This window comes from Gymnoscopelus braueri (genome assembly GCF_963280865.1).
Source record: "Gymnoscopelus braueri genome assembly, chromosome: 20".
In the NCBI taxonomy this organism is placed as follows: Eukaryota; Metazoa; Chordata; class Actinopteri; order Myctophiformes; family Myctophidae; genus Gymnoscopelus; species Gymnoscopelus braueri.
Window position 1 is genome coordinate 5996934 of NC_137622.1, and position 72089 is coordinate 6069022.

The window sequence follows — 72089 nt, forward strand, 5'->3', positions numbered from 1 at the left end:
GGTATGGTTGAACAGCCCGCCACGGCTGAAACGCATTCTAATGAAACTGCATTGGTTGAACAGACTGAGGAGCAGTCACAGCCCGCAGTGGCTGAGAAACAGTCCGAGGTGGACACAGGTCAAATCATGCACAATGTTGAAGCCGAATCACAAATGGTCACAAAACGCAAAAGCATAATGACCCCAAGAGCACTAATGGATAAACTCGACACATTACAAAAGGAGAGAAAATCTAAATTAAACAAGGCAGCTAACTTGCAAAAAACGATTTTGGAGTTAAAGAAAACTGGATGCAAACAGGAGGTGCAAAGAATATTTATGAAATATCTCCATATATGCAAGGAAGCAACAGAGGCTCAGGAGGCTCTGTTGCCATTATTGCCTCCTGAAGAAAAGGAAAAGCACGACATTTGGTTCAAGGCCAAATTGATCAATGTCAATGAATTTATTGATGAGGTGAATGCATGGACAAAAAATCCCAAAATTGTGCAAAGTGTTGTTGATGAGGAGGGGGAGGAGGATGATGTGGACAATCTGATACATCCAAATGACAGCATTTCAAATGTGGAAAGTAGAAAATCTGCTCGCAAAAGCCACACAAGGTCTGGGACCAGCAGGTCCAGCAGATCTTCAACATCTTCAGCTCGCATACAGGCAGAGGCAGAGAGAGCTGCACTTGTAATTCGGGCTGCTGCATTAAAGGAGAAGCACGCTCTGGAGGAACAGGAAGAAATGTTGAAAAAGAAAAAGGAAACAATGGAGCTTGATGCAGAACTGGCAGCTACCAATGCAAAACTAGCAATATTACAATCCCCCAGTCACCAAGCTCGTTCATTCACACATTCAGATGGAATGGACTCATACTATAGGAAAGGAACAAGGTCAAAGGAACCCACAGTCACTCTCAATCCCCATGCCAAAGAATACAAAGCATCCTCACAGCAACAACTACCACAGCAACAACCTCCACAGCAACAACCACCACTACCACAGCAACAACCACCAGTACCACAGCAACCGTCTGCACAGCAATCATATGTGCAACAACCATCACTATGGCAACCACCCTATATGCAAACAGCAACAAACACCCATTCCTTCACCCTGGCAAGTACAACCACCAGCACCCATTCAACAACCCCCATGGTGGCAAAGACAACAATCTATGCTGTTACAGCCACCACTCAGTCAAACACAACCACCATCTTGGCAAGAACAACCACCACCATCTTTACAACGACGACAACACGTATCCTGGAATGCAGCAAAGGAAAACAGTCATAATACAACTCACCTGAACCCTCCTGTGCAGCAAACAAGAATAACTGACACCACTCCTCAAAGCATTGATGAAACATCAGCGGTACGCAACCTACTGCAGAGGCAGAATGAAATAACGGCTATACTTGTACAGCTACAGACCTCTCACTTACTGCCACCAAGAGAGATTCCATGTTTTGATGGGGATCCTCTGCAGTACAGAACCTTTGTGAGAGCCTTTGTACATTGTGTGGAGAAGAATGCAAGCAACAGAGGAGATTGTTTGTACTTCCTGGAAAAGTACACCAGTGGTCAGCCACAAGCCCTGGTGCGTAGTTGCCAACACATGGCTCCAGACAGAGGCTATGAAATGGCAAAGTATCTTCTAGAACAACACTTTGGAGATGAGTACAAGATAACTGCAGCATATATGGAGAAGGTGCTCAGTTGGCCGCAACTGAAGTCTGAGGATGTCAAATCTCTTCAAGCCTATGCACTTTTCCTCCGAGAGTGTTGCAATGCTATGGAGAACGTACAGTACATGGGAGAACTGAATATGTCTGCAAACATGAAGACATTGATTTTGAAGCTTCCATACAAGCTAAGAGAAAGATGGAGAGGCTCTGCGTTGGAGATTATGGACAGACACAACCGCAGGCCACAGTTTATTGACATCGTCACATTCATTGAGCGACAAGTCAAAATCCTCTCTGATCCAGTCTTTGGAGACATTCAAGATGCACCACTGACTACAGGAAATAGAACTATGAACAGAATGAAATCACAAACCACACCCAGATTCAAAGGAGAATCAGTGGTTTTGCCACCACTGTTACCATGGAAACCCCTACACTGGAAGACCAAACTACACAGAAAAGTAATACATCCACTCACAACACCAACATTTGTGTATGCTGCTCACAACCTCACACACTGGACCAATGTCCTCAGTTGGAGGAAATGACACACAGGGACAAGATTACTTTTATTAAGACAAAAGGAATCTGTTTTGGCTGCCTTCGCATTGGGCATATGAGCAGGACTTGCGAGAAGCGCTTGACTTGCAAGCTGTGCAACCAAAACCACCCCAGTGTTCTACACATTAACCAGGAGGACAGAGCAAGCTACTCTGACTCAAACCAGCCAAGGAACGCATCTGTGAGTAATGCACGGGTGTCTTTGCATACATGTGGTCAAACAGGGGCCGGTAACAGTGAGGGAATTCTGTCCATCTTGCCGGTACAGGTGAAGTCCAGCAAGGGAGACAAAATAATCCAAACTTATGCATTTTTAGATCCAGGAAGCACTGACACATTTTGCTCAGAAAACCTGAGGAGAAGGCTGAACCTGAAAGGAAGGAAAGCCCAAATCAGCTTGCTAACCATGGGCCCAAAGACATCTGTGTCCAGCTATATGCTGTCTGATTTGGAGATCTCAAGCCTCTCTGGGAAACTGTTTTATGACCTGCCCAAGGTCTACACCCAGAAGAGGATGCCCGTAACCACAAACAACATCATCAAAGAAGAGGAGCTTGCTAAGTGGCCATACCTGGATGGTATTGCAGTTCCTCGTATTCAGGCTCATGTAGAGTTGTTGATAGGTACCAACGCCTCTAAATTGCTTGAGCCATGGGAAGTTGTCAACAGTCATGGCAATGGGCCATATGCCATTAAGACCCTATTGGGGTGGGTCATTAATGGTTCCCTTTCAGGCCACAGTGAGCAGCGGAGTGAGAGTGGCTACCCTGCTGCTGCTGTCAATAGGACCTCCATAACAAAGTTGGAGGAGTTGCCAATTGGATGGAAAAGAAAGTTTGGGAGGAATGATACATTCCACAGAAAATACAAAAAGGAAATACAGCGCATTAAACCTGCATTGGGAAACCAGAATTTTACACCAGACGATCTGTGGAGAGCTGAAACTGCCATCTATCGCTTCACACAACGGCAAAGGTTCTCTGATGAACCTGCTTTGCTGTTACCAGGTGAAGTGAAGAAGGACAGTCCCATCTCCAGATTAAGGAGTAATGACTGGATCACTGGTGCCAATGCAGCAACCCAAAAGATCCTGTCCAACTGTGTCTTCAGCAGGCACCATAGAGGGTCTTCTCAAAAGGAGATGAAGAAAAATCAAATACATCTTGGACCTTTTGTGGAAGCACTAGCTGATGAGAGCACTTGCCTTTTGCTACAGGAGCGGCAGAGGTGAAGTAAGGAGAGACAGTCTTGTCCCTGGGGACATCGTATTTAGCAAGGAAAGGACTGGTGCATTCTGCACTGAAGACTAAAAAAACAATGTTGCTTGTTTCACAAAGCTGCCATTTGAAACCTCTAACTTAGAGGAATTTTGCTCTTGCATTGTATTTATATGAATTTATGGCTCCATTATGTTTTATTTTGAATTGTTCCTGGCCTCCTGCCATCCTCAATTAGGGGCCGGTGTGTTGGAGCCAAAATGCCTTTATATTTATTTTGTTTGTTATATGTAAATGAATGATGTGGCCTTGGTGATAATGACACTGATGTCTTCTTAAATCAGTGTGTGGCCCTAATATCTACCTCATGTTGCAGAGGTGTGGCATTATTAATCACCATGACAACCACCACAGGAGAGGTGTGGCATTGTCAGTAGCCATGGCAACCACCACAGGGGGTGGTTACCCATTTATACCTACTTGGTGGGTGATTGTGGCCAGGTGGCAATGGGGAAAAGCCACACAGTTTTTGACCGTGTTTCATGTGCTGTACAGGTCGGCATTCAATGCTTCTGTCTGAGTATTGTGTATCTATGATTTATGGGCAATAAATGGATTGACATATCCGAAAATATACAACAGCTCTGGACATTGAATTTCATGCACGCGTCTAACTAAACTCAACCCAGTTGCCCCTCGCAGTAGGCTTAAAGGTAAAGGCTCTACAATACCCGTAAATAAAGGCAATAAGCGTTGGATTCGAGTCAATGACCTTGCACTGTTCAAAACGAAGTGGCTGATGAAGAAGCTAAGTTGACCATTTTGTGAAATTGTTCTGTGAAATTGTTCTTCTTCCAATTAAACTTTTAAATGAAAAAGTAGATCGTCTTGATTAAAATGTAGCTGCAGTGACTAGTGTTAAAGGTCAAATGACCAAGTCCAGGCCCGGATTTACACAGCCCCCCCCTTCCCCCCCAAAAAGTGACCTTCTAGTACCTCCCAAAAAGTGACCTTTCAAATGACCAGGTCCAGATTTACAGAGGCCTATGTCTAAAAAGTGTATCATGCTAATTCTCTCCGTCACACACACACACACACACACACTTCCAATAACAGCCACAACACAGCCGACATAGTCTAGATTCACATCAGCCTTCAATTCCAGAGCCACAAACAAACAGTCACTGAACATGTTTCACTGCCACACCGGGCCCCAACATGACAGCAACAGAGCTACATCTTGAACCACATCAGCACATGACACGAACAGCATACACCAAAAACATCATAAAACACAAACTGCTGCAGCAGCAGCATCATCCAGCAAAGGAAAAGGAAAAAATAGGTATGTCACAATTATTACATAATCGCCTAATCGCAAGTATTTGAGATAATCGCAATACTTTTTCGGATAATCGTCATAATCATTTCCATGTTGAACATTTTTTATGTTTTTTTAAAAAATTAAAAAAGTGGAATTAGCAGACTGCTATTTCCACTATTCATGTTTTTTTTTAATATAATATGAATTATGCAAGTTATTTGTCATATCTGCCCTGTGCAGTGTGCACCTTTTGTTTACGAAGTCTAAAAATATTTTTTTTAAATTAATGTTACAAAGTTCAATGTACGACAGATATGCATTTAAATCGTTAGTCGCAATTATTTGAGCGACAATTAATCGTCAAGTAAAATGTCATAATCGTGACAGTCCTAAAGAGGTTCCTACTTTGAGTAGTCTTCATCAGCCGTCTTCAGGGGAAACCCCCAAGAAGGACGAGGTCTTCGGCCGTTCGACCGTGCGGACCAAGTCTTCGGAGGAATCCCCCATGCAGACAAACCCATGGATAGAGAGAGATCTCCAGGTCTCGTTCTCTAGGGCAGGGCATCCTCGGATGAGCCTGCAGCGGCGACTCTCGCCATCTCCATCCTCCATACATCTGGTTAGCTTCAACAGTACTTTATTAGAGGTGGATGGTCTGGGAGGGTGTTACACTGTAGGTGAGAACCTCAGTCTTCTGGGCATTTATGATGCAGATGTCATCTGCATCGTCATATGTACAGTGTGTGTGTGTGTGTGTGTGTGTGTGTGTGTGTGTGTGTGTGTGTGTGTGTGTGTGTGTGTGTGTGTGTGTGTGTGTGTGTGTGTTTGTGTGTGTGTGTTTATAAAAATAAATACATCAGGGAGCCATCTAGACCTCCTAGTTGTAGTACTGAAGCCCAGTTATTGCTCCCCTCCTCCACTGATGTCTTAATGTCAAGGCTTATAATGAAGAGGAGGGGGGTGTCCCCCCCGCAACACCTCTGCCAGCCTTGAGTATCTGAAAGAAAAAAAGAAAGAAATACGTATACTGTATCCTGTCACAACATACAGCCTAGTTCACGTACAGTATACTGTATTATGTTACAACATACAGCCTAGTATATGTATACTGTATCCTGTCACAACATACACAGCCTAGTATACATATACTGAATCCTGTCATAACATACACAGCCTAGTATATGTATACAGTATCCTGTCACAGCATACACAGCCTAGTATACGTATACATAAGCTTGTAGATTGGCTATTTTCACAATGTTTGCCTCTTTCTTACGTATTTTGGCCATTTGGCCAATTTAGTATTACAAGTCATTAAATTGTAACTTTATAAATGTGCAAATACTCTCACTTATAGGGCATAGCAGTGGCGCCCTATAAGATTTCTGAAAATATTTGTTATTGATTATGTTAAAGGGATGTTTCCCTTCCAAAAAATATTTTGGTCATGTTATCATCTACTCAGGCTTTTGTGAGCCCCGGTGGTAAAGAAAGATACTGCCTTTCCCACTTTACCTTTATAGCCTCACATGCTCCATTATATTTTTTCATGATTTCATTATGCATTCTTATCATAATACTCACTTCATTCTGCAGCATATTCACTATTCCCATATGTGACTATTGCAATATATTCACCATGACCTTTGTAACAGATCTCCCTTACATTGTCTTATCAATATTAATTTCATATTAATTTCATTTTTACAAACAACACAGATGCAATTGGTTGGTTGAAACATAACCACTTTATTTATCTCAACAGTTTCAAGCTCATCTTCATTACCAAACAAACACACATACTTGCCATGTCCTCTTCCTGGTTTGAGGATCAGAAAAGAGCACCACATGATCACAGTGCTCCTTATATAGAGGGTATGGTAATTGGGGCATACCATTTGACATGGGGGAGTGTGGGTTTTTTCTGTGTAAGATATATTATGACTGAAAAGAGTTGTGTTGCTAAAACATACTTACCTTTTGAGAGACAGCGGGATCTGGACCTTTTGGCTGATAATGATTTCTGTAAAGTTTGGGAAATGTTTTATTTGTTGATTTCACTAGTACTGTAGGTGAATGTGGTGAGGTAACCTGTCCTTTAAGACAGTTGGTTGAGGCCACTAGGTAGAGGCCATGCAGGTAGATTATATGAGTCAGTCTTGTCTCAGGCACAGGAGAGGGAGGTCATGGGCATAATGCTGCAGAGAAGCTCTGCCCTTAAAACTCAGTCTGTCAGAGTCAGTGCATTCTCTAGACTGTTGCTTGATTGAAAGCATGTAGGTTTATTGTTTTGGTATTTTCTTTTATTAATTTTTTTTAAAACTATTTTTGAACATTATTTTTGTGCACTTATTGGAAAATAAATCCGGATTATTAAAACATTTGGTTTGTCATTCTGTCTACCTAGCCCTCATCAGAAATAACTATTTTACAGCCCCCCAGACAGTTTTTAAGTTGTTGATTCAGTATTTAGATATTGAATATTCATTTTATTAGACACGTCCCCTTCCATTATAAACCCATTATAACTTCAAACTCCACATGTTAGATTCATCAAAAACACCCGTCCTTGGTTCTGGTGACTCATCCTGCCCTCCTATAGATGGGTTTCCGCGCGACGTCATCACAGAGCAGAGTGCGCAATCTGCGCATGCGGGTGGTAGAACGAACCGGAAGCGCCATTCATTCTGTTGTTATTTTCGGGATTTAGATAGGCATAATGCTGCTATTTTAGGCATAATAGGCATAATGCTGCTATTATATACAAACAGATCCAACTTCCGACTACCCATTTGGTAGCACTTTATATTAACTATACACTATAAAGCATTAGTTAAGCATTAGTAAATGCTTAATTTATCATGAACTCATCATTAGTAAAGCATTATTCCTACATTACTAAGCATTAGTAAACACAGTTATAAATGTTGAAACTATACACTATTAAGTATTAGTTAAGCATTAGTAAAAAACATTTAATTCATCATTAATTCATCATTTGTATAGCATTATTCATACATTACTAAGCATTAGTAAACACAGTTATAAACCTTTCAACTATACACAATTTTCAATTAGTTAAGCATTAATAAGTACTTAATTCATAAAAAAATCATCATTTATATAGCAATTAAGTACTTAATTCATGATGAATTCATCATTTATATAGCATTAATAATACATTAATAAGCGTTTGTAAACACAGTCATAAGCGTTTTATTGCCCATTGATAACCTAATCTTTAATGTGCTTAATGATTGTATTCTCACACTTTGTAAATGATAGATTCAACATTTATTAATAGGTATTATATCAATTTACAAACCAGTTATTTATGAGTTGTTAATGGTTCATACGATCATTTAGAAAGTCTAAGTAAACACCATATACAAACCACTTGGATCATTGGATGTATATTTATGCGGACATTTGTACATGGTTAGTGAGTGTGTTAATAAATGTCTTATAAACACTTATTCATACTCAATGAATGATTTATTAAGGTAGTTACTACTTGTTAGTTACGTATTTTGCGTGAGCCCATCTAAAGTGAGGACTATCTATGCCTTATAAAGCATTTATAAATGAGATAGCGTGAGCCCATCTAAAGTGAGGACTATCTATGCCTTATAAAGCATTTATAAATGAGATAGAAATGAGGCGCAGTTTATGGAGCTAGTTCAGGCCAGGCAACTCAAGGGATTGGGGCAACCGATCAGGTGACTAGGTCACATGCACTTTTCCTCCTGATCGGGTGGTTATAGGTACTGCTCTGTTACCTGCTCACTCTGGCTTCCCTGTCTTGCTAAGCTGACGTGTGTCACTGCTGCTGCTGCTGCTGCTATTGCTGAGATCTGCTACCGCTGCTCGCTGCTTACCTGCTGCTGCCCATGAAAGTCATATACTCATCATCTCCTGGTCGTTCGTACTCCTCGCCATGTCCTCCTCCTCCACGGACACGGGGAGCGAACGGGGTGCGGAGGAAATTCCGGACACCGGGATCGCGACCCTTCCCCCTGGGGGCATCCCGGGTCCCCCGGCCAAAGAGATCGACTCTGCGTCCGATCAGCGGCGCCTAGTTCCCGGCTGGTAGTCCAAAAAACAGCTGGGTACATATGTATGCTGCTGACCATGAATAGTCTCATATTGTTCATGTAGGTGGTCATACGGCGTCGTTGTTCCTTGGTTGATGGTTGTAATCATAGCTACTCAGCTGCGTGCTACTAATCGTGGTATTACTTTCTTTACTTAAGTAAAAAAACTAAATTAAATTATGGCTAAATTTCTTGCTAAACGCTCAGCTCAAAAGCAGTAGCGTTCGTCATTGATCGATATCAGTATGGTCAACTAGAGTGTAGAAATAGAGTAACGACACGCTTGATTCCACCGCAAAGCGGGCTCCTTGGGCTTAGTTCCAAACATTGAGTTAGACGGAGCACTTCCGCATTCCGGTTATAGTTCCAAACAATGGGACTGCCTCATTGAGTTAGACGGAGCACTTCCGCATTCCATTCTTACAATGGGAGTCGACGCTAGTGTCAGAACTCTCTTTATGGCACTGGTTTAACGGTAGTTCACCAACAGTGTTGCTTAAATTGCTATGTTTCTTATCGTAAGTAACGATGGGCTCGGGGTTCTGTTATGGTCCCCAGTTTAGCGTGTATTTGTTCAATGGAGTTCACTTTATCTCAAGATTTGGGTTTCTAGACCTGGCTGCTTGCTTCTCTCTCAAGAGATGGCAACACCAATCTGTCGATCACAGAGGAATGGATGGCGTTCGCGGTGCAGGGAGAGAGGGAGAGAGATAGAAAAGGCATGGCGTCACTTTTGTGAGTTGCTTTGCTTGTTCTGGCTCTAATGTTCAGATTAATATCTTATGTACTGGTTAAAACACGGATGTGCTCAGTTGGCTGCATCTTGCTTAATTTATAGTTTAATATATTTATGGATAGTTCAGTGGCTTCTTTAGACGGTACTCTTATTCTGAAGAGCTTGTCCACCAGATGTTGTATTTGAGGCTTATAGTTGATGACCGAACACATCTCTACCCAGGCGGATGAGAGATGAGAAACTAACTTGTGAGATAGTGTTCAAGAGTAGGTTCGCACTGCAGCTTAAATGTTAATGTTCAGCTGCTAGAACTCATTGATAATGATTTACCATGAATCTATAGGATGTTCTGTTTCGGCGCTGGGCTGGAATGAATGAACTATTACGTTATGGGATAAAAGGGTAAGCTTTGTTCCGTGTTCAGCTGTCTACTCTATGATTGGTTGATTTTCTGGTGTAAACTGGGAATTGTAGTCTCTATATTTATCATTTTATGTAGTCTGCGTGGTAAAATACATTTCAATCAGGCTGAATGGCATAAGATGGTAAGTAATTATAGTAAGCCACAGCAATTAAAGTATTATATTTATAAAAGTATTAATGTTATGAACTTACTTGCGATTTGCAAATGTGAGTAAAGCAGCAATAATGCATGCAAGTATCAGTGTAGGATTAATAAATGTGCAAGTCTAGTTGGTGTTAAATATTATAGGTTACGGGTCCGTTCGGATTCAATCATCATTTAGCAGTATTTTAATCAGAAGGCTGCGAGTATGTTGTAAGGATGTGCATAGCTCATTCTATGCTTAAAGCAGTCTGTAGTTGTGCAGACTGGCATTATATCGTATTATTTATTTATGGACAGATAATAGGGGTAGGGATGATTTATCTCCATGTGCCGATGGTGGCTATAGTTATTTACCTCTTGTATAGCTATAACTGGTATCTAATTGCAGAGTAGGAAAAATGGCATGGTAGAGTTGTTGTAGCACAGGCTAACACAGTACGTTTGCTTCTTGTGGAAGCTTTAGATTGTCGTAGCACAGGCTAGCACAGCATGTTGCTTCTTGTACGGAAGCTTTAGATTGTTGTAGCACAGGCTAGTCAGCATGTTTGCTTCTTATGTGGAAGCTTTAGATTTGTTATAGCACAGGCTAGCACAGCATGTTTGCCTACGTGGAGGCCGAATTGTTAGCAAAAGCTATCTCAGCATGCCTTGCTACGTGGATAGCTCTGGATTGTTTGTAGCACAGGCTAGCATAGCATGGTTTGCTTCCTACGTGGAAGCTTGAATTGTCTTAGCACAAGCTATCTCAGCATGCCTTGCTACGTGGATAGCTCTGGATCGTTTGTAGCACAGGCTAGCATAGCATGGTTTGCTTCCCACGTGGAAGCTTGGATTGTTCGTAGCACAAGCTAATTCAGCATGTTTGCTTCTCATGTGGAAGCTTGGATTGTTGGTAGCACAAGCTAAACACAGCATGTTTTGCTTCCCATGCGTAAAGCTATCAAATTGGTTGTAGCACAAGCTAACTCTGCATGCTTATGTAGATAGCTCTGGATTGTCGTAGCACAAGCTAAACACGGCATGCTTGCTTCCATATGGGAGGGTCATGGTATATAGAAAAGTTGGTTGCCAAGTGATGTTGTCATGTTAGGAGCATCAAGAGTTCAGAAGTAAAGTTTGCAACAGGATAGATAGTGGGGCTTCAGTAGAGTCAAGATATCAGTCATTTGTCCATGTTGGCTGGTGTGCACCAATTAAATAAAATTAAAAATATAATAATATTTTGCCGCGACATATCTCGCTGGACGGATAAAAGAGGGACTCCGATGCTGGCTGCTCCTGTTATCAATAGTTACACTATGTTGATGGGCTCTTTGCTTGTCTCATGCTTATCAAAAGCTGGGTGACTGGAAGTATTTGTCCCCGTATAAAAGGCTGCCGCCGAGTGGGATGCTCACGGCATATTTAGCACCACATCACGGTGTGTTCATCACTGGTGTCGAGTGTTGCAGCGCAACCAGCAGTTTGCGGTGTGCGACTGACTGTGTCAGGATTTGAGGCCACTCTCGCACATTGACGTGCAGCATGCGTCCCCACACATCCACAAGTGAAGCACGCACGCTTCACCGGGGATGTGTGAGTGGCTTCAGGAAGTAAATTCCTGTCCCAGCGGTTTATAACGGCGTCATCTCGTCCAGGGTGGCTTACCATGGTAATTGCAAGGATAATTCTGCTTCTGGTTCTAGATTCCAGGTTGAGCTACCTACGCTCTTGGCGGCACTGTGAGCTCTCAAGGCAGCGTGAGAGAGCTGCTTGAGATGTGGGCTTCTCAATGTTCTCAACACTATGCTGCATCATCTACTGTGCGGGCTAGCACAAGGCTCTCAAGGCAGCGTGAGAGAGCGCTTGAGATGTGGGCTTCTCAATGTCTTCTCGGCACCTATGCTGCATCATCTACTGAGCTGCCTAGCTTGCTGTTAAAACTCTGCTAAATCAATTCTGCCAACCGTCTGGCTCTGTTGGGCCGATCCAGACTTGCAACAGATGGCATTTCGTGCTAAATATATTAGGCTATGGATGGAGAGGGATATCGGCGTTAGTTAATATTATTCACATGTCTAATAATCTGCGTCAAGCTCTGCAAGCTATAATTTAAGCTTGTATACCGTATTTTTCTGCATCAACTGCTATGTTGCTAATATGCGCCACATGGCGTTTAACCAATTTAGACCGAGGCCGATTCTAAAATCTCCTTCTAAATCTGACTAAGTTCTGGAAACTTCAAATAGTTAAAAAAAAAAAAAAAATATATATATATATATATATAAAATGCATGTTGCTATACGGTAAATGGCAACATGAACCCAAAATGGGTTAAATTGGTCATAGGATGGCCGGGCTAATCCAGAATTGCAATAACATTGTGTTTGTCTCTCCATCTGTAGGCCTAAACTTGAACTGGTTCACTGCAAAGCTGCGAGATCTGCTCAAGCTGTGGGCTTTCTCCATCCTCCGTATTGGTGTAGCAACACCTGCAGCGCTGCTTGTCCTTCCGCTTCTCTTAAATCTATAGGGCAATGGTCCTCAGGAGCTTACGTAGATATTGGTTAATAAGGATGACATTCTGCAGGCTAAAAGCTCATGAGTATGAGCGCTCTCGCTGGTCTATCGCTAATTCAATAAATGCTGCTCGCTTTAATTACAACTCGGGTGGATTGCTGGGGATTTAGTTATTGGTGACTTCATGGCGTTAAAATGTTGGGCTATTTAATATGTTGGGTTTTAAAAATGTTGGGCTATTTATGACTATACAGTCAGGCTAATATATTATATATATATATAGTACTGATTCAGATGTTAAGTAAAGATAGCACGTCTTTACACACATAGTCAGTACACTTTATTTATTATGGATGATAAACAATAGTTATCATTCATCATAGGATGACTCATTTATATATATATGTGTATATATATATAGCAGATTTCTTTGAAAAAGAAATAAATATAGGATGTCCTCTTCGAATCCGATTTGGTGCGGCACAGCTGTGGACTCCATATTAGGATATCGTCTAGGACTCCTGAATTCAGGGATCAGCAGGTACCTGGATTCATCAGGCTTGTTGAACACATGGATGCATGCAGCATTTGTTTAAGTAAACCTAAAAAATTTAATGTTGAGGAACACTACCATGTTAGTAAGAATCAAGTTATGGAGCTCCACCATTCTCACAGATGGTTGGTCCGGCGTCAGGCTCTGTGCTCCCAAGCAGTTTTGGGGGTTCTTGCTGTTTTGGGGGTTTAATTCATTCCCTGTAAATGCTAATTGGCATGTAACATTCATTAAAATGTTATCCTTACAGGGAATGAATGGATTCAGAGGCCTGACGCCAAACTATGCTTCCTCTTGTTTCTATACCATGCTCAAGCTTGCAAATATATATTGCTAATAAATATATATTCTAATCCAATCTAAGAGTTGTCTGACTGAAATGAGGCGCAGTTTATGGAGCTAGTTCAGGCCAGGCAACTCAAGGGATTGGGGCAACCGATCAGGTGACTAGGTCACATGCACTTTTCCTCCTGATCGGGTGGTTATAGGTACTGCTCTGTTACCTGCTCACTCTGGCTTCCCTGTCTTGCTAAGCTGACGTGTGTCACTGCTGCTGCTGCTGCTGCTATTGCTGAGATCTGCTACCGCTGCTCGCTGCTTACCTGCTGCTGCCCATGAAAGTCATCCCACCCGCCTCCCCGGCATCCACCTGTAGGCTCTGTTTCTAGATCCCCATGGGGGTTTAATTCATTCCCTGTAAATGCTAATTGGCATGTAACATTCATTAAAATGTTATCCTTACAGGGAATGAATGGATTCAGAGGCCTGACGCCAAACTATGCTTCCTCTTGTTTCTATACCATGCTCAAGCTTGCAAATATATATTGCTAATAAATATATATTCTAATCCAATCTAAGAGTTGTCTGACTGAAGTAGTGATATAGAAAGTGCCAATATTTATTGCAACAATTGAACATGGCCCGTGCAGTGTAAAAATAAAATTAACATTCTTGTGCTGTATGAAAATAAACAAACAATATGCAATGCTATAAACATGTACACATGGCTGATAAATTAAATAAACATTTTACTTCATGAAAATAAACAATAAACAATCTGCTATGCTACAAACATGTAAACATGGCTGATAAATTAAATAAACATTGTACTTTATGAAAATAAACGATAAACAATCTGCTATGCTACAAACATGTAAACATGGCTGATAAATTAAATAAACATTTTACTAACTTTATGAAAATAAACAATACAAAAATCTGCTATACTATGAACATGTAAACATGGCTGAAAAATGTAATTAACATTCTTGTACTGTATGAATAGAAAAACATTCTGTGTTCTGCCTTCACTATGCATATAGCCACCCTTGCAGAGCTAGGCAGACAGTTCAGGAAGTAAAAAAAATAAAAATCTGTTTGGAGGCAAAGTCTTGTTTTGGGTTTCTTATTTAAATTATCTTCTTTGGTTTTTCTTATTTGTAGAACAGCAATGACATGGAAAACACAGTGAATGGATTTGTTAAAATGTATACTGAATAATGTTTTCCACAGTAAATATTTTAACTTTTTAACAATGCTTTTAAAGAAATGAATTAACTTGCAAACATGGATTAAGCAGCTAAACATTCACACAGTTGCAATGATATGAAATTAACATGTACATAAACACATCCTTGGTTGTGCTGGAAATAATAATATGCAAATCTCTCCCAATATGCACAAATAAATCACTTGAGTGAAAATAAAAACACAACATTGCTCCCTATAATGGCATTACAGCATTAGCTCAGAGCAGAATAGCCTAAGCTAACATGATACACAGCAGCCTGCAGCCTAATGGCTAACAGGCTAACAGGCTAGGCCATATGACTGGTACTGATTAGCAACAAACATGACGTTTTTACCACAGACAGAATACACAGTTGGGCTGTGAAAAAGGTTCTAGCAATCATGTTTCATCATTACTGAGACAATACATCACAAGGCCAGTACTTACAGACACAGCTGCACATAGCTTTGCTCTATGCTAAACAGGAAGTGAATGCATACTGCAGGTGTTGCCAGATTTTGCAAAAAAAAACAAGCGGCCAGGTCTTTGAAAACAAGCCCAAAAAAGCAAGCAACTTGGCTCAGTTTTACCACTTTACATCGGCAATTTGAAAATAGCAGATCAACAAGATCACAATGTGTCACATCAAGACACGTTGTGAGCTTGTAGATCGGTTATTTTCAAAAAAATATTAGGAAAAAAGTTTTTAAAAAATCCTTTCCCTGAACATTTTTGGGAACCACTGGTTTAAAAAAAACATTCGAAAGTAAGCCCAATGAAGCAACTACACTTTTTAAAAAAGCCCCAAATTGTTTATTATAAGCAGACATGGCAACACTGGTAAACAGGAAACTCATTGATATTCCCTACCTGGCCACGCCCACAGTGGGCAGGTAGGTGGACAATGTTATACAATGTAATAAACAATTTGGGGCTTTTTTTTAAGTGTAGTTGCTTAATTGGGCTTGCTTTCTAATGGTTTTTTTTAAACCAGTGGTTCCCAAATTTTTTCATGAAAATATTTTACTTTTTTCCCCAATATGTTTTTGAAAATAACTGATCTACAAGCTCACAACGTGTCTTGATGTGACACATTGTGAGCTTGTTGATCTGCTATTTTCAAATTGCCGATGTAAAGTGGTAAAACTGAGCCAAGTTGCTTGCTTTTTTGGGCTTGTTTTCAAAGACCTGGCCGCTTGTTTTTTTTGCAAAATCTGGCAACACCTGCAGTATGCATTCACTTCCTGTTTAGCATAGAGCAAAGCTATGTGCAGCTGTGTCTGTTATACTGGCCTTGTGATGTATTGTCTCAGTAATGATGAAACATGATTGCTAGAACCTTTTTCACAGCCCAACTGTGTATTCTGTTTGTGGTAAAAACGTCATGTTTGTTGCTAATCAGTACCAGTCATATGGCCTAGCCTGTTAGCCTGTTAGCCATTAGGCTGCAGGCTGCTGTGTATCATGTTAGCTTATAGGCTATTCTGCTCTGAGCTGTAATGCCATTATAGGGAGCAATGTTGTGTTTTTATTTTCACTCAAGTGATTTATTTGTGCATATTGGGAGAGATTTGCATATTATTATTTCCAGCAAAATCAGGGATGTGTTTATGTACATGTTAATTTCATATCATTGCAACTGTGTGAATGTTTAGCTGCTTAATTCATGTTTGCAAGTTAATTCATTTCTTTAAAAGCATTGTTAAAAAGTTAAAATATTTACTGTGGAAAAAACTATTTAACAAATCCATTCTATGTGTATTTCATGTCATTGCTGTTCTACAAATAAGAAAAAACAAAGAAGATAATTTAAAGAAGAAACCCAAAACAAGCCTTTTTTTGTTGTTTTTACCTTCTGATGTTAACTGTCTGCCTAGCTCTGCAAGGGTGGCTATACCCATAGTGAAGGCAGAACCCAGATTTATTTTTTCATACATACAGTACAAGAATGTTTATTACATTTTTCAGCCATGTTTACATGTTTATAGCATAGCAGATTCTGTGTGGTTTATTTTCATAAAGTACAATAATGTTTACTTAATTTATCAGCCATGTTTACATGTTTATAGCATAGCAGATTGTTTATTGTTTAATTTTCATAAAGAACAATGTTTATTTAATTTATCAGCCATGTTTACATGTTTATAGCATAGCAGATTGTTTATTGTTTATTTTCATGAAGCAAAATGTTTATTTAATTTATCAGCCATGTGTACATGTTTATAGCATTGCATATTGTTTGTTTATCTTCATACAGCACAAGAATGTTAATTTTATTTTTACACTGCATGGGCCATGTTCTGTCTCAATTGTTGCAATAAATATTGGCACTCTCTATATCACTGCTTCTATCTCATTTATAAATGCTTTATAAGGCATAGATAGTCCTCACTTTAGATGGGCTCACACTATCTCATTTATAAATGCTTTATAAGGCATAGATAGTCCTCACTTTAGATGGGCTCACACAAAATACTTAACTAACAAGTAGTAACTACTTTAATAAATCATTCATTGAGTATGAATAAGTGTTTATAAGACATGTATTAACACACTCACTAACCATGTACAAATGTCCGCATAAATATACAACCAAGTGGTTTGTATATGGTGTTTACTTAGACTTTCTAAATGATCGTATGAACCATTAACAACTCATAAATAACTGGTTTGTAAATTGATATAATACCTATTTATAAATGTTGGAATCTATCATTTACAAAGTATGAGAATACAATCATTAAGCACATTAAAGATTAGGTTATCAATGGGCAATAAAACGTTTATAACTGTGTTTACAAACGCTTATTAATGTATTATTAATGCTATATAAATGATGAATTCATGATGAATAAAGTACTTACTTGCTATGTAAATGATGAATTCATGATGACGTAAATACTTAATAATGCTTAACTAATTGTAAATCGTGTTTAGTTGAAAAGTTTATAACTGTGTTTACTAATGCTTAGTAATGTATGAATAATGCTATACAAATGATGAATTAATGATGGATTAAGTGTTTTACTAGTGCTTAACTAATACTTAATAGTGTATAGTTGCAACATTTATAACTGTGTTTACTAATGCTTAGTAATGTATGAATAATGCTTTACTAATGATGAGTTCATGAGGAATTAAGCATTTACTAATGCTTAACTAATGCTTTATAGTGTATAGTTATTATAAAGTGCTACCCATTTGGGTAATGAATGTACATTTGACTAGAGCTGCTGCGGGTAATAGCGCCCTCTACTGCTCAACCCTCCACTGCGCGCGCATCATCCTCTCATGTTTACAAACAGGAAACCCATCTATACGTGAGGGGGGCGTGTTTTTTTTATTACTTTTTTCATTCATTATTAATTTTCCAGATTTTTCTTTTTTTGGTCTTTTTTTTGGGGGGGGGGGGTTTTGGTTACTTTATTTCGGGGTTAGGGTTAGGTTAGGGTTATGTTATTTTTTTTATTATTTTTGCCTGATTTTACTGATTTATTATCAAAGAAATATTATTTTAACATTTACTTTTATTATTCTAAATGACTTGAGGGGGGGGCGGGGGCAATCTGAAGCTAGGGGGGGACAAAACCCCTCCGTCCCCCCCGGGATCTCCGTGCCTGGATAACATCCTGTATTCTAATGGGTGATAAAAATAAAATAAAATGCAAACTTTTCAGAATAAGTTGTGACACTCACCCTGTAAACCTGTTCTAGATAGCATACTATGTGGGTGATATAAAAAGAAGGTTTCATAGTAAGACGTGTGACACTGTAAACCGTGGTTCATTTTCAAAAGTAGGAATGATTTGAAACAGCACAAGGTCACATTGGCACTCTGTTCCACTTTGTGACACAATTAAACAATGATAGGCAGTCTCTCTCTCTCTCTCTCTCTCTCTCTCTCTCTCTCTCTCTCTCTCTCTCTCTCTCTCTCTCTCTCTCTCTCTCTCTCTCTTTCTCTCTCTCTCTCTCTCTCTCTCTCTCTCCCTCAAATGGGCTGAAATGAATTGCAGAGTTATTAAAATATATATAGCATCTCTGTCTTTTTTTAAATCAAATGAGCGGGAGCAAGGGAACACAGAACTCGTTTTGTGTGTGTGTGTGTGTGTGTTTAAAGGGAGGGTCGTACAGGAGAGATGAACTGAAGCAGTGATGTGATAAAGGGAGGCGTAATTGCAGTTTTTAAAGTTATTGTGGACTTGGAAATGCTGTGCTCCTCAGCTCACACACAGGCACAATCGGACACTAACACCCATGTCATCAAGTACTTGAACTCTATCACACTAAAAACAAACGGTGCTATATAGCACCAAAATCGGTTCTTTGGCTCGTAATCATAGGGGAACCGTTTTTGGTGCTATATAGCACCAATCTGTAAAGGTACTATATAGCACCTTTGTCAAATGGTGCCATATAGCACCTGTTATTAAGGTGCTATTGAGCACCATTTGTCAAATGGTGCTAAATAGCACCAGTTTTTAAAGGTGCTATAGCACCTTCGTCAAAGGGTGCTATATAGAACCACAAAGGTTCTATATAGCACCACTAGAGGTTCCAAATAGCACTATTGTTTACAGTAGTGCCAGCTACCACCATAGATTACTTATTATGCTTCACACTTCCACTCAAATATATTGATAATTTCTTACCAAATAGGGCTTAAAAGATTCGGAATCCTGTACTAGAAGCATACTGAGAAACACAATACATAACCTTTTCAAAAGTTTTATTTATTTTAGCAAATAAATAATGTATTGATAAAACTATGATACAAATATCCTCTATATCATTACTAAATATACACTCAATGGCCCCGATTCATAAAGGGATTTACGACCATATTTTGTACCTACCGGCATTTAGGACAAATCCTACACCTGCAGTCGGATTCATAAAAGTTTTTTGGTCTGTGTTTTGTGCGTCAGGTGCGCACGTTCTCAGGTCAGCCCTGAGGCTGTCTTACCAGGGCTGAAATGTGCGTATGTCTTTAGAATGCTTTATTCTTCATGCCAAAATCAATTACAACAGTGGCAAACCTCAAATAAAATATATATATGCCCAACATTTGTCAACACATATATATAAAAAATAAAAAAATAAATGTCAAACTATATATTGCTTGTAGCCTACAGTATGCATCATATAGACATGATGTAGATTCCACCGCTTTTTATTTATTTTCTAGGCAGTTGCATTTAGAGTTGAATTATTAGGTCCCCGTCTTTCAGTGTGTTTGCCAGCGGGCCATCTCAGCCAAAGTGTCACGTAATAATGAAAATAGGCTATGATGCCTTAATGAAACTGCGGAGGGACTGACGCACCTCTGTCCGTGCTGCAGTATTAATTTGTAGGCTAATAGTCTACTGTAGGCTACTCTACTGTATTTTGATCACATGAACACCACACACAACAGATCTAATATTCCCCATTCCGACGTAGGACAGTGATATATTCATCAAAAATGCACTAATTTAATCAATAAGTAATCAATAAGCTCTGGTCCATAATCAGATAGCAGCGTTCCACTTGTATGCTGGATTTCATCATCTTTTTACCTTGGTAAAAGTCTGCAATGTTCAAAAGGCTTATATATATCCTTTCCACGTTTTATTAGCCTTTTATTTGGTAATGGGGTTAAACCTTGTAAACTTATTTATTCTCATTACACATGAGAGCATTTATTACGTGATCCGCTTCCAGACAGAACAGTAATTTGTCAAGGCGATGCGAAGCCGCATCTGTTATCTTTAGACGAGGCGGAGTTGAACTTCAAACTTTCATCAGCGTTGCCAGATGTTGTGAGAGAAATAAGCAACCAGGTCTAGGAAAACAAGCCCAAAAGAAGCAACTGGCACTTAGGCCATTATAAGCACTTTAATTAAACCGTTGTGAGCTTGTAGATCTGCTATATTTAAAACAAATCTTGTAATAAAATGTGCAATATTTGGAAGATTTTTTAAACATTCTAACAACACAAATCTGCCTCCAGCTGGCACAAAACATTTTCAGATGGGGCTTATAGGGATAAATTAGCCTACATATTAACTTGGGGGTCCATGTCATAAAAATATTTGAGAACCACCGGTTAAAACAATTGAACAATTGTGAAGCAAGCCCAAATAACCAACTACACTTTAGAAACAAGCCCAAAAAACCACGGTCCCCACAGCTACCAATATTTACAAGCAACTTTACAGAAAAATAAGCCCAAATTCGCTTATAATAAGCGGACATGGCAACGCTGTTTAGCATGGTTCAGCACGGTGACGTTAAAGTTGGATGCTGTTGGACGCAGCCTTCCAGAGTAATCATCACACCTGGTCATGCGCACTGGTAGTACGCACATCTCAGGGATATACGAACCCCTTTGGGAATTGCACGTCCGTTTGTGACTACCAAAATACGACCGGCCTTTACGAACTTTATTTACCCCATATTTACGACCCTCGTTATGAATCGGGGCCAATGTCGCTACCTTGAACATCATTGCTGAAATGTCAGGACAAAATCTAGAGAGAATACTAACTCCTACAAGCTACTCACAGATGGAGTTGTACATTCTTTTTTACTGTGACAGGAAGTTTGCCTGCATCCTTCAATTTCAGAACAACACAACTCCAAAAAGGTCAGTGTTTTGTTCAGTCCTTTAGGGTACTGGATTCTGAACACAAAATATACACACAATAGGAGTCCTAGTGCCATGGAGATGTACTCACTCTCATCTGTGATCACCTGGCCATCCAATGTGAGCTCGATGTGGTCATACTGCATTGGTGTTGACATGCCAGAAGTGCTGGTCTGAGCTTGGCCCTGGGGAAAAGGGAATAGCATTAACCATCTTGTCTCACATTTATTTGAAAAGCAAATTCAACTACTTTCATACTAGCCTACTACTCAAATTAGTGATGCACAATATTATCATGTTGGCTGATATCTGATTAACGATCAATTGCATACTCAAATCGACTGATAAAAATACCGGTATTGCAATACAAGTGTCCAATAAGGTTTACCTTACACCTCTTACAGTAACTGTAATATTGGGTACAGATCAATAAGGAGGAAATTAACACATTACTGTACTAACTAGGATGAATGTTAGCCTATAACCATAATATGGTATATATTCAGCATGCTAATTTATATTAAAATAAAATCATCAGTAGCTAAAGAAATTACTATTACTATTCTCAAAAAGGCTTAACTCTGTTTTTAGGAGGCAATCACAATGTATGAAATCCACTAATATAGCTTATTCTTATGAGAAACCAATTAAAGTAGAACTAAACCTAATATGTGAGCATTTGTAGGTATGTGGGCTTTGCAGGGGGTTTCCTTACTTAAAATCTAGCCATGGTACCTCAGTTTTAAACACTATGGATAAAATAAACACTAGCCTAAATAATCTTCAATGTGATGCATTAACACTTTCATACCAATACCTATTCAGTTATACATAAATAATGTAAATAGATAAATAGGGCAACTATAAAATAGGGTTAAGGTGGTCAAACTCATTTTAATGCTATTTTAACTCATTTTGCTGGGGGCCCACTGACAGCCCTTTAAGCCCCCAGACCTTACTTTGAGAACCACCATAGTAGCCTACTACTGTATATAGCTAAATAGATTATCTACAAGCTCACATGTCACTATGTGACCGTTGTGAGCTTGTTGTAAATAGGATATTTTCCGTATTTTCACTCATAATGACATGTCCAAAATAGGGACGCCAGGTTGACAGTTGTTAAGTTGCTAGCCACAAAATGGTTCTAATAATTATCATTTGGGCAACTGTACCTATCAAGATACGTCTAGTTAAAGTCTGTGTTTTTGCCACATGGGAAGCTCATTATATTGTTAACATACTTAATATCCATAACAGCCATACATGTTCACGTATTTTTTTAGGATGGATTTCAACATTTGAAAAATACGTGTCAATAGAGACACACGGCCGGAAGCGGAAGGCCTACAAATCCACGCCCACTTTTGACACTCGGGGTCCGTTAGAACGATGAACTGCAGCTCTCAATGCAATCTCTATGAGAGGCATTGTAAAATACCGTCATTTCACTGGTTAACTACTGAGGCTGTAGCGATTGTTTTTGTGTTCTAATAATCTGTCCCATTTGTTTAATTTGTCCTTTTTAATGTCCCATATCTTTCATCTCGATTTACTACCCACAATATACTATAATATACTCCATCAGTATGTCAAAACCGCTAGCTTCGGAGATCCAGAGTTTAAGTGGTCGCATGGTATATACGTCACGGACACATCCCTTGAGGTTTTCAATACCCAGAAAACTGCCGAAAGTGGCCGTTTTCAATAGGTTTTGGTCATTATCTCTGGAACAGAAGGTCCAATCTGCTCAGTTCAAAGCTTGTTGGATGCGTGACTTTGAGGACATTAAGCACGCAATGACACATTTTCGGGGTTTTTTTTATTTTTTAGGGGAGGCGAGATCTTAGTTGGGCAGGCGACCGCCTCTCCTGCCTCTACAGTGGGTACGCCACTGGTCGGCGCTCGGCGCTCGTAAAGACAGTGATGTCACTGAAATGCGACAACTTGTCTGTCTGCTGTCTACCCTCTGCTGTGTTAACATTATGGGTAACTCGTTAAAGTGGCAAATTAAATGTGAAACACATCAACTATTAAGAAAACAAGAAGATATGTTGACAAAGACACTCCATACATTTGGAAACATATTTTTATTTAAATCAATATCGTCTTCAGTTAATGCAGGATAATTTTAAAAGTAGGCTAACTTTCATATCCTCTCATAGGAAATGCATTGGCAGCTGCAGTTCATCGTTCTAACGGACCTCGAGTAGCGGCGCTGTCTCAAAAGTGGGCGTGAAATTTGTAGTCCCCGTGTGTCTCTATAGTATTTTAGCCCGGACAGTTATACTGAATGACATTTTGACACTTTAAAGCTGAAGAACAAACATCAAATTAATAGTTTGCAGTACAAATATTTCTGGGTCAAAAGATGGGTATGAGTTGAGTTATTCAATATTATATTTATGCAATATGTATGTTTTTTGATGACCTCCGGACAACAAATTTGGACTTCTCATCTTTGACCCATATGCTTGAGGTGCCAGAGTACCCGTCAGGTCACCTCATTTTGGGGAGCCAATCAGTCTGGAGCACATTAGCCTGCTGCAACCCTCCTGATTTCGTGTATAAAGGGGCGGGTGTATAGAGCCGGCGAGAGACTGCGCATGATCCCATTGGTTCACCGATCTGTCCGTCAACCCCCGCCCCGTTAACACAACATTACGAGCGACGCCCACTGCACTCTGGTTGGTTGGGAAATGAAACACTTCCTCATACCCAGTACAGGCTATGGATGGGCCAGGCTTTTATTTTTTAGCAAAACTAAGCAATAAAAGCCTGGAGATCGAGGCTAGGAGCACATAGAACAAAGAGAGTCAAATCTTAGGGAACGTGGTGGCTCGTACCCTTGGCTGTCTGCCATCAGTGACCAGAGCCGCTGAGAGGCCAGGGATGCTTAGAGCTGATAAGGCAGCCAATGAATTATCAGGAGGGGAGATAACAGTGGGCGGAGACCCCGCCTGTTAATTAGGGCATTGATTGGACCGTAAGTTTATACCTTAACCACACTGTGGTGGGGAGGTGCTTAGAATGCAGGACAACTGCATGTGCACGTGTGTGTGTGTGTGTGCACACACACACACACACACACACACACACACACACACACACAGACACACACACACACACACACACACACACACACACACACACACACACACACACACACACACACACACACACACACACACACACACACACACCACCCCCACCCCCCACACACACACACACACACACACACACACACACACACACACACACACACACACACACACACACACACACACAAATCAAAAGGGCAGCGTCATGACAGCAGGGGGACAAGGACAGAGCAGGGACAATTGATAAGCATTACAATCACCACAAAACACACAAACCAGAAGGGAATTTAAACAAACACCCACATTCACAGTACAATTGCATCCTTTCTATCTACCTCACATGAAAGAGGCCAGTGTGATGATTAATCTCTGGTATAAAACAATAATAATATCCTTTTGTCATTGTTTGTCAAGATCAAAAACATGATCAAGAACAATACAAACGGTAGCAAGATCAAGTTAAACCTATATGAGAACAATTGCAAGAATAAAATGGAATCAACTAAAAGCGAGAGTGAAAAAGTGAGTCTTGAGCTTGTTTTTAAAGATATCTATGGTCATTGCCTGTATACTTTATGCAATGGGAGCATGTATCAAGCCCATACAATCAGAAAGCTGCTTCGGCATGATTTTATAATACATTATTGGCACAATTATTCTACCCTCAACCTAAATAACCTACACTAATCTTGACTAAGAAAACCTGTGGCTAACAGCAACAGAATTGCCGAATTGTAGTTATTTAATTTGTAGGGATTATTATTATTATTTTGTTGTTTTGTATTACTTTGTGTTGCTATATGACAAGTACAGTGTTGTCAGGCTGTCATAGAAAATGTGTCCCTTTTATAAGATATAAAATCGTCCATCACATGCATTCAAAAAGGTAAGGGGCTATCTTTCAATCCATGTTCCATGAATGTCCTTCCTCTCTTGCATCTGTGACATACTTGCATGCTGGTCCACGCCAAAACCTGGGAGAATACAGCAAGAGTGGGAGAAAGGTATATTCATAATGTATATAGTCATACAAGTTCATATGTAACTCTCATCATAAGTCTCTAAAAAAAAATCATGTTTTTTTTTTAACCTTAATTTACCCTGCACCTGTGCAGCAACGCCCTGCTTCCCATGCACACACATTCCCATGCACACACATTAAAACCTGGGAGCTGCCTAGTATAAATGAGGCGCAGTTTACGGAGCTAGTTCAGGCCAGGCAACTCAAGGGATTGGGGCAACCGATCAGGTGACTAGTCACATGCACTTTCCTCCTGATCGGGTGGTTATAGGTACTGCGTTGTTACCTGCTCACTCTGGCTGCCCTGTCTTGCTGAGCTGACGTGTGTCGCTACTGCTGCTGCTGTTGCTGAGATCCTGCTACCGCTGCTTACCTGCTGCTGCCCATGAAGTCATATAAACTCATCTTCTGGTCGTTCGTACTCCTCACCATGTCCTCCTCCTCCGGACACCGGGATCGCGTCCCTCCCCCTGGGGGCATCCCGGGTTCCCCCGGCCAAAGAGATCGACTCTGGTAGTCCAAAAACAGCTGGGTACCTACGTATGCTGCTGACCATGAATAGTCTCTTATATTGTTCATGTAGGTGGTCATACGGCGTCGTTGTTCCTTGGTTGATGGTTGTAATCATAGCTACTCAGCTGCGTGCTACTGGTTCTAATCGTGGTATTACATTCTTACTTAAGTAAAAAACTAAATTAAATTATGGCTAAAATCTCTTGCTAAACGCTCAGCTCAAAAGCAGTAGCGTTCGTCATTGATCGATATCAGTATGGTCAACTAGAGTGTAGAAATAGAGTAACGACACGCTTGATTCCGCCGCAAAACGGGCCCCTTGGGCTGTAGTTCCAAACATTGAGTTAGACGGAGCACTTCCGCATTCCGGGCTATAGTTCCAAACAATGGGACTGCCTCATTGAGTTAGACGGAGCACTTCCGCATTCCATTCTTACAATGGGAGTCGACGCTAGTGTCAGAACTCTCTCTATGGCACTGGGTTGACGGTAATTCACCAACAGTGTTGCTTAAGTTGCTATGTTTTCTTATCGTAAGCAACGATGGGCTTGGGGTTCTGTTATGGTCCCCAGTTTAGCGTGTATTTGTTCAAAGTAGTTCACTTTATCTCAAGATTGGGTTTCTAGACCTGGTTGTTTACGTCTCTCTCAAGAGATGACGTCACCGATCTGTGCGCGCTGATATGGCTGGTAAGTGCTACTGCTTGGTAGAGAGAGGGCATGGCTTCACTTTGTGATTTGCTGCTTGTTCTGGCTCTAATGTTCAGATTAATATCTTTATGTACTGGTTAAAACACGGATATGCTCAGTTGGCTGCATCTTGCTTAATTTATAGTTTAATGTATCATGGTTAGTTCAGTGGCTTTAGATGGTACTCTTATTCTGAAGAGATCGTCCACCGGATGTTGTTTGAGGCTTATAGTTGATGACCGAACACTTCTCTACCCATGCGAAGGAGAGATGGGAAGCTAACTTGTGAGTAGCGTTCAAGAAGTAGTTGTTAATGCTGCTAGAATTCATTGAAATTGATTTAGCAGTTATCTATAGGAGGTTCTGTTTTGGCGTAGGGCTGGAACGGATGAACTATTACGTTATGGGATAAAGGGATACGTTTTGTTCCGTAGTCATGCGGTCTGACTCTATGATTGGTTGACTTTTCTGGTGTAACCTGGGAATTGTAGTCTCTGCTCAAGCCTCCGGCGTCAGATCAGTGGTTATGATACAGGCAGAGATTTTATTCACGTGCCAATCGTGGCATAAGCTATATTTATTATTTTATGTAGTCTGCGTGGTAAAATAAATTTCAATCAGGCTGGATGGCATAAGATGTTAAGTAATCTCAGTAAGCCACAGCAACTAAAGCATTATATTGATAAAATTATTATACGTTATGAACTTGCTTGTGACTTGCAAATACGTGTTAAACAGCAATAATACTAAGTATCACAGCGTAGGATTAATAAATGTGCAAGTCTAGTTGGTGTTAAATATCATAGGTTACGGGTCCGTTCGGATTCCAATCATCATTTAGCAGTATCTTTATCAGAAGGCTGCGAGCATGTTGTAAGGATGTGCATAGATCATTCTATGCTTAAAGCAGTCTGTAGTTGTGCAGACTGGCATTATATCGCGTTAATTTTATTTATGGTGCTGATGGTGGCTATAGTTTATCTCTCGTGTAGCTATGTCTGGCATCTATTTGCAGAGTAGGAAAATGGCACCAGACGTTGTCAATTCATGTAGCAGTTCAATTGCTCTAATATGTGGTGGAGGTGAAGTAGGCCGTTCATATTACGATGAAATAAACAAATGAACTTGCAGTGCAGATTAGACGTTATTGGTTGCATTCTATCGTTGCTTATGCTCTTGTATTGCTAAATTACACTTGTTAAGGATCAGGATGAGCTAAAGGGATTCTCATTTTGCTGCATACACTCGGATAAGAGATGGTAGAGACGTTGTAGCACAGGCTAACACAGTACGTTTGCTTCTTTGTGGAAGCTTTAGATTGTCGTAGCACAGGTTAGCACAGCATGTTTGCTTATGTGGAAGCTTTAGATTGTTTGTAGCACAGGCTAGCTCAGCATGTTTGCTTCTATGTGGAAGATTAGAGTGTTGTAGCACAGGCTAGCACAGCATGTTTTGCCAACGTGGAGGCCGAATTGTTAGCACAAGCTATCTCAGCATGCCTTGCTACGTGGATAGCTCTGGATTGTTCGTAGCACAGGCTAGCATAGCATGGTTTGCTTCCCACGTGGAAGCTCGAATTGTCTTAGCACAAGCTATCTCAGCAGGCTCGCTACGTGGATAGCTCTGGATTGTTTGTAGCACAGGCTAGCATAGCATGGTTTGCTTCCCACGTGGAAGCTCGAATTGTCTTAGCACAAGCTATCTCAGCAGGCTCGCTACGTGGATAGCTCTGGATTGTTTGTAACACAGGCTAGCATAGCATGGTTTGCTTCCCACGCGGAAGCTTAGATTGTTCGTAGCAAAAGCTAATTCAGCATGTTTGCTTCTCATGTGGAAGCTTGGATTGTTGGTAGCACAAGCTAAACTCAGCATGTTTTGCTTCCCATGCGTAAAGCTATCAAATTGGTTGTAGCACAAGCTAAACTCAGCATGCTTACTTATGTAGATAGCTCTGGATTGTCGTAGCACAAGCTAAACACTGCATGCTTGCTTCCATGTGGGAGGTACATGGTATATAAAAAAGTTGGCTGCCAAGTGATGTTGTCATGTTATGAGCATCAAGATTACAGAAGTAAAGTTATTGCAACAGGATAGATAGTGGGGCTTCAGTAGAGTCAAGATATCAGTCATTTGTCCATGATTGGCTGGTGCACATCGATTAAATAAAATATACATATTTCGCCGCGACATATCTCGCAGGACGGATAAAAGAGGGACTCCGATCCTGGCTGCTCCTGTTATCAATAGTTACACTATGTTGATGGGCTTGGCTTGTCTCATGCTTATCAAAAGCTGGGTGACCGGAAGTATTTGTCCCCATATAAGAGGCGCTGCGGTATCCGCCAGAGTGGGATGCTCACGGCATATTTAGCACCACATCACGGCGTGTTCATCACTGGTGACGAGTGTTGCAGGGCAACCAGCAGCTTGCGGTGTGCGACTGACTGTGTCAGGATTGAGGCCACACTCGTGCATTGACGTGCAGCATGCGTCCCCACTCATCCACAGTGAAGCACGCACGCTTCACCGTGGATGTGTGAGTGGCTTCAGGAAGTAAATTCCTGTCCCAGCGGTCTATAACGGCGTCATCTCGTCCAGGGTGGCTCATCATGGTAATTGCAAGAATAATTCTGCTTCTGGTTCTAGATTCCAGGTTGAGCTACCTACGCTCTTGGCGGCACTGTGAGCTCTCAATGCAGCGTGAGAGAGCTGCTTGAGATGTGGGCTTCTCAATGTTCTCAGCACTATGCTGCATCATCTACTGAGCTGCCTAGCCTTGCTGCTAAACTCTGCTAAATCAATTCTGCCAACCTCTGGCGTCTGGCTCTATTGGGCCGATCCAGACTTGCAACAGATGGCATTTCGTGCTAAATCTATTAGGCTATGGATGGAGAGGGATATCAGCGTTAGTTAATATTATTCACATGTCTAACAATCTGCGTCAAGCTCTGCAAGCTATAATTTAAGTTGTATACCGTATTCTTTCTGCATCAACTGCTATGAGGCTAATTGCTAATATGCGCCACAGGGCGCTTAACCAATTTAGACCGAGGCCGATTCTAAAATCGCCTTCTAAATTTTGACTAAGTTCTGGAAAATTTCAAATAGTTATTCAAAAAATACAAATGCATGTTGCTATACGGTAAATGGCAACATGAACCCAAAATGGGTTAAACTGGTCATAGGATGGCCGGGCTAATCCAGAATTGCAATAACATTGTGTTTGTCTCTCCATCTGTAGGCCTAAACTTGAACTGGTTCTCTGCAAGCTGCAAGAGATCGGCTCAAGCTGTGGGCTTTCTCCAACCTCCGTATTGATGCAGCTACATCTACAGCGCTGCTTGTCTATGCTTTTCTTAAATCTCTGGGGCAATGGTCCTCAGGAGCTTACGTAGATATTGGTTAAGGATTACATTCTGCAGGCTAAAAGCTCATGAGTATGAGTGCTCACGCTGTTCTATCGCTAATTCAATAAATGCTGCTTGCGTATTATTGACGCTTTAATTACAACTCGGGTGGATTGCTGGGGATTTAGTTTAGTGGTGATGTCATGGTGCTAAAAAATGTTGGTTTATTCCTATAGCGCTAAAAAGTTTTTCTATGGCTATGTAGTCAGGCTAATCATATCAAGCTCAGTCTATTAGTAATTGCTGCTCAGGTATCGTTGGGTACTGATTCAGATGTTAAGTAAAGATAGCACGTCTTTACACACATAGTCAGTACACTTTATTTATTATGGATGATAAACAATAGTTATCATTCATCATAGGATGACCTCATTTATATATATACGATATATATATATATATTATATATCGTCGCTGTCCGATGAAAAACACTTATCTCCAAAAACATAATTTTTCAGGAGCATGTAAAAACTGTTTTTTTCAGAAACTAACAGGCCAAATGAACCTAAAATACTTTTGTTAGACACATTTAGCACCACGAATAAAAATATAGCTGTACAAAATCATTAGTCAACAGTTTAAGGTTTTCAATGGACTTACAGGGTTTTCTTATGAGATACGTGGAGATACGTGAACCTCTTCTACTTTTATGACCGACTCAGATGACACACGCACGTCAATGATCTGACCGTAGTTTCCCTACGTCGTACATCGGAGTTTCCTCTAATGAATCTAACATGAAAGCCTTACATCTTGTCATGGCGTTGCCATACAGTAAGCACAACATCTTGGGACTTGGAATTTTAACTCTGACAGTCAACAAACAAGCTACAAGTTACAGTGTGACCATGCTGGCCGGTGCCGTCAATCGACTGTTGTAACGTTACCTGTTGTCATGCTGGTTGCCATGCAACGGAAACTCCGATGTGACGAGGTAGTGCAGTCAGTTGTCAGTTTACCTCGCGTCACCAGGCTAACTGTCAATAGATCAGAGCTCATGTCGTTGCCATAAGGACTACATCTTGATTGATTTTATTTTACCAGTGGCAATCAACTAAAACGCTGGAAGTTATAGCATGCCGTCAAGCCGTTGGACTGACGTAATGCGACCTGTTGCAATGGTTGCCATGCAACGAAAACTGTCAGCTGTCTTATCAGCTCATATTGACAAAACGGTGATTCCCTTGGTTCAAAACTTAGGCTACATCCAAAGCTATCCTTCTGAATTTCTAAAGGTGAAATGGATGATTACAAAAAACCTTTTGGCCAAAACAATCTAAATACAAACAGCTGTGTTGTAATGAATTGAATACAACAGATTACAGTGGAAACAAGCCCTAGGGCAGGGGTCTTCAACGTTTTCAGCCCAAGGACCCCCTAGCTGAGAGAGATGAAGCAGGGACCCCCTCTATATTGTACAAAATTGTGTTTTAGATTCAACTTTTTTTGTTTACGTTTACTGTTCTTTTTCCCCTTGACACCTACCTCTTTGCCAAAAATAGCCGATCTACAAGCTCACAACGGCGAGGCATTGTGAGCTTGTAGATCTGCTATTTTTTGGCTAGTTCTCCTCAAAAGGGATGCTAGGGTTCAAGTGGTAAAGGTAAAAAAAAAATCATATCACACAAAGATTTGGCGGACCCCCTGTAGTAAATCTGAGGGGTCCCAGACCCCCTGTTGAAGACCCCTGCCCTAGGGCTTATACCAATAGCATTACCCTTTGACTGTACTGCCTGTGTTATTGAAAATCTTGCAAATAAATAATTAAATCAATTCCTAATAGTGTTTAATAACCAGCACACCCTGCTATACCCAATCTAAATAAGGTGCTTTAGAAACAATAATACTCTATAGGCAGCTTTACATAGTACATGTTGGCAGACAGTGATGACCAAATTAAGGAATACAGTGAGTGAACTTTAGGCTGGAAGGAAAACTATTGCGCCAATAGTAAAATGGTAGTAAATACAATGCCCAGAATTGTTAACCCCCAAATGTTATAATTTATTTGACACTGACTCCAGTTAGTGGTACGTTCATCCAGAAATCCAACAACTCATTTTTACATGAATTAAAACCTTAAACATTAGATCATGAATTAAAACCTTAAACATTAGATCATATTTGAAATAGGCATACATAAATAAGGCAAATACATAAATAAATAACTGAATACAAAGTGCACTGCCCTAAAATGGTCAAACATTTCTATAGTATCAATTCTTAATATCAACACTTTAACATAAAACCCCTCTGTGATCAGGCAGGGAGGAACATGAGAACCCATTGGAACGGTGGTAACGATCCGGCTATGACATCCAGGTGATGTCATAGAGAGAGAAGAGTGTGCGAGTCCAGGTGGTGGTCATCACTCCTGATGGAGGAGGGCAGTGTAGAAGCCGTGGGAATCTTTAGGCAACACACTGCTTGTAATCATATTTGAAATGGGCAAATAAATAAGCAAATAAATATGTAAACTGAATAGACATTGCACTGCCCTAAATGGACAAAATCTTCTACAGTGCAGACGAACAGTAACACGACACAACATTTTTTAACCACTGTAAAACCATCATGTCAATTTAAGTGTGTGCTGGATTCCAGGTAGTGATGGCATAAGACATCAAGGGAGAGGGACAGAGAGACAGAGATTAATACCAACACTTTTCAACATAAACCCCTCTGTGTCCAGGCAGGGAGGAACCCAGTGAAACGGTGATATCGATCCCACCTTAGAGCAAGAATATCATTAAATCAAGTTTGTGATTCCAAATGGTGATAGGTGATCATAGAGGGAGAGAGAAACCGAGAGAGGGAGAGAAGAGTGTGCGATTCCATGTGGTGGTCATCACTCCTGATGGCGGAGGGCATCATAGAAGCCGTGGAAATCTTTAGGCAACACCGGCTAGAAATCCAACAACTGACTGTTCTGCTAGATTAAACATTAGCCAACACACACTGCTTGTTATCATATTTGAAATGGGCAAATAAATAAGTAAACTGAATAGACATTGCACTGCCCTAAATGGACAAACTCTTCTACAGTACAGATGCACAGTAACACTACACAAATGACATTTTTTAACCACTGTAAAACCATCATGTCAATTTAAGTGTGTGTGCTGGACTCCAGGTAGTGATGGCATAAGACAGAACGAGGGAGAGGGACAGAGAGACACATTGAGATTAATACCAACACTTTTCAACATAAACCCCTCTGTGTCCAGGCAGGGAGGAACCCAGTGGAACGGTGGTAACGATCCCACCTTAGAGCAAGAATGTAATTAAATCAATTTTGTGATTCCAAATGGTGATAGGCGATTATATAGAGAAACCGAGAGCGGGAGAGAAGAGTGTGCGATTCCAGGTGGTGGTCATCACTCCTCATGGCGGAGGGCGTCGTAGAAGCCGTGGAAATCTTTGGGCAACACCAGCTTCATTTCTTGCAGGTGTTTGAACTTCAGCGCCTTAATGGTGTGCCTGGAAGTGTACAGTGGGGCCACTTTGGTGATGTTGCTCTTCTTTCTCAGAGATGGGGACTCGTAGGGCTTCCAGGCGTCCGAGTGGTTGATCTTGTACTCCATACTGCCATCCACGTTGTACCTAGGATGAATAGAAGTCATGAAGAGAGGGACAGTGACAGGGGAGAAAAGTCAAGTTTTAACTGATTACACAGTATTGCATCTTTGAACATAGAATAATGTTTATTGTTATGGTTTCCACAGCTATGTCATTATGTATTCAAATACCTGATTGCTCGGAGGTCATGCACGGTGGGATCCCCAGCGACCTTTCCTGGGCGGATGGATTTGCAGAGGTTCACATGGCTGAAGTTTGTGAAGAAAGTGTGGTCCACATACTTCACATGGTATGGCCTGGGATTGGAGCGAGCTCCCCGGATGGCAGCAACATACTCGGCTGGAACGCAGATGTCTCTGTTCCTCAGTCTTCTCTCGATCACACTATGCACAGAGTCGCACTCCATTTGTGTGTGACCTCTTTCTAGGTACTTCTGTGTCACAGTCTTCTGTGTCTCAGTCGCAAACTTGAGGAGGGCATTGCTCAGGAGCAGGTTTCGATTCTGGTAGCCGCAGCCATCACTCCACAGGATGTACTCTTCATAAGAGGGATGTTCTTTGAGAAAGTGCACAATGCATGATGCAAACTCGTTGGCAGAGATACCAGCTTCACCCTCGTGCCATAAGTAATTTGATGCATCATGTGAAGTCATCTCATAAATGGTGAAGTTATGGACACAGAGCTTGGTCTTGAAATAGAGGGATGAGGCTTGTAGCTTGGGGCAGAGCAGGAGCCCCTGTAGATCCATGCATGTCACCAAGGTCTTCTCGCCTGCCTCTTCTTTGTCCTTCTGCTTCATGGCTCGTGCAGTGTCTTTTTTGATGCAGTGCTCCTTCCATGTGGCAGCATCAATGTTCCCAGCCTTGAACGCACAGCATTTATCGCACTGGTCTTTCTTTGGGTGAAAAGGGGACAGATTTAAGTCCTTAAACGTTCTGGTGAACACTTGCCTTGACAGAGCCTGAATGCCATCTTCTGCACTGGAACGAGTGTACTCTGCATGGAGGTGATTGATGGACTTGAACACAGGCTCCAGGTACATCTTAGAGGATGAGGACCTGCAGTAGTGCGAGGGAACTTTTGGAAGGTCGAGAAGAAAGGTCTTCAAGAAGTCCACCTCCTCTCTTCTTACAGTCACCCTCTTCTTCTTATCTTCCTCTGAAGGGCTTTTCCCTCTTCTTCCTATCCACTTCAAAAAAGACCATTGCTTCAAGCCTAGGGTTGACAGGAACATGCGTTGGCACACTCTGAGTCTTCTACCATCTACGACAAGGTGACAGAAAATGGATGCTGACCTCCTGGATTTCTCTGCTCCTGTCCGCCGTCGCTTTACACTGCTCACCTCTACCAACGATCTAACATAAATCTTCCTCTCACGCCAGTCTAATTTCTCCCAGAAGTACTTGAAGATCTCTTCTCGCTTAGACTCTTCTGCTTCTCTGCAGTGCAGTTTAGTGGACTTGTGGCAGGCTGCAGACTGGCATGACACACCCATTTTTCTTTCCTCCTTTAACACAGACTCTCGATTCTTCCTCCCGAGATATGACTTGCCACTCATTCTCCGCCTCTTCTGGATGTTGTTCTTCCAGGTCTCTGGATTTCTCCTCTTCCTCGGCCTACCCAGACCAGCATCACCACGAGAGGAGTCCTCTTCCACCTCAACTCCTAAATCTGGTTACAAAAAAAAAAGAGAAAATAATTATTGTCATTCGGACTCTTAGTGTGTGTGTGAGTCTCTCTCTCCCTCCCTCCCTGTATGTATGTGTGTAATCTCTCAAGAACAGATTCTGCTCTGCGTTGGAATCTGTCGTGAAGGCTCGTCATAACATGTACGCACTGGGCTACAAGTGGGCGTGCCTTCAGATCAGGAAGCAGGCCGCGCTTTACCCAATCAAATGTAGTGGGCGGGATTCACGTGTCTGTCGATCTTTCCCCCTCGAAACAAACCCAAACTAATTTAACAATAGCGTCCGCGGAGCAGACAAAACCACGGAAAGATATTCACATTTTAACTTACTCTTTCATCATAGAAACAAATGGGCTTATAACCAAAACGATCCATGTTCTCTGGGAGAAGTGGTGTTAGTGTTCCGTGTAGAAATATTGTTAGTGGGAATGAAAACATAGTGGCACCACCGGAAGTGAAAGGCTGAAGGCAGACCAAAACCCCGGTTTCCTTGCGCACGGGTGCTACGTCGTCAAAGCAAGTTAGATAGTACAAACAGCAGAGGGCGCTGTTTTTCATTCTCATTTGGGTTCCCAGATTGGTATGTGTGTGCTTGTGTCTAGAGCCCCCTCGCGTGCACACCTGTGACTGTATGTGTACGTGTGTATGGATGTGTAGTTGAACGAAAAGTTAAATAGCAAACACGCAGCATGCACGATACTACATTACGCACGTGTGCATCAATGTGTCCATATTAATAATTATAATACCTTCATTTCCAGATTCAGATTCACCAGGAGAATCACTGTTATGGTCACGTTCAGGTGTCCAGGTTCGATCACGTGGATCTGGGAAAGAAAGAGGAACACAAACTGAAGGCAATGTTGACATAATTGAGTGTCGCTAGGATTTTGCATCCTTTGCTCTCGCTGACTTAAGCCTAGTTTTCCACAAACCTTCATCCTCCCCACTTGAGTCATCCTCAACTCCTTCTTCACCCTCCACATTTGAGTCATGTTCAACTCCTTCTCCTCCTGAAGAACAGAAAATAATTATGAAAATCTCTCACATTGTCGTGTGAGGGTCTCTCTCTCTCGTCATGCATGTTTCTGTCAGAGAGAGACTGAATTCCAACTAGCAAACATGCAGCATTCACCACATCATCTGTGTGAATCACTGTTATTTGCCATTTTAATTACTTGCCGATATGAGAAGCACCTACAGCTGAATTAGTTTTGCATGAAAGGTTCTATACAGCGATTAATAACTAGAAAGTACTGTTCCTGAAGAAACAGTGTGGGATCGCTAAGAATGTTGCTGGTATTGATAGTGTTAGTAGTGTTATAGGTTTGAAGGGTTTGAAAGGTTTGAAAGGTTTGAAAGGTTTGAAAGGTTTGAAAGGTTCTAAAGGTTGGAAAGGTTCTAAAGGTTTGAATGGTTTGAATGGTTTGAATGGTTTGAATGGTTCTAAAGGTTTGAAATGTTCTAAAGGTTTGAAAGGTTCTAAAGGTTTGAAAGGTTGTAAAGGTTGTAAAGGTTCTAAAGGTTTGAAAGGTTCTAAAGGTTTGAAAGGTGTGAAAGGTGTGAAAGGTGTGAAAGGTGTGAAAGGTGTGAAAGGTTTGAAAGGTGTTAAAGTATTAGTGTTAAAAGTTTTGATAGTGTTGGCAGTGTTGAATAGTGTAAAATGTAGTTTTTAGGGTAAAACAGTGAAACAGTTATCTAATAGGCGGTTGCTAGGGTCTAATAGGCGGTTGCTAGGGTCTAATAGGTGGTTGCTAGGGTCTAATATGCAGTTTATATGGTCTAATATGCGGTTGCTAGGGTGAAACTGGTGGTTGCTAGGGTAAAACGGTGGTTGCTAGGGTCTAATACACGGTTGCTAGGGCATAATACACGGTTGCTAGGGCATAATAGGTGGTTGCTAGGCTCTAATATGGTGTTGTTAGGGTATAATAAGCAGTTGCTAGGCTCCACTGTGCCTAAATGGCATTTCTCCATTGAAATGAATGGGAGTTTTTTAGCAGTAAAAAGTGAAATATCTCTAAAAGTACAACTTATTTCAAAAATTCTAATGGTAGCCAATATGTCCTAAGTAGGCTGAACGTTATAGAGTTGGAACAGAGTTTCTAGCTAAAAGTATGAATTTCTCCATTGAAATGAATGGGAGTTTTTTAGAAGTAAAAAGTGAAATATCTCTAAAAGTACAAATGATTAAAAAAATTCTAATTGTAGCCAATATGTCCTAAGTAGGCTGAACGTTATAGAGTTGGAACGGAGTTTCTAGCTAAAAGTATGAATTTCTCCATTGAAATGAATGGGAGTTTTTTAGAAGTAAAAAGTGAAATATCTCTAAAAGTACAAATTATTTCAAAAATTCTAATGGTAGCCAATATGTCCTAAGTAGGCTGAACGTTATAGAGTTGGAACAGAGTTTCTAGCTAAAAGTATGAATTTCTCCATTGAAATGAATGGGAGTTTTTTAGAAGTAAAAAGTGAAATATCTCTAAAAGTACAAATGATTAAAAAAATTCAAATGGTAGCCGATATGTCCTAAGTAGGCCGAACGTTGTAGAGTTGGAATGGAGTTTGTAGCTAAAAGTATGAAGGACTAGTTAGCCGTCAAAAAACGGTGGGAAGATATAATAATAAATAGTGGCAATAACATTAGTGTGATCGCTTTAGCGATCCCACAATAATAATACCTTCATATCCGGATTCAGCAGCATCAGGAGAATCACCATTTTTGTCACTATTAGGTGTCCAGGTTAGATCCAGTGCATCTGGGAAAGAAAGACAAACAAACTGAATGCAACGTTGACATATCTGTTAATTCAGTGTTGCTAGATTTTGCACCCTTTGCTCTGGCTGACCTAAGCCTAGTTTTCCAGGCATTTCTTAGTTTTCCACAAACCTTCTTCCTCCCCACTTGAGTGGTCATCCTCAACTCCTTCACCCTCCACATTTAAGTCATGCTCAACTCCTTCTCCTGCAGAAAAAAATATGAAATGTTGACAGTGTGAGGGTCTCTCTCTTGTCATGCATGTTTCTGTCTGGGAGGGAGAATTTCAACTAGAAAACATGCAGCATTCACCACATCACCTGTGTGCATCACTGTTTGTGTTATTTTGTGCCGTTTCAACAACTTGCTGATATGAGAAGCAACTACAGCTGCATTTCTTTAGCATGAAAGGCTCTATACAGCGATTAATAAGAATACCTTCATAGTTGGATTCAGCAGCACCAGGAGGATCACCATTTTGGTGACTTTTACGTTTCCAGGTTAGATCCAGTGCATCTGGGAAAGAAAGACAAACACAAACTGAATGCAACGTTGACACACCTGTTAATTCAGTGTCGCAAGATTTTGCACCCTTTCCTCTGGCTGACCTAAGCCTAGTTTTCCAGGCATTTGTTATTTTTCCACAAACCTTCTTCCTCCCCATTTGAGTGGTCATCCTCAACATCAACTCCTTCTCCTGCAGAAAAAAAAACAAAATATGACCATATCACACTGTCAGTGTGAGGGTCTCTCTCTCGTCATGCGTGTTTCTGTCCGTGAGTGTGAGAGACTGAATGTCAAATAGCAAATATGCAGCAGTCACAATATTGCAAAGCATCACATGTGCATCACTGTTTGTTATTTAGTGCCGTTTATAATTACTTGCTCCATTCTGAGAAGCACCTGCAGCAGCATTTTTGTATGAAAGGCTCTATACAGCTATTAATAATAATACCTCTGAATTCAGCAGCACCAGGAGAATTATCCAGCTCTAATGTAAGTGTCCATGATGAATCAAGCGCATCTGGTAAAACAAAATAAACACAATGTACAGTCAATGCAATGTTGAAGATGACATTGCCAAGAGTTTGCATCTTTTGCTCTTAATCCTTGTTTAACCACAAACATTACTTCTCCTCTACCAGTGGATCTGTGTGTGTGTGTGTGTGTGTGTGTGTGTGTGTGTGTGTGTGTGTGTGTGTGTGTGTGTGTGTGTGTGTGTGTGTGTGTGTGTGTGTGTGTGTGTGTGTGTGTGTGTGTGTGTGTGTGTGTGTCTCTCTCTCAAACCTTCCATCTCCTCAATTGATGAGTCCTTCACTGATCCTCCAACTGATTCTTCTCCTGATGAAAAACAAGACAAATAAATAAGTGGTTGTTCTCACATGAATAAAATACTTTGACATTATTGTGAAGATACTACAGCAGATACAGATTGACAATTTCTGTTAGGGTTAATAACACATTTTTCAACTAGTACAGCAGGTGCAACAATACAAAAACACACATGATGTGGGTCTCAGTCTATGTACATTGTAATGCACAAAAACACACTAACTACCTTCATTTCCAGATGTAATCACATCAGCTGACCCAGCACCGTCATAATATATTTGGTCACATTCAAGTGAATCTTGGAAAGATACAGATTAAAATATTAGTACACAGAAGACATCAGCTAATTGTTGTTATTCATGATTAAAAAAATACTTTGATTCATCACATACCAGAACAGCCTGAATCAACCTGGTCATCTTGGAGAAAAAATATGGAAAAAACAGTTTAATATTACACTGAACATGTCAATAAACTGTAGCTGACTTGTTTCTATTTTTAAATTCCACAAACCTTCCTCACTGCTTTCACTGCTCTCTATCACAGCCTCTGCTTCATCATGTCTGCCTCTGACACACTTCACGTTAACCAGAGCACACAGCTCCTCCATTGAATACATCATTCTGAAAAGTAATACTGAAAAGGAGAATACAGCGTTATGGGGGGGGGGGGGGGGGGGGGGGGGGGGGGCACTAATGGTACGTTGTTGTGCTGGCAGCTTAATGTATGTAATAAAAATGGTAGCCTGATCAAGACTTAGTCTTAGCGACCCCCCCCCCCCCTTCCAGTTTGACCTGGAATTTCACCAGTAAAGTCTGTATTTCTCAAAACATGTACAAATGCAAAATATAAAGTACTTACCCGCTTGCCCCAAATGTTAACTAGGTGTCTGGCGTGTTTGTACAATGTATTAGTCCATATCTTTCAATAAAGTAGTGTTTTAATCCCATCTGTGGCCGAACGCCATTTTTCCTCCTCGTTTACATTAAGTGTAATTCCGGTTTTCACCAGATGCGCCCCGTCACTACCACCCAACCTCCGACAGAATTCGGCAACAGACGGGATTAAAACACTTATTTATTGAAAAATATGGACTAATACATTGCACAAATACCTAGTTAACATTTGGGGCAAGCGGGTAAGCACCTTAATATTTGATATGTGTACATGTTTGGAGAAATATGGTCTTTAATGGTGAAATTTCAGGGCAAAAAAATGGGGGTGGTCGCTAAGACTCTCGTAGATACGAAAGTAAAAGTCAGACTCGATCAAATACATCTACCATAGTCTTGATTTAAGGCTATAACAATTGCAAATGATTTGATATGTAACGCTAGTTGAGGTTGACGGAGAAGAACCATGTTTGATCGATGCAAAGTCAGTATCCGACGCTGTTAAGGAAACTTTCAGAGATCTGCTTTGAACAATGATTTAACTTAGAAGTGCCTAAGTAACATTTCACACGACGGCAAGGACAATCGTGAACATGATCGTTAGTATAACCTAACATACAGTTGTCAAACAAGACGTTTGGTGATACCTTACCGTGTAATAATGTCAATCTTCTCTTCTCACATCAATAAAGTCCATAGCCCATAGTGCAGAAATGTTTGTTGCTGGGAAAACTTGACTATTCTCCCGCGGTTCACAATACGTGCGGTGTGATGGACAGGTCGAACATCCAATGGTGATCTGTTTGGGAGCGTATCTCTACACCCCTTTGACGCGGTTGGATACGCGGTGTGACGGACAGGTCCCACTTCCAATGGTGATTATTGTTTCAGCGTATCTCCACACCCCTTAGATACGCGGCGTGATGGACATGTCGAGCATCCAATGGTGATGCGTGTTAAATAGATTATTAAAAAAAACACCTTTTCATTGGTCATTTACACGTCAGCTTAGACCAGTAGAGAGAGGGGAGAGGCTATATTCCATCTATAGTAAAAAGTGAAAATCATAAAAAATGGACTTAAGTGTTTTTCATCGGACAGCGACGATATAGCAGATTTCTTTGAAAAAGAAATAAATATAGAATGTCCTTTTCGAATCCTACTCGTGGTGCGGTACAGCAGTGGACACTGTAGTGTTAGGATACCGTCTAGGACTCCTGGATTCAGGATCAACAGGTACCTGGATTCATCAGGCTTGTTGAACACATGGTTGCATGCTGCATTGTTTAAGTTAAAACTTAAAAAATTAAATGTGAGGAACACTATCATGTTAGTAAGAAACAAGTCATGGAGCTCCACCATTCTCACAGATGGTTGGTCTGGCGTCAGGCCCTGTGCTCCCAAGCCGTTTTGGGGGTTCTTGCTGTTTTGGGGGTTTAATTCATTCCCTGTAAATGCTAATTGGCATGTAACATTCATTAAAATGTTATCCTTACAGGGAATGAATGGATTCAGAGGCCTGACGCCAAACTATGCTTCCTCTTGTTTTCTATACCATGCTCAAGCTTGCAAATATATATTGCTAATAAATATATATTCTAATCCAATCTAAGAGTTGTCTGACTGAAATGAGGCGCAGTTTACGGAGCTAGTTCAGGCCAGGCAACTCAAGGGATTGGGGCAACCGATCAGGTGACTAGTCACATGCACTTTCCTCCTGATCGGGTGGTTATAGGTACTGCGTTGTTACCTGCTCACTCTGGCTGCCCTGTCTTGCTGAGCTGACGTGTGTCGCTACTGCTGCTGCTGTTGCTGAGATCCTGCTACCGCTGCTTACCTGCTGCTGCCCATGAAGTCATCCCACCCGCCTCCCCGGCATCCACCTGTAGGCTCTGTTTCTAGATCCCCTTGGGGGTTTAATTCATTCCCTGTAAATGCTAATTGGCATGTAACATTCATTAAAATGTTATCCTTACAGGGAATGAATGGATTCAGAGGCCTGACGCCAAACTATGCTTCCTCTTGTTTTCTATACCATGCTCAAGCTTGCAAATATATATTGCTAATAAATATATATTCTAATCCAATCTAAGAGTTGTCTGACTGAACCACAGTCATTGAATTGAGAAGGAAAAACATGATTTATTTTGGTGGATTATGTGTGTTGTATTGGCAAAACTTTGGAAAACAACATGCAAAATATCACTAGGTCAAGTTCAAACAATCCCCTATAATGTTGTTTTTAACCCTTTCACGCATGAATTATGATAACCTGAGAAAAAAAAATGTTACTAAGTGTTTTTATGTGTCTTTAGACATAAATATAACAACTGCACTTAATTTTTTTTAAACAACAATTTTTTAAGGAGTTATTGACCTGTCCACTCAGGAGGACAGCATGCATTTGTGTTTTTAACTGAAAAGAATAAGGATAAAATACAACCAATGAATACAATTATAAAAATCTAATAATATCAAATCAAATATATTTGTAATGCTGTAAAACTACATTTTTCACATTTCTAACATATTCTAATACTATTTATTAACTTTCTCTTGACTCCTCGGCTCAACAAACACAAAACACATAAATAATAGTGTTTCTACTGTCAAGTGAAAACCAAAATAACTCTAAATTGAACACCAACATGAGTGCTTACTGTCTAGTGAAAACCAAACTGTGTGATGGGTGATGGCTGATTGAAGTTAGCCTGGCATGGCCAGACTAGTGCAGGCTAGATTGAAGTAGTCGCACCTGGCCTGAGTCAAACTAAATTGACTAAGCACCTAGGGCACAAAGCCTGCAAGCATTTTATGCAGATGTACTTGGATGTTCCTGTGCATGCAACATCATGGCATCTGTTTGCATTGTTTTGTGTCTGTATGCTGGGGCCAGTGGTTTCCAGGGGCAAACCTGGTCTCAGGGGTGCCTTGGACACGGCAATGTGTTTCACAATGTTCATACAAGATGGACTTGGTGAAGCGATATAGTACAGGATATAGGTCAGTAAAACTGAAGAGACTGTATTACTGAAATACATCTGAAAGAGAGTGTTGGGAGAGTTACTCACAATGTCCTCTGTTATTTTTGTAGAAAATGTTCATCAAAATAATGGTGGCGGTTGGTGGTGATTTTGGGTGGGGGGCTAAGAAATCTATTATACTATAAGCTACCTATATAGTTCACCCTGCAGCAACAGCATCACATTCCAGATACCAGGTTACAGTAATGACACTACTATATGCCTATACTTTGTTATAGCAAGAGCTCCACTCCACAACAACACAAGTAGGCTACCCACAATAATAGCCTGATGATGCAAAACACACACACACACACACACACACACACACACACACACACACACACACACACACACACACACACACACACACACACACACACACACACACACCTATTTCTTTCTCTGTGCATTTTAGCAAAAAGGATTATATGCCAAAATGATTGGATAGGCAACATGTTATGTGTTCCAACAGTAATGACTGCTGATAACCTACTGCAACAGTTTTTATTACAACTGTAATCAATTCAAATAGCTCCATGGGGATTGTTTTTGTTTGTGTGGGATGGGGGATGGCTGACCTGGCCTGAGTCAAACTAATTGGACTAATTGGACTCAGAGTTGGGCACTGTGAGTCCAATTAGTTTGACTCAGGCCAGGTGAGACTACTTCAATCAACCATCACCCATCACACAGTTAGGTTTTTGCTGAAGTCTGACCACTTGGGTCAAAACTGAATTTCCCTTGTAGGTTCAAATAGGTTATTATTATTATTATTATTATTATTATTACCCGTATTATTATTATTATATTATTATTATTATCATCATCATCATACAGCTTCACTGTCACTGCTAATCATATTTGCTTATCCTTCTTTTTCTGGCCACTGATCACCACTGGCCACTATCATCATCCTCACTTTAGTCATATAATAGTTACTCCACTATCCTGTAGGCCTAGGTCTATAATAAGCTGCACATGACCTCTACAAAATATAAATAGACACAAATGTACTCCCATAATGTAAAAAAATATGCATAAAATATTATTTTTGATACAAACAATGCAGGTTACTTTCTAATAACATGAATACATTGATTTATATCCAGAAAGGTAACTGCAGATGAAGCATTTTCAAGAGCAAACTGTGGCAGCAAAAGTATGAATTGTAGTTGAAATAGAGCCAGTGATGCATGCAGTCCAATTTAGTGGACAGATGATCAATCATAATTTCCTCCCAATATAAAATCAATACTTGGAATTTTTCACAACTATAGTGCTTATTAGATGTTACTTGATGTAATAATATTTTTTTTTACCTGCAGGGGTCTCCTACTTTAGAAGGAATGGATAGATATTCCTGAGCTGTTGGGCTTGTTTACATTTCTGTCAGCCATCTTGGATGATATGTTGCAGTTACAACACCTGGCCACTGGATGGCAGTATTGAGGTGATGCTCTAGCGTCCCCTGTATAGGCTAGTATGCAACTCTGACATCAAAACCTATTCTTATAATAGAAAATGACATTTTAATAGCTGTCCACTGTAGTGACCGTTATGCGTGAAAGGGTACAGATACTGACCAGTCTTAAAAGGGCTCGTACTCTGGATGAGGTTAGAAGAAAAGAAACACCATGGCACCTTCCAGAGTTTTAACAGTAGGCCTAGTGAATCGAAAAATGTGTTTGTTGCTGTTGTTTTTCTATTGTTATCTTTTTGTGAATTAATAGAAGAATATATGTCAGTATTTAAGTGTATGATATTTGAGGAGAGGATTTCTGATGTATGTCTGGATGTATTTTGTTCTGTAAAAAAAAAGAAAAAAACAGTCATATAGAGACACACGGGAACTACAACATTTACGCCCACAACATTTTTGGTCACAAGCGCGCTCCTCTGACCTTTTTAGGCCATCGCTGAATCTGTCTCACCATCCTTCTTATCGCAGCAGATAAGCATGGCTGACAACTTGTCTGGTCTTGTTGACATTCTGGTTGCAGTGAAATGTCAAGGTTGATGGACTGCAGGCTGTCTGCCGAGAACAAGCAGAGGGCCTTGTTATGTAACATGATGAGTGTGTGATGTTATCTGGACATCTGTCAGTCCCGCACGCACGCACGCACGCACGCACGCACGCACGCACGCACGCACGCACGCACGCACGCACGCACGCACGCACGCACGCACGCACGCATGCACGCACTGAAGGCCCGCCCGCCTTCTCTCTCACCCCTCCGTCCTCCTCTTCCTCCTCAGAGGCCCCGCCCGACGTGTATGTACGTTCAGACATCAATTCCCCCCGACACCCCCCCCCCCCCCCGCCCTCGCTCCCTCCTGCACGGGTGTGACAATCACAGCATCTCTCACAGCGTGTTGCAGGACTGTGTGCGTGCGTGCGTGCGTGCGTGCGTGCGTGCGTGCGTGCGTGCGTGCGTGCGTGCGTGCGTGCGTGCGTGCGTGCGTGCGTACGTGCGTGCGTGTGTGCGTGCGTGCGTGCGTGCGTACGTGCGTGCGTGCGTGTGTGCGTGCGTGCGTGCGTGTGCCTGTGTGTGTGTCATTTGCATCTGACCGTGTGCTTCTGTCAACAACAAATCAACGGTTGTAAGGAGAAAAAAAAAGAAAGCAGCTGGCTAGATTCACACGACTCTCTCATGCCGTCTTGATCATATATTTATTTGTTTACTTGTGCTTCTCTACAGTGTGGGAAGGACAGTCAAAGGCGCCCCCCTTCACAGAGACACACGCCGATGGCGTCATTTACCTCCAGCGCAGACTTCCTTCAGGCAAATGAAAAGCCTTCCTTACTCCCGGCCAGTGTTGGGGGTAAAGCGACTACTGTAATCGGATAACTTTTTTGGGTTGCACGCACGCACGCACGCACGCACACACACACACACACACACACACACACACACACACACACACACACACACACACAAAACAAACTAATGTGATTGTCTCAACTCATCTCATGATCCGTAGGAGTAATTTACTGTAGATTCATGCACTGAGCTTATCTTGAGTTCTGTTGTCTTTCGGTTGTCGTTTTCCAATTCAACTTGTTTCTATTGTTGTCATCTGTGTCTCAGGAGCCACTTTTTTCCTTTCTGTCTCACAGGAAAAAACATCTTTGCACTCTCTTCTTTTTTTCTTAATTGAGTGTGTATGTGTGTGTGTGTGTGTGTGTGTGTGTGTGTGTGTGTGTGTGTGTGTGTGTGTGTGTGTGTGTGTGTGTGCGTGCGTGCGTGCGTGCGTGCGTGCGTGCGTGCGTGTGTTCTTTCCCTCGAAAAATCCAAGCTGCATGATTTGGGCTGAGTCCCTGCTATTGTTTCTCAACAATAGAGTAATTGCGGTTTCATTGTGAAGCATAAACTAAACGAGTCATTATGATTGGTCTTTGCTCTCCTGTGTCCCGCTCCCGCCCCCTAACTCCGACTCTAACCTGGACATCTTCGAGAAAAAATAAAAAATCGCCCAAAACGTCTGAAACTTCCACTAAAGTATACGTGTGGATGTCAAGAGTTTCCGGGTTGCTGTTGACCTCTAACCTCATGTCACGGACGTGTCGGCCTTTCGACCCCCCGCAACAAGCTGCTCTCTGCGCTATGCAAAACACACCATTAGACGGCAAACGACCTGCTTCTTGAATAGAAAATGCGACTAAAGAGGCAACAGCAAGATTGTCCTCCATCTGTCCCTATAACTCCTCACCACCTGCGTGTGTAAACGTGTTATGTGCGCTCGCACGTGCGTGCGTGTGTGTCAGAAGCACAGAAGCCAAAATAAGTGTTATTTGCTCTCATTTGGATCAGTGAGCTGACTGCTTCTAAAAGCAGATGCTTGTGTGTTCTAAGACACACAGCCTGTTATTCTAATTGGCAGTGGTGGAAAGTAACTAAAGGAGCTTTAACGCAAGTCCTGTGCGCAAGTACAATTTAGGTACTTTTACTTTACTTGAGTATTTAAATTGTTTGATGCTTCTAGTCCACTACATCTCAGAGGCAAATATTGTACTTTTTACTCCACTACAATTATCTCAAAACATTGGTTACTTTGTAGATTTAGATGATTAATCAAATTAGTAATACAAAATCACAACTAACTAACCCAAACTTTCTGGTGAGTTTGAGATGGACAGGCAAGAGGAGAAGAGGAAGGCCAAAGAGGAGGTTTATGGATGCGGTGAGAGTGGACATGCAGGAGTCACTGAGGAAAATGCAGACACAGATCTGATCCCCCTGCCACGACCCCTGATGGGAATTAACCGAAAGAAGAAGAAGAGGAAGAAAAAGACATTCAAAATTCTTATACAGCCAACGTTCAACAAGTCAATTTGTGAATGATTAATTAATTATTCTGATCACAAATGCGTGTGATCAGAATAAATAATAATATTAATAATAATAACAATAATAATAATATTAATAATAATAATAATATCTGGCATTTATATAGCACATTTCTAAGAACTCAAAGTAACTTTACATATAGGTTTTATCGCTCTGTCACTTCTGAGTCGACAGAGTAACTAACTTTGATCAGTGGTGTAAAGTAACTAAGTACATTTACTCAAGTACTGTACTTAAGTACAATTTTTGAGGTACTTTTACTTTACTGGAGTATTTCCAATTGTCTATACTTTTACTTCTACTCCACTACATATCAGAGGCAAATATTGTACTTTTACTCCACTACAATTATTTGAAAACTTTAGTTACTAGTTACCTTGCAGATATAAATTATTACATTATAAAACATACATTAACCAATTTAGCCCTATTTTATACCTAGGCTATTTGAAAATAGCAGATCTACATCACAAGGCGTCGCGATGCGACGCCTTGTGAGCTTGTAGATCTGCTATTTTCAAATATTTTAGTACTTTTACTTTTGGTACTTTAAGTACATTTTGATACCAATACTTTTGTACTTTTACTGAAGTGAATTTAGAATTCCAGACTTGTACTTGCAACAGAGTACTTCTACATGGCAGTATTGATACTTTTACTTAAGTAAAAAAATGTAGTTCTTTTTCCACCACTGACTTTGATGAAGTTTATTTTACATTATCTCACGCTTACATGGGAGGTTAAACACCCTCCTCCCCCATCCTCTCCACCTCCTTCTGTGTGGCTGTCTGCCTGCGTTGCTACGACTGCACAGTATGTCTTCCTTGTCATCCTTCCCTCACACCTGGGCCCAGCCGCACTCACACCTGGCTCCGTAGGAGCCTTAAGCTGAATGCGGGACGGATGGCTCCCTCACAACGTCTCCTACTCACAACCACGACATTTTTTAATCAAACATGCATTGTTTTGGGTACGTAACCTTGGGATTTGATTGGCTCCCTGTTGTCAGCTTTGGTACACACAACGGCCTCCTGGTGCTGGGAATGTCACGCCTGGAGAAAGTCATGTGAAAATGTACGCATGTTTTCATGGCAAGTACAGAGTTTTCAAGTTTCACGTTTCAGCTGTGTTTGTCAGTTAGATACACACAACTGAAGAGGTTCGAGTGTGTCTTTCCAGTACTTTTTAACCTTATTTCAATCTCATAAATTATGAGACATAGCAACAGCAGCAATTGTATAGCTGCTGGTAGACCTCTTGCTTCCAAGACTATAGCTGTTCCAGAGCCTTCAGAGCTGCCCCGTCAATTTATATATTTTACATCTTAATTAAAGGGATATTTCACTTTCAAACATGTTTGGTGTCATTGCAACGTCTACTCAGGCTTCTGTGTTTCACCCAACAACAGTTTTTAAGTTCATTGATTCAGAATTTAGATATTTTATATTCATTTTATCAGACAAGCCCCCAGAAGCAAAGATTTGAGTTAAAAATGTTCTCTTTGAAAATATATATTCAAAGATTTGCACAAATTGTCACGATTTTTCTAAAAATAGCAGATCTACAAGCTCATAGTTTGAGTTTGTAGATCTGCTATTTTTTGTGTGTATTTCATTGTATGCTAATCTCCCTTTCGGCTGTTCCCTTCAGGGGTCGCAGCGAATCATCTGCCTCCATCTCACCCTGTCCTCTAGCTGCTTCCTCTTCTTTCACACCAAACTAACTTCATGTCCTCTTTCACTACATCCATAAATCTCCTCTTTGGTCTTCCTCTAGGCCTCCTGCCTGGCAGTTCCAACCTCAGCCTCCTTCTACCGATATAGACCCCTTAACAGACGACGTCACACTGATAAGAACCAGTATGCGCGCAATGAAACCCATTCTGTCAGGTCTCGCTAGGACGCGCCTCACTAGCCAACACACAAGAGGGGGTTGGGGTGTGCTGAAACCAGCGCACCCCAAAACAGCAGGTTGGGAATTGATTGCGTGAAACAATCACCTGTGCATCCAGTCTCAATGTTAGTAAACAAACACTTGGTCTATACTCACTATCCCTCCTCTGTGCATGTCCAAACCATCTCAGTCTGGCCTCTCTGGCTTTATCTCCAAAACTTCTAACATGCGCTGTCCCTCTGATGTATTAGTTCCTGATCCTGTACATCCTTGTTACTCCCAGAGAGAACCACACCGTGTTAGTCTCTGCTGACAGCACATTTTGATTTAGTTTTAGTCTTTTGAATAAAATTCCATTTAGTTTTAGTCATATTTTAGTCATCTGAAATGTTTTAGTTTTAGTCTAGTTGTAGTCGACTATATATCATACGATTTTAGTCGACTAAATCTAAAGTTGATTTAGTCGACTAAAATGTATTTTGGCGGGCAGTGATGGTGGTAATGCCTGATTTTACACTTGGTTGCATAAAATAGCAGGTCTACAGGCTCAAAACGTTGTGAGCTTGTAGATCTGCTACAAGATTTTCAGAGCGCAACACCCGAGCGCAACCAAACATAAAATGACATGTCTTTTAGTTCTACTGGATCTCTTCTCCGCTAGTTTGTCACTAACATTTTAGTCTAGTTTCTTTTGTTGACAAAATTGTCAATATGTTTCGTCTTAGTTTTAGTCGACTAACATTTTTCGTCATAGTTTTAGTCGACAAAATCAACACTGCTGCTACCTCGCTCTGCTTCCTGTCTTTTCCTCAGTGCGACTGTCTCTAAACCATACAACACTAGCTAATGTCTGTTTACATTGCATTGTTTTGTTTTGCTCTAACCTGTACAGCCCTTTGGTTGACCTGGTTATGTTAAATGTGCTCTATAGATACAAAATTGAAAACTTTAGCCTCAATTACGGTCAATGAACGATTCAAAGAAATGTGAAAATAACAGTGCTTGTGGATCGGTTATTTTTGTACGGCACCACTGTGCAATGAAGTGTAAATACAGGGTTAATTGGTAAATCAGAATATTTGATTTAATCTATTGTACAAAATCTGAGAATTGTTTCGTGTTGATTCGTTGATATAGAAGAAAGAAAAAAATAACCTGCCTATCGAATAATTGATGAATCTACGTGAGCAAGATTAAGTCGGCATCCCCAGTTCAAATATGATGATTTTGGGGGATCCCCAGTTCAAATATGATGATTTTGAGGGGTCCCCAGTTAAAATATGATGATTTTGGCGGATCCCCAGTTCAAATATGGTGATTTTGAGGGGTATGCAGTTCATATGATGATTTTGGGGGATCCCCAGTTCAAATATGATGATTTTGAGGGGTCCCCAGTTCAAATATGATAATTTTGGGGGGTTTGGCCTGAAAAGGTTGAGAACCACTCCTATAGAGCACCGAATTCGGTCTGACGTTAATTTACGCATCCTACCTGGGTCACGTTTGTCCCCCCATTTTGAATTCCCATGGCATAGACGTGTTTAATATCGCGTCATATAAGAACTGTGTTCCAAAAATAAACAAATGAGCATGGCAGTTTGACTCATAGGGACATGAAGCATCAACTGCACGGCGAGAAAACGCTAATGTTACCGCCGCCAAATTAACAACATTTTCGCCAGAAACAGACTGTATCAAATATGAGTGACTGACTATCATAAACGATACAGAGCCACCTACCTGAAAATATCGCCGGGACAACTGTTTATTTTTGGACAACAATTTTATATGAGACGATTCTAAGATGACCCATTGTTATTCTCCATAGAGAAATGACTTCCGTGACCCAGGGGATGAGCGAGTGAAGGCAGGACTTCGGTACTCTAGGCATTATGCACATCAGCCATATTGGAAAGAAATTGAGCCTCTTCCTTACTTCCTTCACAGGTTTTACCAATTATACTAATGAAGGCTCTGTTCCATTTAGTGGTTCTCAAACTCTTTTAATTTCAAGGACCCCCATAACTCTGAGTGTACAAATCGAACCAAACAGGTCCATTTGGTTCCATTTGTACACTCTCAGAGACAGTTACAGGGGCCATTTTCCAGTGAGCCAACATGCACAATATCAGCACCCTGACTCTGTCTGACCAGAATGTATTAGTATCATTGGGAAGACCTGTGAAGGAAGTAAGGAATAGGCCCTAGGTCTTTCTAATACGGCTGCTGTGCATAGAGCCTATTCCACTGACCTTCTGCTGTGGATATCTGACAGTACTGACAGTTACCAGTAGATGGCAGTGTAATTCACTCCTGCTGAAACATCGCACAGGCCTAATACACATTGCAGTCACTGGAGCACAACACACTCATCGCTTGTCACTGAGTCAATACAACAAGAGGGAGGGAGAGAGAGAGAGAGAGAGAGAGAGAGAGAGAGAGAGAGAGAGAGAGAGAGAGAGAGAGAGAGAGAGAGAGAGAGAGAGAGAGAGAGAGAGAGAGAGAGAGAGAGAGAGAGAGAGAGAGAGAGAGAGAGAGTGTGTGTGTGTGTGTGTGTGTGTGTGTGTGTGTGTGTGTGTGTGTGTGTGTGTGTGTGTGTGTGTGTGTGTGTGTGTGTGTGTGTGTGTGTGTGTGTGTGTGTGTGTGTGTGTGTGTGTGTGTGTGTGTGTGCTGTCCACCCCATAATTTGTATTTTATTACATATCAACACATCTATTAACCACTTAAGTGTTATTTATACTTGGATTGGATCTCTCTCACAGAGAACCACTCTCAGGACACGTTGCACTGGCTGTTCTCGCTCACAAGGCCACGGCTTTAATGCGTGCGTGTGTGCTTCCAGTATGCCACCACATGCGTTAGCATAAAGAGCATTACTTTTCCCTCGCAATGTGACCTGCGGCACGGCACCACAGTGCTTCAGGTGTATGATGAAGGCAATTTCATAAAGATATTCAGCATAATAAAATACATTCTCATTCAGTGATATCCAGTCACTAACAAGGCTTTCCCAGTTACACAAACACACTACTGATGCATAAAGCCCAGTAGGATTGGACTACAAAACAAAACAAAACAAATAAACACTAATAAAAAGTAGTGTGTGTGTGTGTGTGTGTGTGTGTGTGTGTGTGTGTGTGTGTGTGTGTGTGTGTGTGTGTGTGTGTGTGTGTGTGTGTGTGTGTGTGTGTGTGTGTGTGTGTGTGTGTGTGTGTGTGTCTTGGTTTCATTTGTCATTTTTTGGCAGGTGTGACTTTGCAGCAGTGATGGAAGAAGTACCTACTCACATTTTTTTTAAACTGTTAGGCATTTGACTTGCACAGATTTGCACAATTTTTCTAAATTTTTCTAAAATAGCAGATCTACAAGCTCATAGCGCATCTGTGTCATTTTAGAGATCTTTGGCTTTCAAAAATAGCAGATCTACAAGCTAATAGCGCGGCACTCGGTGCCACGCTATGAGCTTGTATATGCTATTTTTGAAAGCCAAAGAAATCTAAAATGACACAGATGCGTTCCCGGTCTTAATGGGTTAATATAAAAACAATATATAGGTAAAATGAAAAGAAAACTAAACTAACAATGCGACTGGTGCTGCCCATTTGCAGTGTTTTTTTAAGTTTTTTTTTAAAAGTCTGCAGTTGTGAAACTATCAATTGGAAATAGACACGTATGCCGATAAGTATGACAAATTGGCGTTGTTATGCAGCATGGCAACGGTTTGTGCTGTATGTGTTGTCAGAGCAGCTGTCAATAAGGTGGTGCAGGCGTTGGAAATGTCTGTAGACGTCATTAGAGAAACAGAGGCAGAGGTTTATATTGAGTGGGTAGAGGAAAACAGAGTACAGCCCCCCCCACCACCACCATCGGAGGCCCAGGTCACCATCTAGCACCAGGACACACACTAGAGAGCCACCACCCACACAAGCCATTTACCAAGCAGTAAGCATGAGCAGCGAGGTCGACACACAGCCACCTGCTGCTGAAGTGGGGATCCCACTGAACAAGAAGCTCATCGCGTCAAACGTTTTGGGCACAGTGAAGTGGTTCAACGTCAAGAACGGATTCGGTTTCATCAACAGGAATGACACAAAAGAGGACGTCTTTGTGCACCAGACGGATATAAAAAAGAACAACCCAAGGAAATACCTTCCCAGCGTCGGAGACGGAGAGACCGTGGAATTTGACGTGGTTGAAGGGGACAAGGGAGCGGAGGCGGCCAACGTCACCGGCCCAGGAGGTGTTCCGGTGCAAGGGAGCAAGTACGCCGCCGATAGGAGTCGCTACAGACGCTACCCCCGCAAAAGGGGCCCGCCCCACGTCGGAGACTTTCCGGACAACTACCGGAGCATTGGTGACGGTGAATTCGGCAGCGGCGGTCACGACAACGGCAGCCGCGAGGGTGCAGACAGCGCCCCGGAGGAGGCAGAGACGCCGCACCGGAGGCACAGTCGTCGGCCCCAGTACGCCAACGCAACACGAGGGGAGACGACCGAGGGAGGCGAGAGCGACGAGATTCAGAGAGCTCCAGACCAGGGCGGCCAACCAACGAGGCCGCGGGACCCAGAGGACGACAAAGATAACCAGGAGGGTGTCGAGGGCGGCCAGAACCAAGAGCCCCGCCGCCAGCCACGGAACTTCAACTACCAGCGCGGCCGCCAGTGGTCGAAAAAGTACTCAAATTTTTTACTTAAGTAAAAGTATAAATACTGCAATGTAGAAGTATTCTGTTACAGGTAAAAGTCTGAATCTAATCTCGCTGCAGGCCGTTCACCGTCAACCTTTGTATGCACACTGCCAGTTTTTTTTTATGTAAATCAATGGGGCTCCGATTTGCCTGGAGCCTTTCCCTATTTTGGAGCCATACATAGTTATGTAGATATGCCATATAGATATGTCATGCAAATATACATCAGATTACAGACACAGAATACTGACTTCACAAGAAGTCCGAGATTCACATGGGAGTCACGCTGTTCCCATGTGGATCATCGAGATCCACATCATATCTTTGTCAATAAGGAACACCAAAGAAAATCTAAGCATTAAAAAACATGACTAATCCTCATTAGCATTGCACCATGTAATAGACTCTATGCACAGCAGCCATATTGTAAACAAAATTGGGTCTCTTCCTTACTTCCTTCACAGGTCTTACCAATGAAACAGTGTCAGGGTACCGATATTGTGCATGTTGGCTCACTGCTACACCAGTGGGTCTCGAAGTGTGGTCCAGGTACTCTCATGGTTCCTTGAGGGGGTTCCAAATGGCCCATTACGGGTGTGTAACTCTCAGAATTATGGGGTTAATTATTATTGAAATTGAAATTAAAAACAGTTGAGAACCACTGTGCTAAAATAAATGGAACAGAGTCTTAATTTAGTATAATTGATGTAGCTCGGGTGGTAAAGTGCCTGCCCACCACCGCAGAGGTTGTCGGTTCGAATCCAACGTGGTGTTTCCGGCTTTGTTGAGCGTCTATACGGACACAATTGGCCCGTATTCGGGGCGGGGAGGGTGATATCACTGCATGTATTCCTACGGACTGGGACGGCACCTGTCCGCAGGCAGTGTTGGGCGGGAGGAGTAGAAAGAAGGCTCTACGTCCTCCCGGTGGGGGCTTCGCACTGGCAAGTGAGTAAGTAGGAAGTGAGTAAGTAGGATACAACAGCAGTGACAACACACAGATGTGTGTGGGGAGGAAACAATGCATAACGACTAAATTGGGGGGGATGGGTAAAAAGCTCAAAAAATTATAGTATTAATCTGTATAATTGGTAAGACATGCATGAGAGGAAGTAAGGAAGAGGCACGGTCAACTTCCAGAGCCTTCAGCTATGCAGACCTTTTTTTTCCACTTTTTTTTTTTATGTGATGGGGTAAGAGTAGATGTTTGGTCCTAAGTTTTTACAACCTAATCGTTTTCAAAGAAAATAATTGTATTTGTCTCTGCCAGGCCGAAGGCGTGGTATAGACTATTTTTCACCCTGTCCGTCCGTCCTTGTCCGTGTGTCCACGTGTCCGTCCATCTGTCGACGGCTAATCTCCAGCAGTGTCGACCCGATTGACGTGAAACTGTGCACACATACTCCCTGGAGGTCGGTACACAGTATCTCTATAGTCCTTAAACCAAACGGGTCTTTCAGAGTTTTCATATTCCATCCTGATTGGCTAAGATTGGCTTCCAAAGTATGCAGGAGTGGTCCGTTTTTAACAAAATGCCCCAAATCATGAACACAGCATGCAATTGCCGTGAAACCTTTCACGCACATTGCCACTAGGCCAAGGAAGAAATGCCACTCTCCATTTTTTTTAATCAGCCTTATGGTGGCGCTATAACAGGCCGATTTGTGTTTTTACCTACTGTATAACTGGATATATAGGCGTGAAACCTTGCACGCACACTCCCTAGAGGCCAAGGAAAACCTCTGCCCTGCATTTTTCACATGACCAACACTAGGAGGCAAATTCTTGCAAAACACATTTCTTGATATTACTCACTCCTATAGATTTTGTCCAAACATCACAAAAATTTACAGATTATCTCTGTATAGTCATGTGATCAACAAGGATCGGTCCGATTTTTCTTATTGAATCCTGATTGGCTAAGATTGGCATCTACAGTTAGCAGGAGTGGCTCGTTTTGAATATTTTATTTTATTATTATGTATTTTTTGCCACATAATAAAGCATCGCATTAGCAGATGTACAATTTTTTATTCTTTTTTTTACTCAGATCTTCTCTTCTGGGGGTCCCTAGCACAAAACATTTTCACATGGGGATCCACGGCCAAATACATATCCATTTGGGGGTTCTTGACGTGAAAATAGTTTGAGAACCACAGAAATACCATATGTTTGGACCATAGTGCCGTGCCGTCTGTGTCTCACTGGCACTGTCTGTGTCATACAGCTCTCAGACACGCCTTCAAATCCACAACAATATCACAGAGACAATAGGAAGGCATTTCTCTTGGCCGGCGTGTATTGGCAGTGGTGTAAAGTAGTAGCCTACCGAAGTACAATTTTGAGAAAGGCCTACTTTTACTTTACTGGAGTATTTCCAATTGTCGATACTTTTACTTCTACTCCACTACATCTCAGAGGCAAATATTGTACTTTTACAATATTGTACTTTTACTCCACTACAATTATTTGAAAACTTTAGTTACTAGTGTGGTATCTGAACAGTGTGCAAGTTAAAACATATTAAGAAATGATACTAAAGCTAAAGTAAGAGTAGTAATAATGTGACAGAGACAGTCTAACTGTGTGACCTATTGTTTACTCAGATCCTGGCTAGCATCTGCTATTCAGCCTGGGGTGACATCTCCATTGTTTAGCTAATCAGGTAGAGAGACAGTAAGTCTACCATGTGTTTGGTCAACAGGTGGGGGGGGAGGCTATCATTGACCCCCACCCCACATGCTAATGTCAGCTATACAGTGTATAAAGAAGTGACTGCAACATTATTAGTGAGGACACTCTCACACGCCGTGAGGCTGTGTGGAGCACAGGGCTCTGACCCTGGCTGCTTCTCTGAATGCTGTTTGTTTGATGCTGAATAAACACACTGAAGGAACCTGGTAACCTGACGTCTCTCTTCTCCTCCACTTCTTTATTACCACCAACAAGCCTGCTAACCTGCAGTTTAATGCCTCATAATACACGACACTAGTTACTTTGAAGATGTTCTGACATTATAAAACATACATTATAACCACTATTTTATACCTAGGCTATTTGAAAATAAATAGCCCATCTACAAGCTCACAGCGCGTCGCATCGCGACGCATTATGAGCTTGTAGATCGGCTATTCAAACATTTAGTACTTTTATTTTTGGTACTTTAAGTACATTTTTAAACCAATACTTTTGCACTTTTACTCAAGTACATTTTGAATTCCAGACTTTCACTTGTAACCGAGTACTTCTACATTGCAGTATTGATACTTTTACTTAAGTAAAACGTTTGAGTGCTTTTTCCACCCCTGTGTATTGGCAACAGCTGCACAAGCCTGGGATGTCATTAGAGGGCTGTGCTATTGTCATTGTCGCCTCATATCCCTCCAATGATCTCCGATAAGGCCACGGCTGCCAGAGACATCAGCTGCCTTCCGAGCAGCACGAGGCTTGGTCAGGTGAAACGCGGCGAGCGCTAACGCAGGCATCTGTATGCGCCGCCACGCTCGCCTTTCATCAAACCTAAACAACACAATTATAACCTCTAACTGGGATTTGATGGGTCCTTATGTAGATGCTTACCCTGTGCTGTTCGCTCGACAAAACACACAACTCAGCAAGCGCTGATTGCTAGCAGCAGCAAAGGCACTTTATTTATTTGATTTTATTCTAAGTTGGATGACTCTGCATGTATTTGTTTATTTTATTCCAAGTTGGATGACTCTGCAAACGTTAGCCATAAACTGACAGATCTGGGCTGACTCGCTTAGCAACAGAAGTTTTTCGGAAAACAACGGTGGTTTAGAACAGTAGTTCTCAAAAATAGCAGATGTACAAGCTTGTACATCTGCTATTTTTGAGAACTACTGTTCTAAACCACCGTTGTTTTAATTTTTGAACATTTTTGGAAAATCTCGAAAGTGTTGAAAAATATAGATCTTTTCAAGTCTTCTCTTCTGGGGGTCCCTGGCACAAAACATTTTCAGATGGGGGTCTGCGGCCAAATACATATCATTTTGGGGGTCCTTGGCACGAATGATTTGTAGAAAAGGCCTCAGGTCAAGGTCAAGTGTATTAATATGTACCAAGCTGGGCAATGTATGCTACAGCAGACCCACATAGACATGGACATGGTCACAAGATCCAGATAATAATTATAGTCAGTAAAGTAACTGTACATTTACTCAAGTACTGTACTTAAGTACAATTTTGAGGTATTTTTACTTTACTGGAGTATTTCCAATTTCCAATACTTCTACTCCACTACATCTCAGAAGCAAATATTGTACTTTTACTCCTCTACAATTATTTGAAAACTTTAGTTACTATAGGTACTTTGCAGATATACATTATCACATTATAAAACATACATTAACCACAATTTTATACCTAGGCTATTTGAAAATAGCCGATCTGTTGTGAGCTTGTAGATCTGCTATTTTCAAACATTTTAGTACTTTTACTTTTGGTACTTTAAGTATATTCTGATACCAATACGTTTGGTAATGTTGTCACGCAACGATATGATTGGACGGTCATTTGCAACCGGTACGGACTGCATATCGGCACAATGCACATTCACCATCCTACACCATCGTACAGAGCTATCGCATTGCTGTGAAGGGTGCATGCAGTCATCACATCAAATGAACAGCAGCAGTGCATTTTGACAGATAATATGGACTAGTCTGTATTACCACTGCACATGCTGGTATATCTTTATCATTTTTCTTTGATGAAATATGATGCCCTTCGACGGAGATCTGTCATTTGCATCTGTGTGACATTTCACGACTGAGATAAGACGAGCTGAGAAGCGGGAGCCCTCATGGCTGATGTGAGTGAGCAGCCATGATGGATGCGGTCACTCAAGAGAGAACTCACGCAAATAACGTGACAACGTTTCGATGTCAATACATCTTCATCAGGTCATCACTGTATGTACAGGCAAACTAAATAATGATAAGAAATGTGCTCCATTGTCTGTGCGAGGCGTTGTGAGCTTGTAGATCAGCTATTTTCACTATTTTAAATCATTTTTAAAAAGTAATAATAAAATAAACGGTTTTGGACCCGGTAGCAACGATAATCAAGAATATGACTGATTACTGTGAAAGATCGGCCAGGACTGTCTTCTATCTATATTAACAATAGTTTAACCCTTTGCAGCAGAAAGTGCAGTCAAAGTCTCAAACGACTTCTTGTTCATAATAATAATAATCTTATTATTCTTATATAATAATCTTGAATAGTGTTGCAACCTTTTTAGTGAACCAGCCGGAACCATTTGGCACTAACAGAAAAGAGTCTCTTGGAGGCACCTCTGGGGTTTCAACCCCCAAACAGTGCAGAACATTGTAACTTTCTACTATCTCCAGCAGCAACCAATGCGATGTGAGCTCTTTTCAAATGCTCACGTTGTGAGGGGAAAAATGGCATCCTTGTTGCTTTACAGCTGAAACGCTGAAATATGTGGCCGTATTTCTGTTGAATGGCAGCTCGCACAGTGGACCGAGGGCAGAACAAACATGTGGCATCGTGCACCAGGTTCCATGGGGGAAGTGAAAAGGACTGTTGTAGTGTTGTACTCAAGATTTTTGTGAAGACGTTAGGACGCAGTGTTCCGGACCGCTTTGGACCCATGTGGACGTAATGTTGACATTGTATGCAGGGAAGAGGAAATGCCATTATGGTGGCCTTTTCTCTGCCTCCATGTCACTCACAGACGCACATGCACACACGCACACGCAAACGCGCGCGCGCGCACACACACACACACACACACACACACACACACACACACACACACACACACACACGCACACACACACACACACACACACACACACACACACACACACACACACCTGTGTGGAGTAGATGTGACCGTACAAAATTAGGTGCCCACGATGTGACTGTGTGTCCCCCCTGTCACTGTGGATTACATTATTCTATTTGTTTTTTATTATGTATAGTATCACTTTAAAAGCTTTAGTCTGCTGCTGTTGTGTTGATTCAAAGGTGGTAAGGTGGTGTATTAGTAGTCTAAAATCTGAGTCTTTAGTCTCCTGATGTAGCTGTGTGAACACACACCATGGTCGCAACACTTACAGCGTGCAAACAAAACAAACTTGCTCTGAGTGGCAGCGAATGGATTGAAATGAACGCCGTCGGTGGCTGTTTAAATGCTACTGGAGGGAAATATTTGTCTGTAATATTTATCTGCTGGTGGATGGGAGCGGGAGCTGGCTCCAGCTCAAACAACAGCACGGCTGGCGGGAGACAACAAAGAGGATACAGGACTACCTGAAGAGGCCTTTTGTGTGCGTGTGTGCGTGCGTGCGTGCGTGCGTGCGTGCGTGCGTGCGCGTGTGCGTGCGTGCGTGCGTGTGCATGTGTGCCTGTATTTATGTGTAGGATAAATGGAATCCACCCAACAGGCTGGCAGAGGTTTCCCCTCAAGCTGGCTCCACTGTTTGCCAAGTATGGATGGTGCTAAAGGTCCCCATTAGCATACAGGCTCCCAGAGCCCTGGCCTCAGCACCCTCTCTGCATGTTAACTCACTATTTGACTTCTCTGATTGAGGAAGTGTCTGACAGACTAGAGACTATACTGTTATTTGCACTACGTGGAGCTAGTTTGGAGGTCTCTAGGGATTAAATGAAGTACAACTTCTGACTTCTCCTTCGGTTAGTGCTGGTAGCACCTCACCACCCACCTAACTGGTTAGTGCTGGTAGCACCTCACCACCCACCTAACTGGTTAGTGCTGGTAGCACCTCACCACCGACCTGTAGTCTCGCCAGCCAGACTGTTGACTCTCACAATGTTCAAGCGCTTCCGCTATGCAGTCTGGAGCAACGGAAGCTCTGGTCATTCAAAAATATGTTTTAAATATCTTTCAAAATGTATTTTCCGTGAACGTAAATGACGAACAGATGACAGCTTTCTTTCTCGGCTTTCAGGATGTGTTGTTCCAGACTCTATAAACTATAGCATTCGGAGATTAGTGCTGGTAGCACATCACCGGGGATAACCCTACAACAAATACATAGAGATCTAATCATGTTGAAAAGTGTGACATATACTGTACACGCTCGCGCACACGCGTGTACAGTATATGAATGTATTGTATTGACAACACCAACACACAAAGTACCAGAAGCCCTTAATGAAAGGCCATGTGGATCAACTACTGTATGCACACCACTAGGTTATCTTGTTATGGCTTGCTTTGAACATTGACATTATATTAACTTTCTTAAGACGTGGGCCTCACCACTCAGTTATACGTTTTTTGTATTTGCTTCTCTCCTCATATCTCTCTCTCTCTCTCTCTCAGTGGTAGTCTACTAAGGGAGACTAAGAGCAGAAGCTCTTTAATCACTCTGCGAGAGAAGTGAAGATTCTTCTGACCCCACTTTCTATGCCAGAGCCTTCTCTCAATCCAATTCCTCTGGCTTTCCCCAAAAAAAGAACGTCATTAATCAAAGGCGTTTACTCTCTAAACAGTGTTTGTCAGCATAAAGAACCCACAGTGTGCCACCAAGCCGCCCCTTATTAAAGGATCGTGCAGATGCTTAGGAGAAGGAGGCTTATTTGGAAGAAGCGCACCAAAGTCCCTCGGGTGGGGGTTGGGGAGGGGGTGACGGCGGTGGATGCGGCTCCGCTGGTGGTGCTGGGGGTGTATTTATGCTCCCCCACCCCCGTTCCCCCGTGTCTTTATGGGACGCCTTTTAACAACAGGCTTGACAGTGTATTACAATAAATCCCCAATGTGGAGAAGGGAGGATGGGAAGACGGGGGGAAGAAAAATGCAGGCATCAGCATTCCTGTTTGGGCCACAGTGTGATGGATTTGGCTGCCCATCCCCTGTTGGCTCTGCCAGAGAGAAATCATCAGGACAGACAGGCAGCGGCTGACAGCTCGTCCCTGGAGTGCCCCGCTGTCCGGGACCGATGCTATTGCAAAGATTCCTTCAAGACCTTTATTGTTGCATCCAATTATACAAGTATAAGAGAGTAAAAGTCTTGGGTCACACTACTCCACTCCACACAGGTGTGTGTGTGTGTGTGTGTGTGTGTGTGTGTGTGTGTGTGTGTGTGTGTGTGTGTGTGTGTGTGTGTGTGTGTGTGTGTGAGTGCATGCGTGCGTGCGTGCGTGCGTGCGTGCGTGCGTGCGTGCGTGCGTGCGTGCGTGCGTGCGTGCAATATCATGAATATAAATTTGTGAGTGCCTGTGTGTGGGATGTATTTAAATAGTATAAACCAGTGGTTCCCAAACCGGGGGTCCTCAAATTATTTGGGGGGGGGGATGATTAACATAATGTGCAACATTGTTTTCTCACTCAACAGTAAACAAACCAACATCCAGTATAAGTGTATACAGGGTACCTGCACATTTCTTAAGTTACAATTCAAGGACTTGTAATACCTTTTTAACGTCAAATTGTTAAATTTTACATAAATAGACAAACATTGTGAAAATAGCCGATCTACAAGCTCACAACGCCTCGCTATTTTCAATATATTTGTCTGTGGAACCGAGTCAAACTAAATGTAATGCCTACAATTCCAATTGCTTGTCAGGGTGGGGGAGGTTCCCCAGTTCAAATATGATAAATTTGGAGGGGTCGCGGCCTGAAAAGTTTGGGAACCCTCCGTATAGACAACGTTTAGAGCGAGTAATGTGTTGTGAGTGTGGATCCTGCCACAATAAATGTGCATGTTTTACATGATGTGTGTGTATGCACAGCTAGTGTGTGCTGCCTTTTAGGTAAGTGTGCGTGTGAGCCTGCTGGTACAGGCCATGAGGCTGTGGAACCGCTTGCCAGATGGTAGCAGTTGAAATATTCTGTGGTTTCTTCAGAGATGATTGGTTGAAGTCCTCAACTGCGATGACAGGGGCCTCTAGCCCCGTGTTTACCAACCTGGGAGGCTACATCTTTTTTTCCAAACAAAAAACTAAATAATTTGGGAATTACCCACCAAGAGGTGATTTGATAGAGTCATGAGGGCCTATAGGCTCTTGTTTGTGGTGGATGAGCGGAGTGTCACAGTACTGCCATGTTGTTCCACAGCCAGGCTGCATCGCTCAAGAGCAAGCATGGCAGTAATGAAAGCCAAAATGACAGCAATAGCAGCGGCCGCTAGACCCCCGCAGCCTGGGAGGCTGGGTGGGGGGGGGGGCACACACCAGTGCTGCGGCCTCCATACCGTGTCAAAGGCTGTGAAATCACTTCATCCCTTTGGTTTGTACCCGGGGGAGCGCAGGCAGCTCAGTGGGGGGTGCGGATAGATGCCTTTGAAAGCTGAGGGCTGTGACTTAGTGTTGAACTTCAAAAGGTGTCTTCCCGGCCACCGCCGGTAATAAGGCGGATATGAGAGTCGGAGTCAGAATATGGGCGGGGGGGGGGGGGGGGGGGTGAGAGACAAAGGCCAACGTCTGGGCACTAGCCCCTCACTGCTCCCTGGTATTTGAGACCGTTGGGTTTGCTGTCTTATTACAGGTGCAGTTCCCAAGGGACACCAGCTACTCTCATACACTTCCACGGACTGACTGACTGGCCGAGGACATGAAATACATTCCTGTGCACTGCCTGTTTGAAAACAAGTACACTATGACAGAAACCTGCGTCTACAGGTCCTTGGTTGCCATCCACATGGCCATCTTCAGAAGCCTGTGAAAAGGAGTTTACTTGTAGATTAGCCAATATAATGGGGAAATGATTTTTGCAGGGGATTTGATTGAATATGTATCCTTTGAATGATACACAATGCAAAAGACCATTGCCTTTTTTATTGAAAGCCGTACTTACATTTTTCTCCATTTGCTTGTCATTAGCAGAACTATCCAAACGTTTTCAGACCTTTATTTAAGTCCCTCTCGCATGCTCCTGCTAGAGAGACAATCTAACATATCCTTCCCTTGAAAGCTCCTTCTTCTCTTAAATCGGCCCCAAATCCTTATTCAACAGCCAGCATTGACAGAAGGAAATTAGATGGATATCCTTTTAGCCTCGTCGTTGTGGGGAAAAAAATTAATTAAAAAAACATCTCTGGCTTCCCCACATGGGATTTTCTCACTCACTCGGGCTGTCATCTGACAGGGGCGGCCCGAATAGAGCGATTGACAGGCAATTACTGTTTAACCTGTTTAATCCCACTGTTCACATTTGTGACCACATGTTTTGTTTAGTTTATTTTAATTTAAAAGTAATAACACAGTTAGAACCATTAGAGGATGAGACGCTGGAGTTGGATTTTAAAGCCCCTTGAAATGAGGGGATATTCACTGCCGCCCGTTTTTCCCCTTTCCTGTTTTTATTTTTCAGAGCTCTGTTAGCGTGCTGCAAACGCAGGCTTCTCAGGCAGCGAGTGTGACTGTCTTAGTCCGACATTTTGTTCCTTTCGCCGCACGATGTGGCTTGTGCAGCTCAACGTGGCCTGGTTTTTACTTCGGTTTGGCTTTTGCGGCTCAAACGTAGTAATACTTGTAATTTAGTTTGGCTTTATTTGTCGGCTCGAAATAATTGCAATATCGTCTTTTACAGCACAAGCGTTAGCTTTCGAGGCTTAGCGAGGAAACACTTCTCTAGAGAGAATTTCAAGCCAATTGGGAGAAGGGAAGTTTGAATGAGCGTCCGGGCTTCAGCATGGTCTACAGCATCTACAGATCTTGCCAGGGGGCATTCTCCCATAAGCGAATATTGAAGCGAGTAATATGATGAAAGAACGTATCATTCATTCATGGCAGTGTGAGTGGTAAAGTCCCAACATTGCTGACCTCAGTGTGGTTCATTGGCAACCTAGCATCTCGGTTTTTCATTACTCTGGCACACTGTGAAATCATGAGTGTTCATTTAACTCGTAGAGTGCACAAATGTACATTTGTACAGTCTCAGAGTTGCGGGTCCATTTTGTTCCATTTGTACAGTCTCACAGTACGCTTTAACAGCGGGCGACTCTCGGGCGATCGCCGGGCGACATCGTCCAAAAGATAAAGAAAATCCATCTTTCATCGCCCCCCCGCCCGCTTCGCCCTATCGCCAGTAGTTGCCGGCTCTCATAGACATATAATGCACTTCCGGAAAATACTATCCTGAATCGCCCGCTGTTAAAACGCACCGTCAGAGTTAAAGGTCCATTTTGAGTTAAATGAACACTGAGGTTGTTCTGTGTAGAGAGGCAGTGCACTGGACGAAGACTCTGTGTCATCAGTCGAGTTTAGGGCCAGCAATAATTTGAGAAGTATTAAAACAATTTTACAGGAAGAGCAACGCCCATGCAACCCATGATGCAAACGATGACATCGTTTTGAACTGTGCTTTTGATAGCCGAGAACAGAAAGCAACGGGAAGGCATATTAGTCAGACGTGAGACCGATAAGGAATGCCAGAGGAGAGAATCAGAACTTGGGAGGGGAAGTCATGGCTGCTAAGGCACTGGGCAGGTCATCAATATGTATATTTATACACAGTTATAGCCTGTGCATGGTCTCCCAGCCCCTCCCCTCATTTTAATTGATGTGACCTACGGGGTACGGGGGCATGTCCTCCCCATTGGAGGACGTGCTTCAAAGCATCACAGCGGTCATTCTGTAAGTGGACATTTTTGGAGGTTTCTGTCTTATCCTCATCTTCATCTTCAGACTCTGTCTCGTCTATATCACTCCGCTCGTCTTCAACAATAACGTTGCCTGAGAGGAGCTTCATGACCATGTGCAGGATCAGAACAGACCAGAACATGTGTAGAAACAGCAGCAGGACCAGCAGGCCGTTGAAGAAGTAGAAACCGAAGAAGGGAGGGTACAGGGTCAGGGGATAAACCAACGTCATGTGGATGATCCAGAATGGGAGGATCACGAGGCGTGTGGTGATGAAGACAACTGCGAACAAGGTGAAGAACAAGTTGCAGGTGTTCCTCCAGCCTGCGTAGTTAAGCATCTTGGCTGCCTCCATCAGATAGTCTGATGCATCGTGCACCAGCATGATTATAGTCCCTGCCCGCAGGTAGTTCACCAACCAGGAGAAGCTGATGAGGACAATAGTGGCTACATGGTGAACTATCTGTTCCTTAAAATCTTTGCGTTTTACATCTGACGCCACACTGAACACCAGTGACATATAGAATCCCAGTTGAAGCATGTAATACCAGTACTGGGAAGTAATGAGCGGCATTCTAGGAAAGTCTTCCCACATCAGCTTCATATCATGGAGCCATGGTTTATCAATAAGTACTGCCAGGCCAGCAAAGAAAGCAACAAGGTAAAATGTAAATCTCCAACTGGCTTCAAGGAACTTCTTGAGTTTGCTTGGTCGGTCCTGGTTTCTCCGTCTCCTGAACCATCTCTGGATCTGTCGTGCTGACCAGCCCGTCTGCTTGCTTAGACTCTCCAAACAGCTCTGAGAGGGATGTTTCGAAGAGTTTAAAAACGAGGACTCCAGTGTTGGATTTGGGATTGATCTGACACGCTGTTTGTCCTTCACCCCAAGTAGAGTAGCAAGTGGAAGAGCAACCGTCCTCTCAAATATGTGTCTGCTGACGAGGAAACACATAGCGATAGGGATGGTGGCCCATAGGTCTCCTGCTTTAGGAAACACCTTACCATCATGGTCCTGAAGATCAGCCCAGCCAATCCCGGGAGGAAACCATATCCAGTCCTGCCAGACCAACTCACTGAGACGTGACAACATCCTCTCTATGTAGTGGTATATGCAGATAGGATGCCTGTCCTGCACAACGTTGCGTGATCGGTGCTGCTATATCTGCCGTTGATTTCCTCAATTTATCCTTGTCGGAAACCGCATGAATTCTCATACAGATCTCGCCATGAAATAGGATTGATGTCCCGGTTAAATCGTATGCAATCCGACGTCCTTTCTTTACAGATGTCGACTTCTCTAATCCCAGGTTTGCTGTATGTCTCATTTAAGTTTGTGTTCAACAGGACTGATGGCGCAGAGGTTTAACCGAGGTTTGCTCAAAATTTTCCGCATCAGTATATGTACATATGGGCATATACTGATGACGTCAGGGATCTCCGCCCATATATGGGCATACAAGGGACATGGGCAGACGGATACAGACATATCCATATATGGGCATAAAAGGGACACAGGCAGACAGACGGACAGGTACAACAGGTATTGCATAACTGGGTGGGGCATGCATTCCCAACTTGCTCCGTTCCTAAGTAGAAACCGGTCTAGTAAATGTGATGCTATCAATCTATCATTACGTTATATGAACATATTTTGTTAGGAATGAATGGATATACTTACATGTACAGACAACTGGCAGTGGATATGGGGCTGATATATGTACAGTGTCAGCCAGCCTACACTGTGTGTATATAGATAATAATATATATACAATTATTCAACAGCTACAGTGTATCATGAGCTACGTATCAGCAGTCTTTTTTCTTTTTTTCACCTTTATTTATTCAGGAAGGACAATTGAGAGCCAGCTCTCTTGTCCAATGACGCCCTGATTACAGTGTACAACACATACAATTTAAACACAAATACATTACAGGATAATAAACATTTCAGAATGAAGTACAGTTATTTCTCACAAGTATTTTAAAGCGATCAAGTGAGATCAAGTTCTCCAATTTTAGAACTGATTGTAGAGAGTTCCACATGTGAGGGGCATAGAAACGAAAGGCTGTCTTACCCAGTTCAGAACTAGCAGAGGGGATTTCTAAAATAATAAAGTAATCCTGAGAACGGGTGTGGTGGTGATGGCCAACTTTGGGTTCTAACCTGCAGGCAGGCAACCGTCCTGGTGCTTATATACCAGTATGTGCAAAAGTACCCGGAGGAAAACAGGAGTGATTAACCCAGTCATTAATCCAGGAATAGAACAGAATGTTCTACTACTGGCACAGAGGACTGACCAAGTCGCAATGTCTTGAGTGTCACTGTCACTGAGTGGGAGGGGTTCAAAACAGAGAGTACAGCGTGAAAGGTCAAGTTTACTAAGTATTGACAGTTTAAGTGCCCAAAATAGAGATGCCAGTTTGAAAGTGGTTAATCTTTCATGTGTACTAAACCTTTATGCTTGTTAATATCCCAGGGAGTTTTAATATCGATAAATAGATAGCTTTATTGTCATTCAACAATACTGTACATTGAACGAAATTCCATTCCACTGACTTACTGGAATCTAAAACTACTCCAAATTAAAAATGGACATCAACCATGATGTGGTACTAACCTCTGCCATTTGACCTTATAGGCGCTGCATCCTGTCCTAATGGTCGTTTCTACTGCACTAACCTGAGCTTCCGTCCGCATTACACCCGTTATCCCGACATGATAAGGCCTTCTGTTCGCTGTGTTGTAAACCAAGCCAAGAATAGGGTGTTGAAGATATACACAGTAAAGTTAAAGGAACATCTCTGTCGGGTGGAAACCTCATATGTCCAAAACTGTAACTTTTCAGGATTCAAATGTAAAAAGAATAGCAAAAGTAGCAGATCTACAAGCTCAAAACACCTCGCTTTGTGCTGTGTTTCGAGCTTGTGGATCTGTATTGCCGGGCACACTCTTCTAGTTTCATCCTGTTTCATCCGCATCCATTTGTTATCCGTTTGTTTTATCCCCGCTGCCGTGCCAGGAAGCTGGACGCCATCACATTCCAGATGACAAAGACGACGCGTGAATCTTTCACAGCCTCTATGTGTTTTTTTGTTTGTTCTTTTATGGGGATTCAAATCCACAAATCTCATTTGGAGAGCCGTGTACACATGATGAAACCCTCAGAAGGTGGTGGCACCTGAAAGCCAGCGTTGGCCTAATTATCGGTGGTCACAGCGAGCTCTTGTCTCGTAGCTTCATCTTTCAGCCTCTTTGTTGTTTGTGGGTGTCAGTGCTTTGGTTTGAAGATGGCAGTGAAAACATGCGGAACACAAATCAGGCGTGCCCGCCGCGGTGCGCGTTCAACAAAGAGTGTTTGGCGTGTTCGCCAGTGGCCAAATCCAACCACTGATGGAGTTTTAATGTTTGCTGTATAATTAGTTTAAACCAAGTAGAAATGTGCTGTTTTGCCTAAGGTGGCTAGTTAATGTGAACTAAATTATATTTCAGGCCAAATTACCCACCGCTGCTATCTGATCTAGAGTGGGAAGATTTACATAATGTTCCCTTTTTAAATGTATATTAATGAATAGTGGAGGACCGGAGAGGAAAGTGCATTAGCATGCCTCAAACGACACACACACACACACACACACACACACACACACACACACACACACACACACACACACACACACACACACACACACACACACACACACACACACACACACACACACACACACACACACACACACACACACTACTCCCTCTACTCATCATGTATTTTCTCTGTTATTTCATTTTTCTAGGCTATAGAGAGTAATGCATGTAAATATAGGCTGCAGTCTCTCTTCAGCTGGCGAGGTCAAAGACAAGCTGACAGGGACAATAATTGAATTCCAAACGTCTCTAATTCAAAGCAGTTTTGCCTCATTTGCCAGAAATAAATATCTAAAATTGTTGACCTATAATATGGATGAGAGATTAATCAAATGAACATCTGCCCCGTTTGCCAATTGTTTTGACAAGAAGCCACGATTTGTAAAAGTGGGTCGAGTTGTTGGAACCACTTAACGATCTACATCTGTTGCTCAACCAAATGGGAATCTCCCCTTAAACAAGAGAGAGAGATAGATACAGTATATTGTACACTGTGCAGAGACATGCCAGGAACGTTGTGTGCGTGTGTCACCACCACTGATTGGCCCCAACACTTGTGAAGGCAGCAAAGCTGTCCTCCAAGGAACAGGTGGTGCGCGTGCGTGCGTGGGTTACAGAGGCAGGCCTACATTACATGATTAATGAGACCATGGAGGACAACCCCCCACCCGCCCTCACCCTTTATTGTTTGGGCTTTTATTGACTCGATGTGTCTGAGAAAGTGCTATTCTAATGGTTGCTAATTGTTTTCTAATTGACAACTCTGAGGCAGTTACAATCCCTGCAAAGAAGTCATGTTGAGAGAGAGAGAGAGAGAGGGAGAGAGAGAGAGAGAGAGAGAGAGACAGAGAGACAGAGAGATGTAAATATGATCCTCAGGCTCTCTGTCTTACTCTCTCTGTCTCACCCATGTTATCTGTCTCACTCTCATATTCCTTTCTGGTCAGTATTGTAGATTTGATCGTCTATTAGACATCTCTCTGGTCAGTATGGTAGCTTTGATCTTCTTAGTAAACATTATCTCTCTTGCCAAATCCAACACTAGCTGTGCTGCGTCCCACAGCTCCCACTGCCTGGAGGGGACACTCATGTCCCCAGGCCCCTCTGCCTTCTCTGCCCAGAGACCTGGCTCCTTCCCTGGACATCTCTGAGCCAACAGGTGGCAAACACCTGAGAGAGCAGCTGGCTGTCTGACCGGCCAACCGCCTCACCACCCTACCTTGTAGACAGGGCTTGTTCTGGACCAGACAGCTTGGATTCCCCAGAACTACTGTTATCACATGATTAGTTTAAAACCTACAAGACTACTGCTATCACAGAGGATTAGTTTAAAACCTACAAGACTACTGCTATCACATGATTACATTATAGTCATTTAGCAGGCGCTTTTATCCAAAGCGACAATAAGTGCATTCAACATAGGTAGGCAAGAAAACAACTAATCACAAGTCTTAAGTGCATTCTCTTCTAAAACAAGCAACTAAGAGCATACCTAGCACTAAGGTAAAAGTGCATATATCAGCTAACTACTGTACTTTCTTACACAGATGAGACAAACAGGAAAATGAAAATGAGTGTATCAAATAAATCCAATAAAACAAGAGCTCGTACAAATAATTGACAAGGCTAGGCAAGTAGGCAAGGCTAAGAGGAAGGGTGTTGCTGTATAATTAGTTTAAACCAAGTAGAAATGTGCTGTTTTGCCTAAGGTGGCTAGTTAATGTGAACTAAATTATATTTCAGGCCAAATTACCCACCGCTGTGTTTCCTGAAAAAGTGGGTTTTCAGCCTGCGGCGAAAGATGGGCAGTGACTCTGCTGTCCTGACATCAGTGGGGAGTTCGTTCCACCACTGTGGGGCCAGAACAGAAAAAAGCCGGGACCGTGTAGATCGGCCAGAAGGACCACTGAGCGACGGGGAAACCAGTCGCCTCGAGGCGGCAGACCGACAAGCTCCAGGGGTCTGATGGCAGACCCCATGGGGCACCAGCAAGGAGGGAGTTGCAGTGGTCCAGGCGGGAGATGACAAGAGCCTGGATTAGAGATTAGTTTAGAACCTACAGGACTGGGCGCTCGGGTGGCCGCAGTCGTAACAAACCTGCCCACCACCGTGGAGACTAGAGGTTCGAATCCATCATGGTGCATTCGGCATTGACAAGGGTCTACGAACCGTGTTCGGGGGAGGGAAGCCGGAAGGGGAGGGTGATATTTGTCGCTGCACGTACTCCTGGGGGCGGCACCTGTCAGCGGGGAGTGTTGGACGGGAGGAGTAGGACGGAGGCTCTACATCCCCTGGGGGCTCCTCACAAGCTACTGAGCCAGTAGGATACAACTTGATAAGTGACAACACACAGAAAGGTGTGGAGAGGAATTCATTGGCACAACTAAATTGTGGGCGAAAAGGGGGGTGAAAAGGAACTAAATATGATGAAACTTCATTCATGTCGACCTCAAACAAGCAGGGGCCATTTCAGTTTCGTTTGTATTAAGTTTGGTTAAGGTTTGTTCTTTTGGGGTCAGGGACGAGATTCAACAAGGTCCGAAAAAT

General features: G+C 42.1%; 3 protein-coding genes across 9 annotated transcripts; 1 reads left to right on the forward strand and 2 right to left on the reverse strand.

The window, feature by feature from the left end:
* Nucleotides 1–32915: 32915 nt before the first annotated feature.
* On the reverse strand, nt 32916–41092 carry LOC308075952 (uncharacterized protein). 7 transcript variants are annotated; one of them, XM_080415989.1, is made up of 14 exons: nt 40996–41092; nt 39964–40086; nt 39843–39869; nt 39677–39748; nt 39406–39459; nt 39074–39142; nt 38768–38809; nt 38557–38634; nt 38251–38325; nt 38042–38119; nt 36296–36367; nt 36110–36187; nt 33844–35344; nt 32916–33697 (listed from the first exon to the last, which is right to left on the reverse strand). In XM_080415989.1, exons 2-14 carry the CDS (start codon nt 40070–40072, stop codon nt 33472–33474), a joined length of 2481 nt encoding a protein of 826 aa, XP_080272115.1. In that variant the 5' UTR covers nt 40073–40086; nt 40996–41092; the 3' UTR covers nt 32916–33471. The 7 variants fall into 7 exon arrangements, with proteins under 7 accessions (XP_080272115.1, XP_080272114.1, XP_080272116.1 ...); XM_080415988.1 differs by having other exon boundaries at nt 36296–36370; XM_080415990.1 differs by having other exon boundaries at nt 33844–35338; nt 36296–36373.
* A 12467-nt stretch (nt 41093–53559) lies between these two features.
* LOC308076412 (Y-box-binding protein 1-like) lies at nt 53560–57821 on the forward strand (the record flags this gene model as incomplete). The annotated part of the gene is made up of 3 exons (XM_080416644.1): nt 53560–54284; nt 54377–54396; nt 57700–57821. 3 exons carry the CDS (start codon nt 53560–53562, stop codon nt 57819–57821), a joined length of 867 nt encoding a protein of 288 aa, XP_080272770.1.
* Nucleotides 57822–65807: 7986 nt separating this feature from the next.
* On the reverse strand, nt 65808–66989 carry LOC308076414 (ceramide synthase 2-like; the record flags this gene model as incomplete). Its single annotated transcript, XM_080416647.1, has 1 exon — nt 65808–66989. One exon carries the CDS (start codon nt 66987–66989, stop codon nt 65808–65810), a length of 1182 nt encoding a protein of 393 aa, XP_080272773.1.
* Nucleotides 66990–72089: the final 5100 nt, after the last annotated feature.

Excerpts from the sequence above, each read along its gene's own strand:
- LOC308075952 (XM_080415987.1), bottom strand. The coding sequence starts at position 40,072 with ATGATGTATTCAATGGAGGAGCTGTGTGCTCTGGTTAACGTGAAGTGT. Across the intron at positions 39,870-39,963 it reads CAGTGAAAGCAGTGAGGAAG|ATGACCAGGTTGATTCAGGC; the intron begins GTTTGTGGAATT and ends TTTTTCTCCAAG. Across the intron at positions 39,143-39,405 it reads ATCAATTGAGGAGATGGAAG|ATGCGCTTGATTCATCATGG; the intron begins GTTTGAGAGAGA and ends TTGTTTTACCAG.